The 70,492-nt window shown below is 40.4% G+C and overlaps 1 protein-coding gene across 1 annotated transcript; it reads right to left on the bottom strand.

The window, feature by feature from the left end:
- Window positions 1-16,607: 16,607 nt before the first annotated feature.
- LOC101030420 (small ribosomal subunit protein eS12-like) lies at window positions 16,608-17,030 on the bottom strand. Its single transcript, XM_039472352.2, has one exon. The coding sequence runs from the start codon at window positions 17,001-17,003 to the stop codon at window positions 16,608-16,610; it is 396 nt and encodes a 131-aa protein (XP_039328286.1). The 5' UTR covers window positions 17,004-17,030.
- Between the last annotated feature and the right edge of the window lie 53,462 nt (window positions 17,031-70,492).

Raw genomic sequence — 70,492 nt, 5'->3', positions numbered from 1 at the left:
GCTAACAGTCTCTAATTTTAACTTGTTCTCTTATACAAGATGCTGTTTCCGGAAGTATTTAGTTGCCCCCTGCTGGCCATACAATTGCAGGATTCATTTAAAAAAAAAAAAAGTTCTCAGAAGATTGCAGGTGATAATGATAAACTTCTGAAGAGATTCATTCAACTTTTTCATCAGATGAATTCACAATAGGCTTCCAATGCCCAGTTGAGCTATGTAAATTAATCCGAAATTCTTTTTTTTTTTTTTTACCACCACCTGGTATAGGGAGAAATGTTGCAGCAGAAACACTTTAAGCTAGACCAGTGGGAGAAAAGGATGTGATATAGGAGGAGTGACTGTGGGTCTTCACAGGCTCCCTTTCTTTCTTCTTTAACTTTTGTTTGAGAGTCAGGGTACATGTGCAGTTTTGTTATATAGGTAAACTCATGTCATGGGGGGGTTGTTTTACAGATTATTTTGTTACCTTGGTACTAAACCTAGTACCCAAAAGTTTTTTCTGCTTGTCTCTCTACTCTCACCCTCCACCCTCAAGTAGGCCCCAGTGTCTGTTGTTCCCCTCTTTGTTCATCATTTAGCTCTCACTTCTAAGTGAGAACATGCAGTGTTTGGTTTTCTGTTCCTATGTTAGTTTACTAGGGATGATGGCCTCCAGCTCCCTCCATGTTCCCACAAAAGACATGAGCTCATCCTTTTTCATGGCTGCATTAATATTCCTTGGTGTATATATGCCATATTTTCTTTATTCAGTCTACCATTGATAGGCATTTAGATTGAGTCCATGTCTTTGCTATTGTGAATAGTGCTGCCCAAAATTCTTAGACACAACTTTCTTTCTGTAATATTCATGAATTTCTTTCTATAATATTCATGGAGACATGTCATATTTTATGTCTCTTCATATCCTTTTTAAAATGATGTAGAAATAATTTACCAAATTGAGAGAAAAAAACACTTGTTTAAGAATCTTAAAAACTATATTTTTATTCTCTCTCTGCTACTCCCTCTCAGACTAGTCTTTAATAAAACACTTTAACCTTTAATGGTGTTAAATATGTTTACAAATTTTGATTTTCACTCCCAAAAGTTTCTTCATGCTATTTTGTAAAATTTCTTCCTCCTGCCACTCTTGGAACTTTCCCATCCTCAAGTAACCACTGATCCACTCTCTGTCACTGTAGATTAGTTTGCATTTTCTCAAGAAGAAAAAAATTTTATTTACCTTTTTTTTTTTTTTTTTTTTTTTTGAGACGGAGTTTCACTCTTTTTACCCAGGCTGGAGTCCAACAGGGTAACAAGAGTGAAATGGCGCGATCTCGGCTCACGACAACCTCCGCCTCCTGGGTTCAGGCAATTCTTCTGCCTCACCCTCTTGAGTAGCTAGGATTACAGGCACACACCACCATGCCCAGCTAATTTTTTGTATTTTTAGTAGAGATGGGGTTTCACCATGTTGACCAGGATGGTCTCGATCTCTTGACCTTGTGATCCACCTGCCTCAGCCTTCCAAAATGCTGGGATTACAGGTGTGAGCTACCATGCATGGCTAAAGAAAAGTCTTTTAAAGCTTACTAGGCAAGAAACTTTATAAAATGAGATATGGAAAACATGTAAATGCTTTATAAATATTTTTTTAAATTGAGTTTCCCTATCTTGAAACCTGAGGCAGCAGTGTGATGCAGTGGTTCAAAGCTTAACCTTTGGGCCAGGTGCAGTGGCTCATGCCCGTAATCCCAGCACTTTGGGAGGCCAAGGGACGTGGATCACCTGAGTTCAGGAGTTTGAGACCAGCCTGGCCAACATGGTGAAACCCTGTCTCTACTAAAAATTCAAAAATACCTGTAATTCCAACTACCTGGCAGGCTGAGGCAGAAGAATCACTTGAAGTTGAGAGGAGGTTGCAGTGAGCTTAGATCGCAGTACTGCACTGCACTCAAGCCTGAATGAAAGAAAGAAACTCTGTCTAAAAAAAAAAAAAAAAAAAAAAAAAGGCTTAACCTTTTAAGTCAGCAGATGTGAGCGCCTAGGTCTTGGCTCTTGGCGCTGTCATTTACTAGCTATATTATGTTGGGCAAGTTACTCAACACCCTAACTGAGGTTAACAGTTTCCCCATGGCTAGAGAAACAGATAATAATAGCATCTATCCTCAGTAAAGACGTTGTGCAATTGCATAAGAAACACTTAGCTCAGTGCTGGGCCTGTACATGCAAAACCTCAGGGATGACTACCAATGGTGGTCATCTATCTTTAGACATTTCGAAGAGCACCAACTTAATTCTAAGAAAAGGAAATGAGAACCCTGGCCATGCAGCCAGTGCGATCCTAAGGCAACCCTTTTGGAAATGTTATGTGAAGATTATCATAGTTCACTGTATTAGGCATGGTATCCAGCTGACTCTTGACTCAAATTCTTTTCTTAAGCACCCCATTGTTTTTCTTTCCTCATAAGTCTTTCTCCAAGTGTCATGGTATCCTTTTTTTTAATAATTCCAATCCTCCCACTCAAACATATGACCTGACAGTCATCTCATTTCATCTTTGTGATTTGACATATAACTTGGCCAGAGTAGAGTGTCAGGCATCACTTGCGGTGGCAGGCATGGTGGAATTAGAGATAAATGAAGAAACAAGGCTTATTTGTGAAAATGTTATTTAATAGTTTTTTTTTTTTTTTTTTTTGGAGACAGAGTTTCGCTCTTGTTACCCAGGCTGGAGTGCAATGGCGCGATCTCGGCTCACCGCAACCTCCGCTTCCTGGGTTCAAGCAATTCTCCTGCCTCAGCCTTCCGAGTAGCTGGGATTACAGGCGTGCGCCACCATGCCCAGCTAATTTTTGTATTTTTAGTAGAGACGGGGTTTCACCATGTTGACCAGGATGGTCTCGATCTCTTGACCTTGTGATCCACCCGCCTCGGCCTCCCAAAGTGCTGGGATTACAGGCGTGAGCCACCGCGCCCGGCTATTTAATAGTTTTATCCCGTGTATTCAAGTACTTCTGTTGCTCTTTTTCAAGCTCTGCCAAGTTTACTCTTATGAACCTTCTCTCTCTACAATGGAAACTACTTGAATTCTACTTGCTAGCCTAGCCCAACTTAGTATCTTGGTCCAATTCTAGTTTTATGAAAGAGATAGTTAAGATGCTGTATTTTGAAAGCTATATAGAGAAAGCCCATTTAGCATGCTTTCTTCCGTGAAGTTTTAGCACTGCTTCATTAAAGATAGACTAGAGAAATATATGGGTGGGGGTAATTAATTTCTGGGGAGGAGAACCTCCCACCTAACATCCCTCCTAACTTGCAGCATACCATTTATACAAATTAATTTTCTTTTGCTATCTTAGCCTGGCTTCTTCCCTGAAATCAGAGTCTGACACAACAACTTATGTGTGGATAGTTGATTTTGGGAAGAGATCTCAGTAAATAAGAGTGGGGGGCTAGGAAAACTAAGATGTGAAAGGAAAGAAAGCCAACTCAAGAGTACATTTGTTAATCTGAACATTGTTGTAGGTAACTCAGGCTCATTTCACTGGATCTTTGAATAGTTACCTAGAATTGTCTGCCTTCCCCCAATGTGGCAGATAGATGCTAAGGTAACCCCCAGTGATCTCTGCCTTCTGGTATTAATGACCTTCTTTATGCTCCTCACCCTAAGTCTGGGTAGAACCTGTGAACTGCTTCCAGCCAGAATAATATGGCAAAGGTGATAGCATGTTACTCCCATGATGTAATGTAATATATGCATTACAATATATGACAAATGTGATGGGATATCACTCCCATAATTATGTTACATTATATAAGATTCTGCCTTGATAGCAGACTCACTCTCTCACTTTCCAGCTGGTCTTGAAGAAGCAAATTGTTATGTTATGAACTGTCTATCGGAGAGGACCACGTGGCAAAGAACTCAGAGGTAGCCTGTAAAAGCTGAGAGCCAGCAGAAACAAAACAAAACAAAATCCTGAAGCTCTCAGTCCTACAACTGTAAGGAAATGAATTCTCCCAACAACCTCAGAGAGTTTGGAAGAAGATTCTTCTTTAGGCTTCCAGATGGGAACATGGTCCAGCCAACACCTTCACTGTAGCCTGGAAAAATCTCAAAGTAGAAAACCCAACTAAGTGATGTCTGGACTCCTGACCTGCAGAGAGATAGTAAATGTGTATTATTTTAACTGTTCAATTTGTATAAATTTGTTATATCAAATTGGAAAACTAATACAGATTTTGGTGCCTAGAGGTAGAATGCTGCTGTAATAAATATGTAAAAATATGTCTGTGGCAGGCTGGGCACGGTGGCTCATGCCTATAATTTCAGCATTTTGGGAGGCCGAGGTGGGTAGATCACGAGATCAAGAGATGGAGACCATCCTGGTCAACATGGTGAAACCCCATCTCTACTAAAAATACAAAAAATTTGCTGGGCATGGTGGCACATGTCTGTAGTCTCAGCTACTCAGGAGGCTGAAGCAGGAGAATTGCCTGAACCCAGGAGGCAGAGGTTGCGGTGAGCCAAGATCGTGCCATTGCACTCCAGCCTGGGTAACAAGAGCGAAACTCCATCTCAAAAAAAAAAAAAAAAAAAAAAAAAAAAATGTCTGTGGCTTTGAAACTCATCAGTGGACAGAGACTGGAAGAATGCTTGAAGGGTATGATAGACAAAGCCCAAATTACTGTGAACAGACTGTCAGTAGAAATGTGGATATCGAAGACTACAGTTGAGGACTCTGGAAACTAGAAGAAGGGAGATCTTTGTTATGTACTGGCATGAAGTTTAGTGAAACTATTTCTTGCAATTATGTTGAAAGCAGAACTTGTAAATGGATGAATTTGGTTATATAGTTAAGGAGATTTCCAAGCAAAGTGTTGAAGGGGACAACTGGTTTCGTTTTGCTACTTATAGGAAAATGCAAGAAAAGAGACAAATTGAGAGAAGAACTATTAAGCAAGAAGGAATTAGGGCTTGATAATTTAAAAAATCCTCATCCTCCGCAGATGGCAAAAAAAAAAAAAATTAACAGTTGGAGATGGCTTTTGAGCACTGTCAAAAAAGCCTGCTCTAGAGAAAATGCCCTTGAAATTACTCTACAATCTTTTTTAAAGCCACCAAAAGATCAAAGGTCAGAGTGTTCAGGGCTATTTCAAGAGATGGCACTTAGATTTGAAAAGATCTAAAGGTATGCCTCAGATCCTGTCAAGCAAACTATTGAGACTCTAGTAAGCTTAAAGGAAATGGAATTATTTTTGAAACAATATGTGGATCTGGCTTTTGTCTGATAAGAGTGAATGCCACTGAAATACATAAAGAACCCCAATATTCTTGAGAAAATTATTTCTGCAGAAACAGTGCCAACTTGGAAAAAGAGGGACAAAAAGACTAGAAAATGAAAGGAGGCTGTCAGACCTCCAAAATTTTACTTGCAGAAAGCAGGCTGATAAAACTACTCATCTGCAAACACACACTACCTTCCATGAAAACGGAAGAATGACTCAGATAGTGGAACCAAGAACACAGAAGGCAGAGCCAAGAGCCATGAAGGATCATTTCCAAGCCTAGAAACCTGATTAAGGAATTTTCAGTAAATCCAGTTTTATTTCAAAACTGCTATAGACCAGTGACTCATTTTACCACCCATTTCCCCTATTTTTAAGCTGGAATGTCTGTAACTCTTATCCTGTGTTTGTCCCACCATTGTATGTTGGATGTGTTGGAGGCAGATAACTTATTTCCTTGGTTTCACAGGTCCATAGTTAGAGAATAATTGTGCACCAGGAGCTGTACTTAACAGGTTATACCTGGGAGGCTCATCTATACCTGGACTTGATTCACACGATGAAATTTTAGACTTTGAGCTGATGCTATAATGGATGAAACTCTTGGTAACTGATGTGGTTTGGCTCTGTATCCCCATCTAAGTCTCATCTTGAATTGTACTCCCATAATTCCCACGTGTTGTGGGAGGGCCCTGGTGAAAGGGATATATTGAATCATGGAGGCAGTTCCCCCATACTGTTCTCCTAGTAGTGAATAAGTCTCATGAGATGTGATGGTTTTCGCTTTTGCATCTTTCTCATTTTCTCTTGCTACCACCATGTAAGAAGTGCCTTTTGCCTCCCACCATGATTCTGAGACCTCCCCAGCCATGTGGAACTGTAAGTCCAATTAAACCTCTTCTGCTTCCTAGTCTTGGGTATGTCTTTATCTGCGGTGTGAAAATGGAACCTTGGGAGGGGAGAAAGTATATTTTTCATATGGGAAGGGCTGAGGAAAGACTGTGGCAGACAAAACCTAGGCTGATTCTCCAATGACCCTTCTCTTTCTGGCATTAATGCCCTGGTTAATCACCTCACAAGAATATGGGAGGAATCTGTGAAGCATCTTAACTAATAGAATATGGCAAAGGTGGCAGAATGGCTTTCCTATGATAATTATGTTATATAAGACTTCATATTGTTAGTAGGCTCTTCTGCTCGCCATGAGGAAGCAAATTGCTATGTTGCTGCCTATGGAGTATACCACATGGCAGGGAAGTTGGATGGATTCTAGGAGCTAACGGCATCCTCCAACTGACAGCCAGCCAACACACTAAAGCTTTCAGTCCTATATCATCAATGAAATAAAAAATTTCAGCAACCTGTCTGAGCTTGGGAGCAGATGAGCTTCCAAATGAGAATATAGCCCGCCTGATGCATTGGCTCTAGCCTGGAGAGACATGGAAGTAGAAAATCCAAATAAGCTGTGTCTGTACTCTTGACCACAGAAACTGGGATATAATAAATGTTACTGTTTTAGGCTGCTAGATTTGGTAACTTGTTTTGCAGCAGTAGATTACAAGTGCATTCAAGGATTGTCCCAGGGAGTGTTATCTTCTTTACTCTTCCAGGTTGTACATGCCCAAGTGCAGAGTGGGTTCTCATTGGCATCCATGCCATTATCATCAGAGCAGCACAGGTGTCGAAATGATAAATATGTGGTAGAGTTGCCCAAAACTGGTTGCCATAGCAGTAGTTGGTATAAAAGGTAGGCTGAAAGGATGTCAAAAAGATTACTCTAGTTTGTCTCATCTTGGCTAGCATTTCAGGGAGTCTGTGTTGCTTGACTAGGTGGGAAAAATCAGGTCATCATCTCTGAAGGGTCTAAACTCTAATTCTCCTATTTTTGACAAGTCTTGGTTATTTCAATTACCCATTTATACTTATCACCAGTCATAGAGCACCAAGAGATAACTCAGCGAATCCTATGTGTTCCATGCATCAGGCTTCCTGTCTTCATTGGGTAGCAATAACTCTATGTCATATGGGTAATCAAGGTCAGTTATTCCCACCAAGATAGTAACTGTTTTCATTGATGGTCCACTGACACAAGTTATCTAAAATGACCATGTGATAGTTTCAGTTTCCAGTTCAATGGAAATTTCATGTGTACCCTCATAGAAGTCCCCTTCATGCCAGGCAAGTGCTTTTAATCCTGGAAAGACTAAAAATGCACAGATAGGAAGCCCAAATTCTACAAAGGGGTCAATGAAAGTATTGGTGAGAGCCGTTTCCTACAACCACCCTTTTGTTCCTGAACCTGAATATTCTGGCTATTGGAAATATATGACTATAAATAAGCTACACTTTTCTTTTCTTTTTTCTGAGATAGAGTCTTGCTCTGTCACCCAGGCTGGAGTGCAGTGGTACAATCTCAGCTCACTGCAGCCTCCGCCTCCCAGGTTCCAGTGTTTCTCCTGCCTCAGCCTCCTGGGTAGCTGGGATTGCAGGCACGTGCCACCACGCCTGGCTAATTTTTGTATTTTTAGTAGGGATGGGGTTTCACCATGTTAACCAGTCTGGTCTCAAACTCCTGAACTCAGGTGATCTGCCTGCCTTAGCCTCCCAAAGTGCTAGGATTACAGGCATGAGTCACCATGCCCAGCCATCTTTTTCTTGAGAAGAATACTCCATCCCTTTGAAGTCTTAGTGCTGAGTGGGTTCCTTAGCTAAGTCTTTAATAAGTTATTTCATTGTTCGATTAGGATGGTCAATTTTATGTTTATGCACCATTATTACACCTATTTTATCATAAAATGGGTCTTTTGATATTAAAAAAAATAGGTAGAATTCAATGCCAGTAAATAGGCATTCTGTAAGCTCTTGTATGGTAGTGCTGGTAAAGGCACCCACAATAGTGAAAAAAAACTCATACCCAGAATAGTATCAAATCTGATAAGTAAAATTTTCTATCCCCTCCAGGGTTGAAAGGGTTCAATATAATCAACTTCCCACTGAATGGCTGACTGGCCTTCTTAAGGGATGGTGCCATAATGAAGACTTAGCATTTATCTCTGCTGCTAGCAGACTGGGCAAGCAGCAGTGGCAGTAGCCCAGGAGAGAGGGATTTTATGCTATTGGATCATTCACAGCCTTTATCCCTACCACCATGGCCATGCACTTATCATGGGCCCATTGTGTAAACACAGATATTGCTGAGAAGAGAGGCTGAATGATTTCTGCTAGGCAAGTCCTGTCTACTTGGTTGTTTAGTGCTTTCTCTGCAGCATAGGCTCTCTGATAGGCATTGATGTAGCACACACATTTCTACACACTTTGAGCCTGCTCCAGGGGCCTACCCATACATTTATTCCTTGGATATTTTTATCTCCCATCTTTTAGTCTTGCTCCTCTAGGCCCTTCTGACTAACCAACCAAGACTGCTGCCATTATTCAAAGGTCCATGTAAATCTGTACATCAGGCCTTTTCTTCCTTTATAGAAAGTAATTGATCAGGTACACCGCTTACAGATCTGCCAGTTGGGAGAATTTTCCTTCAGGAATACCCTTAAGTAGTGTGGTGGTTGTGTAGCAGCAGTCCGTTTGGAGTTAGCACCAACATAGCACCAACAGATTGAGCTGACCTTTCTGTGATTAAGATTCCATGGGTTATTTTGCAACATTGTGCATTTGGAAAATAGTGCATCATTGAGTTACACATATCTTCCAAATGCTCACACATTTCATGTTGAAATACAAAAAAAAAAAAAAAAAAAAAAGACATTTATTATTGTCACCACTAATCTCATCAGAAAACTTTTGAAAGAATAAGAAGCTGCCAAATTCACAGAGGTAGATATGAGTTTTAAAAAATTCTAAATTTTGCTTGAAAGCTCAAATGTTATCATTGGCAACAAACGCTGTGAGTTGTTTTCCTTGAAGTGACAGGCTCACTTATTTTTGAGAAAAGGTCTGACACATACCTAAGTCTGAATAACTATAGTTTATCTGTCTGTCATTCTTTTGAGTAAAAATAGTTTTCCATGTAAATAGTGGTGAAACTCACAACTCAAGCACAAAAATCATTTTTCCTTGAGATAACCTTAGATCTTTGGTATGCAACAGGAATATATTATACATTTTGTCTCACAGAATTTTAAAAAATACATAATCAAGGGTTGAGATTTAATAAAATTAATCATGCTATTTTATCAAGAATATTCTTAAATGAAACTGTCTTATTTTTCTGAGAGTCTATAGCAGTAAAGAATTCCATGTCTACTAGTACAATTTTTTTTTTTTTTTTTTTTTTTTATGAGACGGAGTTTCGCTCTTGTTACCCAGGCTGGAGTGCAATGGCGCGATCTCGGCTCACCGCAACCTCCGCCTCCTGGGTTCAGGCAATTCTCCTGCCTCAGCCTCCTGAGTAGCTGGGATTACAGGCACGTGCCACCATGCCCAGCTAATTTTTTGTATTTTTAGTAGAGACGGGGTTTCACTATGTTGACCGGGATGGTCTCGATCTCTCGACCTCGTGATCCACCCGCCTCGGCCTCCCAAAGTGCTGGGATTACAGGCTTGAGCCACCGCGCCCGGCCTACTAGTACAATTTGATACTACTGCTGTAGTTTCTGTTAAAGCACCAGCAATTTTACCCACCCTTGCTTTTGTTTCATAGTGCAAATGTCAACTCACTGAGAAAGCCAAGGAATGTCTTAGTATTACTGTAAAAATCATTTGACCTTGCATATACTTGAAAGAGTCTTGGAAATTCCCTGGGGTCTGCAGAGCACATTTTGTGAACCATGGTCAAGAGAAAAATCTTAGTCCTATGTGGTAGCAATCCAGTTTTCACACAATTTGCCCCTCTGAGAAGAGTCTGTGCTGTGCTTTGACACCTCTCTCATTGACCTTTTCTGCTTGCTGATATCATAACCATCATATTCCGTTCTCAGTTCTAGTTCAGTTCCCCATGTCTAACCATTTATTCTTGTCATCAAAGTAAAGATTTTTTGCCTCTCTTTGTATCTACTTGATGAAATCTCACATGAAATCTTTTAATGATTCTATTTCATTCTTGATCTTCTCTTGTTACCAAACAAGCCCTTCAGGATAGAACTTAATTATTCTTTTATGTAATAATGTCATAATAATTATTATATAATGTAATAATTCATACATTATTTGTGTATCCAAAAAAGCCATTTTCTGAAGAACTATTATGTCATTTCTCACAGAGATGGCATTTGCTTTTGGCCTTAAAGGGTGACATTATTTGGACAGGTAAAATGAGTTTTTCAAAATATAATACGTAATACAAGATTTATGGAGGTAACAACAGCAACAACAACAATAGGGAGATTGCTTAGGGAAAAGCAAGAAGAATACACATGGTGAGTAACTAAAGACAAAGCCAGAAAGGCATTGCAACATCATCTCATAAAATATGTTGAGTGCTTGAAGTTTATTTGGTAAGCAACAGGGAGCTACTGGAGATATTTGAGCAGAAGCAGAAGTAACGGTGTAAAACAAGCTCAGTAAGTTTACTTAAGATTGATATAGAGGAAGAATTTGTTGGGAAAAAATAAACTTGAAGCAAGAAAACCAGGTTGGAGTCCTGAACTAGGTGGGTAGGCACAGAAATGGAGATGGATGGAGTTCGATTTTGAGTACAAGTAAGATCAATAGGCAGTGGTGAAGGAGAAGTTCTTGTCAAAAATAATTATAGTTTCAAGCATGAGTTACTAGGAGAATGGTGAACTATTAGTAGAAATCAGATCATCAGAAATAGGAACAGTTTGTGTGAGGCAAGATGATGAGTTCAGTTCTTTTACCTGTTAGGCATATAAATTGCTAAACTCAACAGGAGCCTATTTGTAAATTTTATACCACTTAAAAGAACTGGAACCTAACAGATATTAGAAGATTGCGGTTATAGTTACACTGGCTTTATATGTCTTTTTACAATATAAATATATTAAAGTGCAGTTGTTATTTTAATTTCCTGTAGAGTTTTCCTCTGGACAAATCTAGCAGAGATATATAGCTCTTCTGTGGTTCATATGTCACAAAGATTGCTCTTATAAAGTGATATGTACTTATTGAGTGAGTGTATATGTCAGTAATTATGTAAAATTTTATGTATTTTATGTCAACTAATCCTTACATCAGCTCTTTGATATTAGTATGTGGATTTTTATAAGAGAAATCAAGACACAAAGAGGTTAAGTTATTTTCCCAGGGTCAAACAGGATGCAATGTAATGATATTTGAACCCAGGTTCTGAATGGCCCTTCTTTTTTGACTCTATACTGATAAAGTACCTATTTGCCTCCTTCCCTTTTTCTTTTCATAGAATGAGAGAAAATAGTGCCTGTTAGCACAGACTATTGATTTTTTATTTGTTTGTTTTTGTTTTTTGAGACAGTGTCTCACTCTGTTGCCCAGGCTGGAGTACAGTGGCATGATGTTGGCTCACTGCAATCTCTGCCTCCCAGGTTCAAGTGATTCTCCTGCCTCAGCCTCCTGAGTAGCTGGGAGTACAGGTGCACAACACCATGCCTGGCTAATTTTTGTATTTTTAGTAGAGATGGGGTTTCACCATGTTACCCAGGTTGGTCTCAAACTCATTACCTCATGATCCACCTGCCCTGGCCTTTCAAAATGCTGGGCTTACAGGTGTGAGCCACCATGCTCGGCCTATTGGTCTTTATGATTATATCCAGGGATTCATTTAGTGCCTGCTTAGGAGATCTGTCTTAGGAAAGGCTTGTGACCAGTGGCTCTCCTTCTTGGGGCAACTACTTTCCACACTGAGAGAGATATTAAGTAATAAAATTATTTAACTAAAAAGTCACCCTTAAAAAGAGCAAATAAGACAGTTTTGAATTGTAACTATACTAAGTCTTAAAAATACTAAAAAGCTACATAAGGTCCTTGAAACCACTTTAAATTTAGACAAACAGCAGAGAATGCCCTTAATAGCAAGTCTGAAGATCAAAGTGTGGAACTCTTCCTGAAGGAAACACAGAGGATGAACAGTCTAGAGATTACTGTTGAGGTTGGCTGATGCTCCAACACAGAATGCAGTGAACAGGGCTTCCTCAAGAGGAAAGATACATCTGTACTACAGGCTTTACATTGCACTGCCCAGCACTTAATTCTTAATAAATTTAAGTTTCTGTCTTTCTCCCCTTTTGCATTTTACAAAATGTTTTCCACATCTCATTATATTTACTCTGTATACTAAAAAGAAAACCCTGATAAATAAACTGTATCATTCCCGTTACAAAGGCACATAAGCCTTTACTTGTTGAAGCTGAGAATCACAGGATAATTCTGCAGCTCAATCTCTCCAACCTGAGTGTTCTGGTTCACTCTCCCTGTAGGACTTTATCATCTGTTCTCTGACCACTGGGCTGTTAGCAAAGAGAGACAGTTTTTTTGGTAGGAGAGATCTTTCTGCTTGGAGTCTAAACTGAACATGGATCCCACATAAGTAAAGGCCCATGACACTTTTAATGTAACACAGTTAAACTTCCTTCATGCAGTAGCAGAGGGCATTACTGTTAATCCCTTGATGCCTAGTGTTGTGTGAGTGACATCTTATATGGCAAAGAAATACTAGTTATTTTGCTTCACAGAATTACCGAATGAAACCTCATGGAAAGTCTCAGACATAAGGTAGAGCTTTAAGGACTCATAGGATTTATATAAACCACAGAAGCTCTGAAGGTTTGTCAGACACAAAGCAAAGCAAGAATGTGGTATGATCATGTCCCACAAAGGAGACCTATTTGCCAACAGCATGAAGGGAAATTAAGAGGAGATAAGATTAACTAGATCTTCAAAGTTCAGATGATGGAAGATGTTGACCACAAAAATTATAAATTTTGGCTATAATCCAGCAATCTTCAGCCTTTTTGGCACCAAGGACCAGTTTTGTGGAAGACAATTTTTTCATCGATTGGGGTTAGGGGGATGGTTTTGGGATGATTCAAGCACATTACATTTGTTGTGCACTTTATTTCCATTATTATTACATTGCAATATTTAATGAAATGAAATAATTATGCAACTCACCATCATGTAGAATCAGTGGGGGCCCTGAGCTTTTTTCCTGCAACTGGATAATTCCATCTGCGGGTGATGAGAGACAATGACAGATCATCAGGCATTAGAGTCTTTTTTTTTTTTTTTTTTTTTTTTTGAGACGGAGTTTCACTCTTGTTACCCAGGCTGGAGTGCAATGGCACGATCTCGGCTCATTGCAACCTCCGCCTCCTGGGTTCAGGCAATTCTCCTGCCTCAACCTCCTGAGTTGCTGGGATTATAGGCACGCACCACCATGCCCAGCTAATTTTTTGTATTTTTAGTAGAGACGGGGTTTCACCATGTTGACCAGGTTGGTCTCGATCTCTTGACCTTGTGATCCACCCACCTCGGCCTCCCAAAGTGCTGGGATTACAGGCTTGAGCCACCGTGCCCGGCCTAGAGTCTTATAAGGAATATACAACCTAGATTGCTCACATGCATAGTTCACAATAGGCCTCCTGCTCCTATGAGAATCTCATGCCACCACTGATCTCACAGGACGCAGGACTTGGGATAATATGAGCGATGGTGAGCAGCTATCAATACAGATGAAGCTTCTCTCACTCACCCACTGCTCACTTCCTGCTGTGCGGCCCAGTTCCTAACAGGCCACAGAACTGTACCAGACTGGGGTTTGGGGACTCCAGCTATAACCTATTTAAGAAACATTTGGTCTCCCACCACCCAAAATGCCAAAAGGAAAGGAGGCCAAGGGGAAGAAGGCCAAGGTGGCCCCAGCCCCTACTGTTGTGAAGAAGCAAGAGGCCAAGAAAGTGGTGAAATTCCCTGTTTGAAAAGGCCTAAGAATTTTGGCACTGGAGAGGATATCCAGAACAAAACGGACCTCACCTCCTTTGTCAAATTTTGTCAAATGGCTCCACTGTATCAGGTTATAGTAGAAAGAGCTCTCCTCTGTAAGCAGCTGAAAGTGCCTCCTACAATTAACCAGTTCACTCAGGCCTTGGACCTCCACGTAGCACTCAGCTGCTTAAGTGGGCCCAAAAGTACAGACCAGAAACAAAGCAAGAGAGGAAGCAGAGACTGTTGGCCCAGTCTGAGAAGAAAGCTGCTGGCAAAGGGGATGTCCCCATTAAGAGATCACCTGTCCTTTGAGCAGGAGTTAATGCCATCACCACCTTGGTGGAGAACAAGAAGGCCCAGCTGGTGGTGATTGCACACAACGTGGATCCCATTGAGCTGGCTGTCTTCCTGCCTGCCCTGTGTTGTAAAATGGGGGTCCCTTACTGCATTATCAAGGGAAAGGCAAGACTGGGATATTAAGTCCACAGGAAGACCTGCACCACAGTCACCTTCACACAGGTTAACTCAGAAGACAAAGAAGCTTTGGCTAAGCTGGCGAAAGCTATCAAGACCAGTTACAGTGACAGATATGAGATTCATCATCACTGGGGAGGCAATATCCTGGGTCCCAAATCTGTGGCTTACATTGCCAAGCTGGAAAAGGCAAAGGTGAAAGAACTTGCCATTAAACTGGGTTAAGTGTACACTGTTGAGTTTTCTGTATGTAAAAATAATACAAATTCTCCTTCAAAGAAAGAAACATTTGGTTCCTAAGAAGGGGGAAATTACTTACAAGTAAGGCCACATTACCTTGCCCCAGACATGTTCTTGCATCTTTATTTCAGGCTCCTTTATTCTGCAAAAGGAGAGGTGAGAGAAGCATAATGACTGAGTAATGTGAAACGACAGGCTTCTTGTTTTCAAAAGAACATAGGAAGCAGAGCCCCTAAAATAGCACAGGTGAATTTTTTGGCTGGGCATGGTGGCTCAGGCCTGTAATCCCAGCACTTTGGGAGGTCAAGGTGGGCAGTTCAAGGTCAGGAGATCGAGAACATCTTGACCAACATGGTGAAACCCCATCTCTACTAAAAATACAAAAATTTTAGTGGTGGCACGCGCCTGTAGTCCAAGGTACTCTGGAGGCTGAGGCAGGAGAATCCCTTGAACCTGGGAGGCGGAGGTTGCAGTAAGCCGAGATTGCACCACTGCACTCTAGCCTGGGAGACAAGAGCAAAACTCCATCTCGAAAAATTTTCTTCACTCCAACAGTGTCTGACAAGAGTCCTAGAAACAGGAAAATTTTCTTACTATATTGAATTCAAACCCTGACAAAATGAGAAAACTATGTGCATTAGTCTGCTTAGGCTACCATAAAAAAAAATACCATAGACTATGTGGCTTAAACAACAGAAATTTATTTTCTCACAGTTCTGGAGGCTAGCAATCTGAGATTAGTGTGCCTGCATGATTGGTTTCCAGTGGGAGCTCTCCCGCTGGGTTGAAGAAGGCTGCCTTCTCCCTTATATGTTCACTCACATGACCTGTTATTTGTTCAAAGATGGAGAGAGAGGGAGTAAGCTCTCTGGGTATCTCTTCTTATAAGGGCACTCACTAATTGATCATGAGGGTCTGCCATGTAATCCTAATGTCCTCCTTAAGGCCCCATTTCCAAATACCATCACATTTGGGGTTAGGACTTCAACAAAAGAATTTTTGGGAAAGACACAAATATTCAGTCCATAACACCGCATATCATGAAATGATTGACTAATACCTCCTAATCTCTGTCATAATCACCAATTAAAAACATGATGGGGCTGGGCATGGTGGCTCATGCCTGTAATCCCAGTGCTTTCGGAGGCCAAGGCAAGAGGATCACTTGAGCCCATGAGTTCAAGACCAGCCTGGGCAACGTAATAAGACCTTGTATCTACAAAAACTAAAAAAATTAACTGAGCATGGTGGTACATACTGGTTGTCACAGCTACTCAGGAGGCTGAGGTGGGAATCATTCTTGATAATTTCATTTTTCTTACTTTCCATATCTAATCAGTCATCAGTCCTCCTGATTCTTATTTATCATTTCTCCTAGGGTGACTGCCATAGCCTCCTAACTTGTCTCCCTTATATGTTTCACACAATAGATACTGCATTGTTTTAAAAATGTAAATTAAAACATTTTATTTTGTGTAAATCCTTCAATGGCTTCCCTTTTATTTAGAATAAAATCTAGCATCTTTTATTTTGTTTTTCCATTGGGTTTTTTCCCTTTTTCTCTTTTATCAGAATTGTAGCAAGTACTTCAAAAATCTAGCATCTTTACAATAGCCCTGCATGATCTGACCTCTTCCTATCTGGGCAACTTCATCTCTGACCACTCTTGCCTTTATTTTATTTTATTTTAATTGATTGTGTGTGTGTGTGTGTGTGTGTGTGTGTGCGCGCGCCAAAGATTTATTTCTTCATTTCTTGCATTTGAAGTACTCTTTGATGACATCCTTGGCCTGAGACTTCTTGCCATAGTCCTTAACCACTACACAACTGTAGCCAACCACTTTACGAGGCTTACCCTCTCGGTCAGTTTTACAGAGGCCTACCCATTCCCCTAATTTCTTGTCATCAACCTTAATTAGGTTGATTTGGTGTTGAGCACAAAGGGCCTCCACCCACTTGACATACATAGGCTCATCACAGTTGGATGCAAGCACACAGAAGTGGGCTTGGAGCTTGTCTAAGGCTTTGGCAGCTTCTCGAATTCCATGTGCTAGGCCATCGTGGACGAGGGTGGTATTCAGCACCTCTTGTAAAGCAGTATTAACGTCCATTACACCTCCAGCAGCAATGCCTTCCTCGGCCATGGCGGTGGGTTACAGGTGAAGCTGAATCTTGAATGCACCCACGCCTCTGCATCTGCACGACTCGGCAGTGGCTGGGAAAGATCCACTCTTGTCTTTATTCTAGCCTCATGGAATTATATAAATTCCTCAAAAATAGTCAGTGTCTAGCATAATTCCTGGCTTAAATTCAAGCCCCTCCCAATACTGCCCTCAAAATCAATTTTTAAAATGAAATCACGTATGAAGTATTAATGTTAGAAAGCTTCTTAAAAAAAAACCCTTTTTAAAGTATTAATTGACTTTTTTTCTTTAAAGTGATTGACTTTTTACTTACTGTAGCAAGGCTTCAGGGGGAAATAGCAAATGTGAACAGATAGAAGGCAAAACAATAAACTATAGTATCCCACTGGATACAGCTACCTGACTTTGTAGTGTAGCGCAGATGTCTTTAACAGAAAATAAGTCATTTTTTTTTTTTTTTAGTATCCTCAGGGTAATATATGTACGCCATCTACCACAAGAAAATTATCATCGGTATGTTAATGGAAGATCTTATTGTTATTTTTGAGACATAGTCTCACTCTGTCACCCAGGCTGGAGTGCTGTGGTGCAATCTTGGCTCAATGCAACCTCTGCCCCCCATGTTCAAGCGATTCTCCTGCCTCAGCCTCCTGAGTAGCTGGGACTATAGGCATGCACCACTACATCTGGCTAATTTTTTCTATTTTTTAGTGGAGATGGGGTTTCACTGTATTGGCCAAGTTGATCTCAAACTCCTGGCCTCAAGTGATCCGCCCACCTCAGCCTCCCGAAGTGCTGGGATTACAGGCATGAGCCACTGGACCTGGACTTACGAACTTATTTTGAAGAATTTAAAAGTTTTTTCAAGAAATATTTGAAGGGAACTTTGAGATGATGGTTAGGTCTGAAGACAATTAAGTGCTTGTAACTAGAAAATGTTGAGATAAACCTGCCTCACCCCCTCAGGAGGATCCTTCAGTGTTCTGGTATCTATAGCTATGTAACAAACCACCTAAACTTCGTAGCAGAGAACAACTATCTATTTGTTATTATTATCTCTCATGGATCTAGGGGCTGACTGTCCTCATGTGGTTGGAGTCAGACTGGCCAGGGCTGGAGTCACCTCACAGGTGTTTTCATCCACACGTGCAGGTAGATGCATGCTGTTGGCTGTGACCTCAGCTGAGGCTTTTGGCTGGAACTGGTACACATGGCATTTGTGTGTGGCCTAGGTTTCCTTACAATAACTGATCTATGTGGGAGAAAAAGGTCTAGCCATCATGGCCCATGCTGAGACATTTCTGAAGGGCCATTCCAGCTCTAAAGCTCTCTCTGGAGTCAGCCAAGTCTGTCCTTGGCACTGCATCACAGCTCGACTTCTCCTGCTTCATTCTCCTGCTTCCTTCCCTTCCCTTCCCAGGTGCTGATACCAAGGGCCTCCTCAGTGAACATCATGCACACTAAGTTAGTCTTAGAATCTTCTCTTGGGGAATCTAGCCCACAACAAAATGGGAACTGTAAATTCAGTAGGAAAGGCTAGCTATGGAGACCAACATAAGCTGGAACCACATGAGGCCCCTCAATGTTGGTGCCAGAATTCCCACTTGGGGCACTGGGAGCAGCATTCTCCTGTGTATGTTTGAGGATGGGAGGCGGGGGTGAAATTCACCTTGGGGATTTATTTTGAAGTGGCTTGTATTCAAGTATACTATACCTTAGATTATATATTTACTTGTGGACCTGTCTGGACAGCTTACAGAGATACAGAGATGAGAATAAAAGTCCCTGTACATACATAGACATTCTCCTCCACTGTACCACAGCCATTCTTAGGATAACCATATATGGTTGGTGGAAATAGCTGTGGCATTCTCTAGAAAGTCTGAAGAACTGAGGCACTTGGCAGAGTAATTGCTTTTTGTGTCCAAAGAGAAGCAAGAGAATAATCTGGAACACAGCCAGAACCTGCAGGGGAGGGTTGATGAAGGGTACAGGAACCACTGTCCTTCTTGCCCAAACTAAGTGGTCTTATGAAGATTCACCTGAATACTTTAAAAAGCTTGTTAGAGCCTGTCTGGAATCAACCAAAACTCAATTTAAAGCCCTTACCTCTCAGATATTAGCATAGTGATCCCTCCTTTGGTTTATGTTTTTACCCATGTATTACCTTTTCAAAGAGGCTTCCTTGATTGCTCACTGTGCTTAACTTAGTATGCTTTCACTCTCCTTTTATACTATTTTTTATTTTCCTTTATATTTATTATCATCACTTGACACAATTTCATGTATTTATTTATTTGCCATCTCTCCTCCCAGAATGTAATCTCCAGAAAGGCTGAGAATTTGTCTATTTCATTGATCATTATATGCCAAGCACCAAGAAATAGCGCAAGCTTAATACATATTTGTGGATTGAATGAATGGCTATTTTCTTGGGTAATCAAAATTTCTTTAATTCTCTATATTCTTCTGGAAATTCCAAACTCTCCAGATACGGAAAAGCTAGGCAACAGCAACTTTTTACTGAATGTTTCCTAAATTACTTTTATTTCATATTTTTGAAATTAAGAAAATAGATTACTATAATGAAATAAGTAGAAGAAAATAGATCACTTAGATAAATATTAAACATATATGCTTAAGCCTGGGTAAACTGAAAAATGCCTCTTCTCTCTTGATTCCCCTCCTTTCGTTCTCCCAATAAAGCAAGACAAGGTCATTGCTTCCTAGTGTTTATTAGCTTGAAACACATTCAGCTTTTTTAGTGAAGAGCTCATGTGGGTCAGAATGGCACACAAGCATGTGAGCCTTTTTCTTCCAAATCAATCAGTTGAAATAGAACATGGATTTATTTGAGTGAGGCTATCAATGCTGCCTGGAAAACACCAACCATCACAATTATGTACTGATAATAAGCCTGAAATATACTGATACAGAGTGATGCAGGATTTTTTGCTCCTTAATTCAGCTAAAATCCAGGTTCTTGTCACATGACCAGGAAAAATTAGGCACGTGGACACATTGAAAGGTGAGGAGAACGAAATTTATTATAAGAAAGCTCTCAGTGAAAAAAAGGGATACTGCCAACAGGCTGCCACCTGACAGATTGCATACCAGGCTCCTACACACGAGCTGAAGAGGCCAGCCTCCTCTACCGCGGTGCAGAAGGCACGAATTTCCGGTAGCTCCACCCTACTCTCCCAGTGCGCAGGCCGGCCCCCAGTCTGATGCAGGCATTCCGGGACAAGGCCCTGGGCAGGTTTTCTCATCTGCACAGAAACGGCTCATGTAAACACTTGCTCAGCCAGTCGGAGATTCTCCGGGTACCCTCTCTTATCTGCCTTCTGCAAGAGTACATTATATTTCCTATGGAATAGGGTGACTTTATTCATGAAAGGTATACATGCAGTCAACTGAGGTAGAATCGTTTTTTTAAAAGAATCTGCTTATGAATTAGAGAGGCATCCATAGAACATCTTTTGGATCCAGTCTTCAAACTTGCTGGGAACTGCACTCTTTCTCTGTGTTCTGGAAATTTGGAGCCGACACCTCAATCCATATGAAGAAGATACAATGTTCCTAAACTATGACACTCTTGTCTCCTCTTAGGGATAGACATTCATTCTGGCGACACGCTGGGGACCAAACTGGGCCAATGAGACTCCTCCCCTTGAGATTTGGAATTGAGACCAAGGATTTCAACTCTTTTTGAACACAGGAGATACAATCTAGTGAGGGAGTTGTTGATGGTGAATACTTTCTGCTCCATGTCCTACAAAACAGGGACAGGCAGTGTGCAGAGACTTGGAGGGGAAGCAAACACCTGCGAAGGAGGGCCTCTTGGTTTCCCGATGGTGTGTGGGGCCTTGCTTACAGCTGGCCATTGAGATCCTGCTGTATCTCTGTCCTTGGGTTCTGTGAGGCAAACTCATTGCTTAATGTAAATCTGCCATTCCCCACCAGTCTAGCTCACTTGGTTCTTAAGGACTAAACTCTGACTTTTTTTCTTATCTTGCCCAAATTCCTACCTAAGGGGCCTGGGGAGTCATGCCCTGCAAACCATAAAGTTTCATCAAAGTGATTTTATTTAACCCTCTAGAGTCTAGAACATGAACTTCTTTCTCACCTGACTCTGGCATAACATCACATAACAAATAAAGAAAAAAATAAAAATATTTTAAACCCCAAGTGTATTTCCTTGTCATATTCTTGAAATGGCCCTGCAAAGTTGTCTCTTGTGGGAAAAATCTGCATTCTGTAGAGAATCACCTTTCCCTTTTTTTTCTTTTCAGATCCAGGAGATAATCAACTAAGAGTCAGGCACCCTTTTAAGTCTGATAAAAAAACATTTTACAACCCTTTCTCTCTGAAGCCTGCTAGCTAAAAGCTTCCTCTGCACAATAAAACTTTGGTCTCCACACTGCTGGGTGCAGGGGCTCACACCTGTAATTCTAGCACTTTGGGAAGCTGAGGCGGGCGGATCACCTGAGGTCAGGAGTTCAAGACCAGTCTGGCCAACACAGTGAAATCCTGTCTCTACAAAAAATACAAAAATTAGCTGGACTTGGTGGCGGGTGCCTGTAGTCCCAGCTACCTGGGTAGCTGAGGTGGGAGAATCACTTGAAATTGGGAGGTAGAGGTTGCAGTGCGCTGAGATCTCGCCATTGCCCACTAGCCTGGGTGACAGAGGAAGACCCTGTCTCAAAAACAAAACAAAATAAAAAACACCAAAAAGCTTTTATCTCCACAATCCAACCCAAACATTTTCTTTCTATCAATCCCAGGTCCTTAGACAAACTCAACCGTCAACCAGAAAATGTTTAAATGTACCTATAGTTGGGAAGCTCCCCCCAACCCTCAATTCCCCAAATTGTCCCGCCTATCTGAACTAAACCAATGTACATCTTAAATGCATTTGATTGATGTCTCATGTCTCCCTAAATTGTGAAAAACCAGGGTATGCCCTAATCACCTTGGGCATGTGTTCTCAGGATCTCCTGAGTGCTGTGTTATGGGCCATGGTCAGTCATATTTGTCTCAGAATAAATCTCTTCAAAATATTTTACAGAGTTTCACTCCTTTTGTCAACAGTCTCTATCATTTACCATCAAATGTTCTAACAAATATACGTTTTTAAAAGTAAGTTTTAGGTTTCCTAGGCCTGCCACTTTCTCTCCAACTGCCCATGAGAAATCTCAGAAAAACAAAGAGGAGGAGGAGTTTCTTCCCTAACAGAGAAGCAGACACTGTTTAGCAGCATAAAGGTATTTCTGATAAAGGGATGAATCAATGAGGTTCACAAAAGTACCCATCTTAATATTCTGTTCAATTTAGAGACACATGTAAAAATGTATAACCTTGTTCGCCTTTCTGTTATTAAAAACTCTCTTTGAAAGATATTTGTACAAAGGAAAATGTCTTTTTCAGCGGGGCAAGGTCCTCTGAAGTTTCTCTATGTCCTCCGGCAGTCTGCAATTCTAATTGGTTATCTTAGTAACTTGTTTCCCTAGTAATTGTATTCAGACTGACATCTCTACTATTTAAAAGGCAATTAAATGTTTGCCAGATTTCTTTGTTAAGCCAGGAGTTTAAAATGCCTTTTCCCTTTCCTTTATGGTCAAATGAAGAGCACATTTATGACTCTCCGGGTTTCCTTTTTCAAATAGTTTTAAGTTTTTGTCTCATTAACTAGAATCAGTGGACGTTTGTAACTACTTCCCATTCTTATTGCTTCCCATTTTTATTGCTATCACACCATTTATTTTCATTAACTGATCCCTAATATTGGGAAATGCATTTAAACTCCCTGAGTCCTTATTTCCTATTTTTTCCCACACCATATTTAAAAGATGAGCGTTTTCATTTCTGTAGCATAGGCTTGCTGTGTATCAGGATTCTCAGGAGCTGAGCATGAGTGCTACTTGAAGAAAAGCTAATTTGATTTTGTGGTCTCTTGGGGAAGTGGAAAACTGCAAAATTTCATTTTGTCAAGAAAGCCAACTCATTTTTGGGTGCATGTCCAAATAATATTTATTTTATCTGATGCATTTGAGTGGTACCTTCTGGATTTTAGAGATTTGCCTGGTTCTAGGGGGTTTTGTATGATATGTAGTTGAGGGCTGGTAACATAAAGTGAAGAAAGGAAAGTTACTCGTGAATTGGAGACTTGTACCTTTGATGAAACTGGTCCAGAGTACCCCTTAAATGAAGCCTCCTTAGGGCTACTGAAATGCTTATTTTTTGTCACTGTTATCACTCTTTTCTTTCTCTCTTTTTTTTTTTTTTGGTCACTATTGTCGCTCTTTTCTTCATCATTCTTGGTGCATACTTGATTATTTACCTATCACATAATACGCAGCCAGGCAATTAAGGAGCTATCGTGTGTGGGGAATCTTGATACACACATGATATACACAAAGATAATGTGACTCACAGACTCTAATTTCTTCATGGTGTTTCAGTCTATATAGAATGCTCTCTTACTTCTCCTGACTTCTTAAAAAGTGAGATTTTTTTCTCTCATCATTTTTCAAGGTTAACTTTTGAGTTCAGAATGAAGTTCATTTTGTGGAAGCTTGTAACATTCTGTATAATGATATCATTTGATGAGTTTCTTACTCATTGAAACTTTTCTTTTTTTTTTCTTTTTTTTTTAATTGCATTTTAGGTTTTGGGGTACATGTGAAGAACATGCAAGATTGTTGCATAGGTACACACATGGCAGTGTGGTTTTCTGCCTTCCGTCCCCTCACCTGTATCTGTCATTTCTCCCCATGCTATCTCTTCCCATCTCCCCACCCCCATCCCTCCCCCATTTCCCCCCAACGGACCCCAGTGTGTAGTGCTCGCCTCCCTGTGTCCATGCGTTCTCATTGATCAACACCCACCTATGAGTGGGAACATGCGGTGTTTGATTTTCTGCTCTTGTGTCAGTTTGCTGAGAATGATGGTTTCCAGGTTCATCCATGTCCCTACAAAGGACGTGAACTCATCGTTTTTGATGGCTGCGTAATATTCCATGGTGTATATGTACCACATTTTCCCTATCCAGTCTATCATCGTTGGGCATTTGGTTGGTTCCAGGTCTTTGCTATTGTGAACAGAGCTGCAATGAACATTCGTGTGCATCTGTCCTTATAGTAGAATGATTTATAATCCTTTGGATATATACCCAGTAATGGGATTGCTGGGTCAAATGGGATTTCTATTTTTAGGTCATTGAGGAATCGCCACACTGTCTTCCACAATGGTTGAATTAATTTACATTCCCACCAACAGTGTAAAAGTGTTCCTCTCCAGCATCTGTTGTTTCCAGATTTTTTTTTTTTTTTTTGAGACGGAGTTTCGCTCTTGTTACCCAGGCTGGAGTGCTATGGCGCGATCTCGGCTCACCGCAACCTCCGCCTCCTGGGTTCAGGCAATTCTCCTGCCTCAGCCTCCTGAGTAGCTGGGATTACAGGCACGCGCCACCATGCCCAGCTAATTTTTTGTATTTTTAGTAGAGACGGGGTTTCACCGTGTTGACCAGGATGGTCTCGATCTCTCGACCTTGTGATCCACCCACCTCGGCCTCCCAAAGTGCTGGGATTACAGGCGTGAGCCACCGCGCCTGGCTGTTTCCAGATTTTTTAATGATCGCCATTCTAACTGGCGTGAGATGGTATCTCAATGTGGTTTTGATTTGCATTTCTCTAATGACCAATGATGATGAGCATTTTTTCATATGTTTGTTGGCCTCCTGTATGTCTTCTTTTGTAAAGTATCTGTTCATCTCCTTCACCCATTTTTGAATGGGCTTGTTTGTTTTTTTCTTGTAGATCTGTTTTAGTTCTTTGTAAATTCTGGATATCAGCCCCTTGTCAGATGGGTAGACTGCAAAAATTTTTTCCCATTCTGTTGGTTGCCGATTCACTCTACTGACTGTTTCTTTAGCAGTGCAGAAGCTGTGGAGTTTGATTAGGTCCCATTTGTCTATTTTGGCTTTTGTTGCCATTGCTTTTGGTGTTTTGGTCATGAAGTCCTTGCCTACGCCTATGTCCTGAATGGTTTTGCCTAGATTTTCTTCTAGGGTTTTTATGGTGTTAGGTCTGATGTTTAAGTCTTTAATCCATCTGGAGTTAATTTTGGTGTAAGGTGTCAGGAAGGGGTCCTGTTTCTGCTTTCTGCACATGGCTAGCCAGTTTTCCCAACACCACTTATTAAACAGGGAATCCTTTCCCCATTGCTTGTTTTTGTCAGGTTTGTCAAAGATTAGATGGTTGTGGGTATGTTGTATTTCCTCTGAGGCCTCTGTTCTGTTCCATTGGTCTATATCTCTGTTTTGGTACCAGTATCATGCTGTTTTGATTACTGTAGCCTTGTAGTATAGTTTGAAGTCCGGTAGTGTGATGCCTCCTGCTTTGTTCTTTTTGCTTAGAATTGACTTGGCTATGCGGGCTCTCTTTTGGTTCCATATGAAGTTTAAGGTGTTTTTTTCCAGTTCTGTGAAGAAGGTCATTGGTAGCTTGATGGGAATAGTGTTGAATTTGTGAATTACTTTGGGCAGTATGGCCATTTTCACGACCCCATCATTTCAGCCCCAAATCCCCTGAAACTGATAAACAACTTCAGCAAAGTCTCAGGATACAAAATCAACGTGCAAAAATCACAAGCATTCCTATACACCAGTAACAGACTTAAAGAGAGCCAAATCAAGAATGAACTGCCATTCACAATTGCTACAAAGAGAATAAAATACCTAGGAATACAACTAACAAGGAACGTAAAGGACCTCTTCAAGGAGAACTACAAGCCACTGCTCAACGAAGTAAGAGAGGACACAAACAGATGGAGAAACATTCCATGTTCATGGTTAGGAAGAATCAACTCATTGAAACTTTTCTTTTGAAACTTTTCTTAACTGGTCCCTCTTTTTCCTGGGTGTGTAGGCTCTAGATAATTCCCTTGACTTTTCTCCTTATTAAAAATAATTTCCTGGTCAGGCATGGTAGCTGAGGCCTATAATCCCATGGGAGGCCATGGAGGGCGGATCACTTGAAATCAGGAGTTCAAGAACAGCCTGACCAATATGGCAAAACCCCATCTCTACTAAAAATACAAAAATAAGCCGGGCATGGTGGCACATGTCTGTAGTCCCAGGAGGCTGAGACTTCTGTAGTCCCAGGAGGCTGAGACAGGAGAATTGCTTGAACCCAGGAAAGAGGTTGCAGTGAGTTGAAAGAAGGCAGTTGTGCCACTGCCCTCCAGCCTTGGGGACAGAATGAGACTCTCTCTTAAAAAACAAAAAAAAGAATTTCCCAATTGTTGGTCCCACAAGTTCACATAGATAGTGGATGAGGAAATCAGAATTTGAAACCATGCAATGTGTTTCTAGAGCATGGAATCTTAGTCATTGCAGTATATATCAAATAAAGGATGAAAATGGAATGGGAAGGAAGCATGGCATCAAGGATAGGGGGCAGGTTACAGGGTAGTTGTTCCAAACATAGTTCAAGGCTTCTCCTGGCCCCCCCAGAATCATGGGCGGAGTAGATACAGTTTTGCGTGTGTGTTTTGTTGTTGTTTTTTGACAGAGTCTCACTCTGTCACCAGGCTGGTGTGCAGTGGCACAATTTCGGCTCACTGCAGCCTTGATCTCCAGGGCTCGAGAGATCCTCCCACCTCAGCCTCCCAAGTAGCTGGGACTATAGGTACACACAGTCACAACCAGCTTATTTTTTTTTTTATTTTTTTTATTTTTTGGCCTTGCTATGTTGCCCAAGCTGGTCTCTAACTCCTGTACTTATGCAATCCCCCTGTCTCAGCCTCCTATGCACATGCACACATGGAGAGAAATTCTCTATATGACATGCACTGCAATTAGCTCTTTAAAAATGACCAAAGTGTGCATATTTCCCTTGTTTTTAGTTCTTTCCTCCCAGGTCTTCCTAGTCCTTCCTTATTTCTTCTAGGAATCCTGATAAACCTGTTCCAGTTACAATTGCTCTGTAAACCACCACAAACTTATTGGTGTAAAACAACAGCAACTATTTTATTATATCTTGTGGTATCTACTGGTCAGGGTCAGGGTTTCTCATGCTAGTGCAGGCTCACAGTGACTGAAAATGTAAGAGCAGATTGGAACAGGGAACAGGGAGGACTAAAGCAGCTGTGGGCTGTGAAAGCATTTCTCGCTCTCTTTACATAGCCTCTGAGTTTCTCCATGTGATCTTTCTGCATGAGTTAGTCTGGGTGTTCTCACATCATCATGGCCTTAGGGTATTTGGACCATATACCCTAAGTTCAGAACACTCAGTTCAAAACAGAGTGTTCCAGCCAAAAAAACAGAAGCTGCATAACATTTAATGACTCAGCTTCAGAAGTCATATAGTGTCACTTCCACTGCACCCTACTGGTCACAAGCAAGTCATAAGCCTGCCCAGATCTGAGCTACTGATGAGGCAAAGTTCCAGGAGCATCAGACAATGCTATATATTTTTTTTATTTTTGATTATTACAGATATTTAAAATAACTGAAGAGGAGAAAATAGTCCATTATATATACTTAGCAGATATTTAAAATAACTGAAGAGGAGAAAATAGTCCATTATATATATTTAATTGTCTACAGTTTCTTCATTTCTGAGGTACCACGTTTTGCTATGATATCATTGTACTCTCATGTGAAGAACTTCTTTTGGTATTCCTTTTAGAGCAGGTGCTCTGGCAAAGAATGCTGTAAGTTTTGCTTCATCTGAGAATATCTTTGTTTTACTGTCATCCCCAAAGTATATTTTCACTTGATATAGAATTCTGAGTTGATAGTTCTCTTCTTTTACCTCTTTGAAAAATGTCACTCCACTTCCTTCTAGCTTCCATGATTTCTGGTGAGAAATGTGCAATCATTAAACTTACTGATCCTCCACTTGCAATGTAGTCTTTTACCTCTGGCTACTTTCAGCAGCATGATTATGATGTATCAAAGCATGACTTTTTTTTTTTTAGTTTATCCTGTTTGAGGTTTTCTTAGCTTCCTTTATTTGTACCTTTATATCCATCAAATCTGGAAAGTTTTCAACTTTTATTGAAATATTTCGTGTGTGTGTGACATCCTTCCTTCTCTCCTTCTAATATTATGATATAAATATTAGAACTTTGGTATTGTTTTACAGGTCTTTGAGGTATTGTTTATTTAAAAAAAAAAAAACTTTTCTTCTACATTGTTCAGAGAGGGTAATTTCAACTGACCTGTCTTCAAATTCACTGAGTTTTCCTCTGTCATCTCCATTCTGCTGTGGAGTCCATCTAGTGAATTCTAAATTTTATTTTGTTTTTCATACCCAAAATTTCCATTTAGTGGGTTTTTATATCTTATTTGAAGACCTTATATCTTTCCATTGGTTTAAAGAGAGTTTGTGGATTTGATAAAGAAAACGTGGTACATTATGAAATACTACGCTGACATAAAAAAGAATGAAATCATGTTCTTTGCAGGAACATGGATAAAGATAGAGGCCATTATCCTAAGCAAATTAATGCAGGAAGAGAAAAGCAATTACTGCATGCTCTCATTTATATGTGGAAGCTGAACAGTGGTATTCATGGACATAAAGATGGCAGCATAAACATTCAGGACTACTAGAGGGGCAAGAGAGGGAGGGGGACAAAGGTTGAAAAATTAACTATTGGGTATTATGCTTAGGACTTAGGAGACATGATAAATTGTACCCAAAACCTCAGTATCACACAGTATACGCAGGTAACAAACCTAAATCTAAAATAAAAGTTGACATTTTTTTTAAAGAGTTTGTTCTCATCTCTTGAAGTGTGGATATAAAAGCTGTCATAGAATTCTAACATCTATGTAATCTTGGAGTTAACAACTATTAATTGTCTTCTCTCTTATGAAATGTTGAGACTTGCCTGATTCTTCATTTGCTAAGTAATTTTGGATTATGTATTGAACATCTTGACTATTAAGTTATATGACTCTGAATCCTAATTCAATCCTATGAAATAGCTTTTTATTTTTGTAGTTAATAAACCTTTAAATCTTGTGACATAGATTTTTAAAAAAAATTTTGTAGTTAATCAACCTAGTCAGGTTTAGACTACAAGTTCCTACTATCCTTCTGTGACCAAAGTTCTAATTCAGTTCCATTTTCATATCTTTACAGTGCTATTTGGATTTGTCCCAGGTCTAGGCCGCCTCGTAGCCAGTCTTGGACTTGTGTAGTGGCCTACTCTATAGTTCAGTTATCAAATCCTTTAGTATGCTATTCAGGATCATTCAGTATGCTATTCAAGGTGCATGTGCACCTTGGGGGTTAGCTCAGAAATTTGTGCAATTTTATAGGATTATTTTCTTGAGTTTTGTTATTTTCCCAGTCACCTTGATACTTTGAAGCTCCTAGCATACCCCTTCCTGGTTCATTGGCTTTTGATTCCTTGCTATGCTGTACATAGCATTTCCATTTGGGGCTAAGCAGTGAGAAAATATATAGAGAAAAATAGAGAAATATATAGAGAAATCAAAATATATAGTCTCACACTCTTGAGTTTATAGTTCCTTTGATCATAATACATAATTCTCTTGGAGTTTTAGACACCAATGTGGCTGCTTCTCTTGTTACAAGATAGCCAGAAGACTGGTACAAGGGAGAATGAAAAATGGGGGTGGGGAGAAACCAGAAAATTTTCTCTACTCTCTCTAACCCATAAGGACTCTCCTTTCCACTCTTTGGACCAAAATAGAGGACTCCTCTTGGAGTATTTTCTTTTTGCATCCATTGTGCAGTTCCATATTTCAGACTGCCTTTGAGTCCAGGACAGGAGATACTGGAGGAGGGATAACAGGAAACTTAGCACCAGTTCGGTAGTACTTGAAGTTCTGGATTCCTTCCCCAGTCTGTCATGCCCATACACTTTCCAGAGTCCTTAGATAACTGCTCTGTGCATTCTGTCCAGAGTTTTTAGTTGCATTCGGTGGGAGAGAGATGATAAAGTACACTTACTTTACTGTGATACTGTTTAATAGCTAATATCTGCTTTTTCTTCTCTTGGGCTTTCTTTTTCTATTATTATTTGAGTTAGATTTTTGATCTGCTCTATTATCAAAGATTGTGGAACCATTTGGATAATAGAGCAGATTAAATTCTATGATATGTTTTGTTGGTACTGTGTTAACACTACACTGCCATATTGCTGCCAACAAGGCTTTTATTTTCAATTGCATTGATAAGGGTTATTTAACATTGTTTTCCCTAGTGAAATAGTAAACAACAATGAAAATAAAAACTTACCTCTTAATCTGCAAAGCCAAACCAAATAAAAATATCAAAAGATTCATGGATCTGTAAAGTATCAGTGTTTCTGGATCTTATTTGGAAACATATAATAAAGAGACTGCCTAGATTAAAACAAAAATTATGTTGGATTGTTATGGTTTAAATTTGTGTTGCCACCTAAATCTCATGTTGAATTGTAATCCCCAGTGTTGCGAAAGGGGTTTGGTTAGAGGTGTTGGATGATGGGGTGGAGTTCCTTTTCTTATGATAGTGAGTGAGTTCTCATGAGATTTGGTTGTTTACAAGTGTGTTGCACCTCACCCTGCTCTCTCTGTTTCTCCAGCTGCATAAGACATGCCTGCTTCCCCTTTGCCTTCTGCCATTATTATAAGTTTTCTGAGGCCTCCCCAGCCATGCTTCCTGTACAGCTTGTGGAACTATGAGTTGGTAATACTTCTTTTCATTATAAATTACTCAATCTCAAGTAGTTCTTTATAGCAATGCAAGAACGGACTAATACATGGATTTTTTGGATTCTTTAGATTCAGTGCTACAGATTTCACATGAATTTGTCTATTTTGATTAAAATGTGGTTATTGTTTGTCTTTCTGTCTCTGCTTTGTTTCATATTTCAACCTCTGACTTTTACTATTAATGTCTTTTTGCCCTTTGAAATCACCCTTCTTGGTCCTGCTGCTATCCCACTACATTCTACCACTCAGTTGGTGCGAGGGTGATGGTGGAATCATAGGCCTCCAATGAACCTCAAAAGCTACCTAGTCCAATCCCCTATCTGAAGCAATGGCTAATTACTCTCTGAAAAGAAGTCTTTATTATTTAATTGACCTTCTCTTCAAATTTCAATTCATTTTTTAAAAATGTGAACTCTAACAAGTTTATACAAAATAAGTACACATCACTTATTTTTAACAATCATAAATGCTTTTGCCAAAACTACTATTTTGAGTTTACCCAAAAAACTAAATAATATAATAACAATTATTTTCAATGAGTTACTGGTTTAAGTGAAACAACATGACTATATACACAAGAAAAGGACAGGCACAGGTCTATAATATCAGTAAGTACTGAAGGAAAAGGAAGCCTCGAGAATGTTTAGTCGGAAACTCTGCTGGGTGGTATAGTCTTTAAGCTTTCCCTTGAAGAGAGTGGCTCAGCTGGAGAGATGGAATTGAGGAGATTAGGGGAGGGGCCTTCAGGCAGAAATGGAATAGCCGGATCTAGACTCACAGTGGGTATAAGAAAAGTATGAATAACAGAAAGTGAAGGAATGGAAAGGAGTGACACTGATATATGCCCTACTCTGAAAGGTAAAAAGACACAGAATTCCCATAGCCAATCTCTACCTTTCCGGAAGGCCAAGAAACATATTTGGAAGGAATACAAAGGATATGGGCCTGGGGTTTAGGAGTGAGAAAGCATCACATTTTAAGATGGGAGATGGTTAAATGTTCAGCCTTGCCATTGGATCAACCTGGATTTTAAGTTTAGGTCTTTTTCCCGCTGGCTGTGTGACCGCTCTCAGGAAAGGTCCTGTGTTTCCTCACTAGGAAAGTTATGCCTATCTCATAGGCTCATCGTAAAGGCTAAATAACATGTTTGTAAAATACACAGAGCAATGGCTGGTACAAAGTAAGCACTCAGTAAATGGTAGCTCTTCTTATTTTGATGGAAGCTCTGAAGTGTTTGAAGATGAGCTTTTCCTCCTCATTTCGACAGCAATTCATTAAGGAAATGCTTTCTAACTTGGAAACTTTTGTCTTCATTATTATTATGTTTATTATCATTATCTTTTGAGACAGGGTCTTGCTCTGTCACCCAGGCTGGAGTGTGGTGGCACAACCACAGTTCATTGCAGCCTTGAATTCCTGGGCTAAAGTGATCCTCCCGCCTTAGCTTCCCAGGTAACTGAGACTACAGGCATGTGCCATCACACCTGGCTAATTTTCATATTTTTTGTGGAGATAGGGTTTCAGGTTTCTCCATGTTACTCAGGCTAGTCTTGAACTCCTGGACTCAAGTGTTTCTCCTGCCTCCCTCCCAAAGTGCTGCGATTACAGGCTTATAGGAGTGAGCCACCATGCCTGGCTTCCTATAACTTAATGTTATATAAGCATTCCTATAACTTAATGTTCCAAATAGTCTGACAGAGATTTATTTGCAACTTTAATACTACTCCTGACAGAAGGTAGGTACTACAACAAAAGAGGAATAAAGAGAACATAATTTAAAGAGCATATTGAGATAAGTAATTTATGACTTAAATTATGGATCTGAACACTGCACCAACCATGACTGTGTGCTGATGATGTGTCCATTCTTCTACTCCAACTGGTTACCATTAAATCCCCTCACCTGTTGTGCATGGACTTTCCTTTCAGCGGAAGTGCCTGGAATTACTTTGTTTCTACATTAAAATTTCATGATGTTCAACTGGTATCCTGAAATCTTTGCAAGGAGTTACATGCTGTTTCAAAGATTCATTAGGCAATTGACTATTTGAATTTAGAAGTGTATTTTCCCATAAAAACTTGATTTAAACAATTTACTTCTGAGGTGAGTCCACCAACTGAATCCATAATGCAACTGAAAAATTAAATATTTTAAAATAGAAAGGGAATTTTAAAAACTATGATGTACAGGGCCAAGCGTGGTGGCACACACCTGTAATCCCAACATTTTTGGAGGCCAAGGGTTGTGGATCACAAGGTCAGGTCAGGAGATTGAGACCATCCTGGCCAACATGGTGAAACCCCGTCTGTACGAAAAATACAAAAAAAATTACCTGGGCATGGTCGTGCACACCTGTAGTCCCAGCTACTCAGGAGGCTGAGGCAGGAGAATAGCTTGAACCCAGGAGGTGGAGATTGCGGTGAGTGGAGATCACTACACCGCACTACAGCCTGGGAGACAGTGCAAGACTCTGTCTCAAAACAAAACAAAAAACTGTGATGTAATATTAGCTATTAAGCAGAATAGAAAAATAGTGTTTGTCATTGAAACGGTAGCCCCAGGTTCAGTCCTCTGCTCAGCTATTCTTTGGTTGTGTGAATCTGACCAGATCATTATTCCTCTCCATTCCACAATTTCTTCATCTGTAAATGAAAGCATGGGAAGACTTTTACAAATTATTTCCTATTCCTATATCCACTACAAGGAACTGAAAGAAGCTAATTATAGAAGGAAACTGTATACAGTGAAACTAAGAAAGGCTCTAACCTCATGCTACTAACTCATCAGCATCATCCACAAAGATCATCATCCACAAAGAACATCATGTGAAGTGACCAAAAGAGAAGCAGGGTTCTGATGCAGGACTCTCTTGCTTCTGGACACAATGCACACTAGAGATGAGACTGAAGCACTTCTAATTCTATCCAGTTTAGAGGAATGAGGGCTTCAAAGAAACAGTGGGCTTCAGTAAAGACAGCAAACATTCTACTTTGAAACATTCCCATGCTTAAATACCTCCAAGAGTCCTACTTAGGTTGGATTTGAGGATAGATATTTGTTAGAAGGGGGGCCTTGAAGCTGATTTTGCAAAGTACTGTACATCAGACCGAGTGAATGTCAAAGGTCAATATCAAAGAACTGGGGAGAGGGCACTAATAAAATTATGGGGCCGAGAGTCCTCAGGCATCCCTTGGCTCCGCCATAGATGGAAATAATGGGACAAGAGGAGGAAGCCTTCAATAAAGGAGAAACTTTTTTCTTCTTTTTAGAAATCACTTGGAGGGCAGTCATTGGGAAAACTCTGAAAGGCCACTGAAGCCTCAAGCTCAGATCAGCTGACAGATGTGCAGCCCTTTGTGTCTCAGTGTCCCTAGTGTGACAAGACAAGGGGAACTTGAGGCCACAGAAACCCAGCAGCTAACCCATCTCTTAGTTGGGAGGAGGGAATAGAAATGTGCCACGCCCAGTTGTTGAGGGAGCCCACATCAGCTACAAACACAGGCCTTTCTTTATAATAAAAGCAGGGGAAAATTCCCAGCAGACTGGAGAAAAATGAAGAATCAAGAAAGAGGTCCAGCCAGGCAATCAGCAAATGGCTTCCTGTGAAATGGATTTGGGGCATCAAACAGCAGAGAACTGTAAACAAAAATGTTGAACTCTCAATGATCTCTAAGTCTCCTTCTCACTCTAATATCCTGAGGGTCAATGCATAAGAAATCTTTGTCACAAATTTTGATACTTATAGAAACACAGATTTAAGTGGAAAAGATTGAAGGTGGTAAGCGAGGACCTTCATTCAGAATCTCGTGGTGATTCTGAGGGGGGTCTTTGGGCACTTGCAAACACTTTGGATTCAAGGGTTTCATTATCACTGATTCTACCCGCAACATGAAGGCTCTCCTAGCAGGGTGTAGAACTGTCCAATGAGGAGCACAGCTTATTCTCTGTGGCCCACAAAACATCGTTGAAGGCTGCAGGTCCACCTGGAGGGTATCTTGACCATTGCGCAAAAAGCAACACCTCTGACAAGAAGCTGCAATTGATCAGGAACTATTGGGAGTGAGCTTCAAATCACTGAGAAAAAAACAAAAAAACAAACCAAAAAACAACAGACAACTAATGGGAGAAAGTAAAGTCTAAACTGAGATCTATACATATTACTGTCCTGCAATTTTTGGATAAGTATTTACTATCCAATGTAACTAATCCAGAGAGTATGATCTTTATCAAAAATGAAGGGAGATTACTTCCAATACCTTTGTTGCACATGGTGATGGTTGAAACAAATAACAGATAATTCCCAAGGAGCTTCCAAAGAGGCATTTGATATAATAAAGAGATATAATCCATATACCCAACCTATCTGGCTGTTAACTTTTCTGTACTTTACTATGAGATCCTTAATAACCCAGAGCTTGCCTGTGAATTGACTAAAACCACTTTTTTTTTTTTTTTTGAGATGGAGTCTCTCTCTGTCACACAGCCTGGAGTGCAGTGGCATGACCTCAGTTCACTGGAACCTCCACCTCCCGGATTCAAGTAATTCTTCTGCCTCAGCCTCCCAAATAGCTGAGACTACAGACACACACCACCACGCCTGGCTAATTTTCGTATATTTAGTAGAGACTAGGTTTCACCATGTTGGCCAGGGTGGTCTTGATCTCTTGACCTCATGATCTGCCCACCTCAGCCTCCCAAAATACTGGGCTTACAGGCGTGAGCCACTGGCCCAGCCTAAAACCACTTTTGATGAAGCCATAGAAGAACTTGATACACTGAGTAAAATTCAAAGACACCACCCTTATCATGCAGTTGCTTAGAGAGACAACCTAACATTATGGCCATTAGTGCAAGAGAAGAATGTGATGTGGCAGAAGAAACAGAAAAGAAAATGCATACAAGGTGTGATCTTTCTTCCCTTCAGGAAACTTGTACACATCTCCATTGCCTTTTCCACTTGGATTTCCTGAAACAAAGAAACTCATTCATGCATATGGGATCAACTGTTTATAGTCTTTTCACAATGCAGCTTTGGGAAAATTCCATTCCTTCCATTTGTCCTGGCCCTCCTGGTGTATGGTTACTGCTATAGAAAAGTGTTAATGGCTTCATTTCATATACAATATTAGTAACTTCCACTTACACAGTGGACTAAAAATTACTTGATATTTAAGTAATTTGAACTAATTCTGCAAGTCATTATGTTTTGTACTACCATTAAGATCTGAAAATATAGTTATTACAATTCAAGAGTGTTCTATGTAACTTCTTAATTTCTTCATTCCCTCCCTTAATCTTCTTCAAGAGTTTCCTTTCAGTATAGAACTTTTCCATGCTCTTAACGTATTCTCTGTTAGTATGACTCCAGAAGTATTAGAGCGAATGAAAAAGCATTTCACATTTCTGGCCTGGGAGGAAATTGAAATGTCTCCTATATGTTAGTTTATGGAGGTCACATATATCCATAACAACAGGGAGTTTTCTTTTCATTTGCTGCTGTTTAAATTGACAACTTCCCTTCCCGATAAAAATTCATGTACACCTTTTGTCTTTTACTTCTGGTATTCATCCTACTATGTAATAGAAGTATTATGTTGCTGTGAGGATACACATATTTCTTTTGGCAAATTAAAGTGCATAGCATTACTTAATACCATAGAAAGCAGAAATAAATTACACCAGTTTAATGCTAAAACTTTAGTACTTTTCCATGCAGATTTGTGCATGTGTGAGAGGGTGTCCATTTCATGTAGTGATTGTTATTCAGAGTTGGACCAACGTTTTATGTTGCTAATGCACTGTGGTCCCAAAAAAGCCTTGCAAAAATGTTATGCCCTGTGTAATAGCAGAGTAGCATAAAATAAACTTACACTTTATAAGGTGTTTACTATTGCTTTCTAACACTGCCTACTCATATTTTAAGGAATAGGTGAGTTCACTGCTTTCTGCAGTTTATCATAGTTCCCTTTGTATCTTATGCAAAGTGTGGTAATGATACCCACAGTTCTGCATTGTGATACCCTTGTCTAGTGAAACTCAGAGATGTAAAAAATTGTACTACATTCCTTAGAGTGTTTTAACATAGATCTAAGATATAAATAAGACATGTTAAGTGTTACATGGAATAAAGTGGACATCTTAAAGCTAGAAATAAAATGGAGTGTATGACAGAATCCTACACGAAGGTTTATTTTAGAAAAGGTACAGGGTCAGACAGTTCCTCATTCTGGTCAACAGGTGGCACTAGAGTAGCTTGGATGCCAAATGGAACAAAGGGCAGAAATAGACAAGGATTAAGAAACAGCGGTCAAAGTGTAGGAGAAGCAGGTTACTGATTGTTTACATTTCAATGTCTTAACTCTCTAAATTGTTCATTGCTTGAAGCTAGGCACACTTCTAGGTACAACTAAAAGTTGTACAGACCCTTTCTGTGCCTTGGACTCTTATCTGAAAATGGATACAATAATACTGCCTACCTTATAGCATTATTGTGAACGATTGTAAGAATAATGAATTAATGCATGCCAGTGCACCAGTGCAGATTGCAGAGTAAGTGTTCAATAAATGTCAATTATTATGACTTTGCACAATGACCATGAGGCACACATGGTAGAAATTCAAAAGATATTGATGGATGCAGAATTGCATGGGATGCTCATAAGCCTGATGTTTATAACTCGAGACCACCTAGTATTAAAATATCCGTAAAACAGATTGGTATGGGATTAATTGGGAATAATTACTGACATTGGTAACGTGACTGTTTTAAATGTTTGTGACCTCAAGAGTTCACTAAAGTGTTATCTCTCTGAGTATCATTTAATTCATTGAGTCTTTTCAGAGATGTATTCTGAGGGAAATCTAAAACAATAATAAATATTGCAAAGCCAGGCAAACCTATTTTGGTATGTTCCTTCAGCAAGAAGTGTCAGTTTCAACGTGTTCAGCTCAGTCCAGACACAGGAAATGAAGGAAGACCTTCTGCTTTATAAATTCAGTTCCATAATTACCTAGAAGGCCACTGAAGATACACAAAATGTTAGAAGAAAGAGGTTCGAACTGGTCTTGTTGCTCTAAGCTTAATATTCAGTGGAGCAGAGGGAACTCTGGAGTACTTGCTCAGCCATCAAGCTGCACTTTCCCTTCCAAACTTTTGATTCTGCGAGTTCAGATCTTAGAGTAGGGCTTCTATCCAGCTTCCAGGTTTTCAGGCCAATTTTTCCTAAGAATGTAGCTCTGCTCTCACCCCTAGTCAGGCCCTTGACAACCTGCCTATCCATTTATCACCCTCTTATCCTATTATCTGAACTGTGCTACTGTCCCCCAGATACTGAATGAGATCCTGCTTCAAACCCTATAGATCTTTCTGGAATGATTATTACTGCTTCTCTGACTATAAGTAGTACTGTCACAGCCTAAATTCATCTGGCATTCCCCATGCCACTTTATTTACTTTTTTTTTTTTTTTTTTTTTTTTTCATTTTTTTGAGATAGGGTCTTGCTCTGTTGCTCAGGCTGGAGGGCAGTGGCATGATCATAGCTTATTGCAACCTTTGATTTCTGGGCCCAAGCATTCCTCCCACCTCAGCCTCCCAAATAGCTAGGACTACAGGCAGGCACCACTATGTCTGACTAATTTTCAATTTTTTTTGTAGAAATGGGGTCTTGTTATGTTGTCCAGGTTGGTCTTGAACTTTTAGCCTCAAGTGCTGGAATTAAAGATGTGAGCCACCCTGTACACCCAGCCTCCACTCCACTTTAGACCCTACTATTGAGACTACTGACCATCCCTAACAGAGGCAGGCCCAGCTGCTGGCTTTCACTATCCTTCCCTTCCCTTCCTTTTCCTTCCTTTCCCTTCCCTTCCCTTTGCCCATATTTACCTTCCTTTTTTTTTTTTTTTTTTCTTGTTTCCCTACTGGCTCAGAAAACCTCATTCATAGCTAATAGGAAGGTAAGATTAGAAGGGAATAAGAAAAAAACAAATATTACAAGGGGGAGGAGTGATAAGAATACTTTGAGCTCCAGAGATGTAAATACTATGCATAGGAAACAGAAAGTAAACAAAATGATTCTGAAATTTTAACATGAGGGAGGAAATATAATTTCATATAAAGGCAATATGAAAATATACCTCATATAGAGGCAACATGAAAATAAAATAGGATTTAACTCTGAGTCCTGCCTCTTTCACCTACAGGTGATATGACCTTCTGCAAGGTTAAACTTTCCATTTCTCTATTGAGTCTATTCCTCAGCTGTACAATGAGGTTATAAATTGTTCATTTTGCAGGGTTGTTGTGAAGACTAAATAAGATGATGCATATGAAAATGCTCCATTTATGGTTGGCAGTTGTCCTGCCTGTGTCTTAGATTAGAGATTGATAGGTGAAACTATTGGCTGAATTTGATTCAAAGGCATATTTTGTTTTGCCTTGAGTTAGGGTCCCCCAGACCAACTCCAGGTTTGATGATTTACTAGGATGACTTATAGGACTCACATATAGTAATACTCATGATTATGACCGGCAAAAGTATATAAAGCAAAATCAGCAAGGAAAAAGGCACAGGGGTCAACATCCAGGATATACCAGCCACAGACTTTCAAGGGTCATCTCCCATGGAGTTTACACAGGATGTGCTCCATTGTCCCAACGAGTTGTGATAAAACATGTGAAATGATGCCAACCAGAAAATTCACTAGAGACTCAGTGCTCAGGGCTTTTACTGGGGTCTAGTAATGTAGGCAGCCTCTGCCAGGCACATACCCAAATTTCAGTCCTAGAAGGAAAGCAGGTAGTCAGCATAAACCATGTTGTCTACACAAACAGTTTAGGCACAGCGAGTCATTCTTACCAGTTCTGGGAATGGTGGGAGCCCTCCTGAAATCCAAGTTCTCAGATGCCAGCTAAGCAGGCCTTTCCAATAATAAGCAGTTAGGGCTGCTACCTCAACTCTTTGTTGCACAGACCTGCACAGGGTTTGCGTATGTTTTTATGTTTTGTTTTGTTTTATTTATATTTTACTTAGTTGCCATTTTTTAAATATTAAGATATTTCACTCAGGATTTCCATCTTCATGTGAAAAATCAGATATTATGACAAAAATAGATTCATATTCCCACATGGCAACAATTGATAGTCCCATTTATTAATTTATTTATGTATATATATATATATATATATATATATATATATAGAGAGAGAGAGAGAGAGAGAGAGAGAGAGACAGAGTTTTGCTCTTGTTGCCCAGATTGTAGTGCATTGGGGCAATCTCGGCTCATTGCAACCTCCGCCTCCCAGATTCAGGTGATTCTCCTGCTTCATCCTCCTGAGTAGCTGGAATTATACCTGTGTGCTGCCACATCTGGCTAATTTTTGCATTTTTATTAGAGATGGGGTTTCACTATGTTGGTCAGGCTGGTCTTGAACTCCTGACCTCAGGTGATCCACCCGCCTTGGCCTCCCAAAGTGCTGGGAGTACAGGCGTGAGCCACTATGCCTGGCTGATAGTCCCCTTTAGATAAGGCTTCATGTTCCTCCGAATTCCTCCTAGTCTCTGCCACTCCCAATAGTCTTTCCCACATTGAGCACCAATTGCCATTTATATCTTGCTTTTGTGAATCTGGCCTTGGCTGTTTGAACCAGAAATGGCCTATTGACCAGAGGACAAGAGAAAGAAGCTGGCATGTGGAATACCACTGAGTCGTGATAATGAAGGATAATGCAAACATGTCATGGTTGATGAATTCCTGTTGTTGAGGTCACCAAAATGCTAGGAAATCAGAACTCCTCTTTAGCATCCTCTATTACAGCAGTTACTTGTGGGTAATTTTGGATTGATAGGACAACACTTTCATTGCTATATATAATAAGCCCTCTTTATTTAAGCTAACTCCAGTCAGTCTTTGCTTCTGCCCACCTAAAGATCACTTACCGGAAAGTGTTAATATAAATTAATTATTACATATGTTGCCCATTAGAACTTTGTAACTTGAAGTCATTGTTATTATCATCTCCACCAAGACTTGTGATCACAGACTAAAATATGTCATCAGAAAGGTAAATCTTGTTCAAAGGAAATAGATCCAATGAATATTCAAGTAGTTCTACATATCAATATGCCCTTTTATTTACTAAGTCAACTACTATGTGATTAAATGAAATTTCATCTTTATATTACTAACATCTAGAAAAGTACCAGCTATGGAGTTGGATTCAATAAATGTTTTCTAACTTTATAAAGTTCACCTACAACAAGGTCTAGAAACCCAAGGATAGAAATAATGAAAATCATTATGTTCATCCTAAAAAAGGGAAAATGCAAGTGATATAATTGCAGGAGTGTACTGCATGCCACCCAAACATACCAATGATCTAGATGCTTCTTTTCTCATTCCAGTTACAAAACTGGCACAGATACATGTTCCAGAGAAGGAACTGCAACAATTCCAATGTCTGTAAATAGGTTCATTCTACTAAAAGCAGAGTCTGAAAAGTTCTTTCCTTGCTTCCTTGATAGTTTCTTTCCCCAGATGATTGAGGAAGCAATTAGGGGATCTTATATTCTAGACTTGACTTTTACTAATAAGAAAAACTGACTAGTAAAGTAAATAGAAACTGCAAGAACACCAAGAAAAAGAGGCAGTGTCATACAGTTTGCATATCCCTTATCCTTTAAGGTGCTAATACAAGAATTAGGTGTGCCGGGGATTCATTAATTTAATCAACAAATGTTTACTGAATGCTTACTATATGCATGCCTGTTTTAGGTTTCAGATTTACAGGTAGTGCTTGACTTAGGACCACGGTCGGGACCGCAGAACAGTCGTTACACGATTTGGTCGTAAGTTGAGTAGGCTATATGTACAGTTGAAATGGTGCACGCGGAGATGGTAGTGCTGCCAGAAGCTGGTCCGCACTGTCGTATGCCCAGCTGGGCAACGTTTGTGCTGCCAGACGCGGAGCAGTCGTGGCTAGCAATTGTGGTCGTAAAGTCGAATGGTCGTAAGTTGCATAGGTTGTAAGTCGATCAATACCTGTATAACAGTGAATAATACAGACAAAAATATATGCTATGTTGGACCTTGCATTCTAGTTGGGAGAGGGGGATAATAAACAGCTATATTAATAAAATATGTGATTGTTCAGATGGTGATATGAACTATGAAGGAAAATGTCAGAGAAGAGAAATAGAAATTGCTAGGGAAGAAGGATGCTGTAAATTGTATTTAAGGTTATTGGAGAAGGCCTTGAAAAAGGGACATTTGAGCCAAAGTAGATGGGGGAATGAGCTATGTAGACATGTGGGAAAAGAGGGAGAGAGAACAGCAGTGTATATATGGGTTTGTGCCCTGCTAAGTGAGCCAAAAAAGAGTAGGAGATGAGATTAAAGGTTGCAAATGTCTTGTAGGCTACTGACTTTGGTTTTATTCTGGGATGAGAAGCCAGTAGAGAGCTTGAGCAGGGTAGTGACATAATCTAACTGACATTTAAAAATGCAGGCAAAAGGGAGGAAGCAGGAGATTAGTGCAATAATCCAGATTAGAGATGTTGATAGTGTAGAACAAAGTGATAACAGCAGACTTGGTAAAAAATAGATTCTCGACATATTTTGAAGGCCTGGCTATGATGATTGAATTAAGGGAGAGGAAAAGTGAGAGAAAGAATCGAGGATGACCCCAAGGTTTTGGCAAGAGTGACTAGAAGGATAGAGATGGGATTAACTGAAATGAAGGAAAACTGTGAAAGGAATAGTTTTGTAAGAGAAGAGGAGTTCAATTTTTAGACATGTTAAATTTGAAATTCCTTTTACACCTCAAAGTGGAGATGTTGGTAGGCAGCTAAATATATGAGCCTGGAATTTAGGCAAGAGTTCTTGGCTGGAGAGTTATCAGTATATGGGTAATATTTAAAACCATGAGATTTGATGACATCACTGAAGGTGAGAAAGTATTGGCCAGGTACGGTGGCTCACCCCTGTAGTCTCAGAGCTTTGAGAGGCAGAGGCAGGAGCATCGCTGGAGCCTAGAAGTTTGAGACCAGCCTGGGCAACATAGTAAGACCCTGCATAGCAAAACCCTGTCTCTACAATTTTTTTTTTAATTAGCTGAGTATGGTGGCACACACCTGTAGTCCTAGCTACTCAGGAGGCTAAGGTGGGAGGATCGCTTGAGTCCAAGAGTTAGAGGCTGCAGTGAGCTATGATCACACCATGACACTCCAGTCTGAGCAATGGAATGAGATTCTGTCTTAAAAAAAAAAAAAAGAAAGAAGGAAGGAAGGAAGAAGAAAGAGGCAAAGGAAAGAAAGAAAAGAAAGAAAGAGAGAAAGAAAGAGAAAAGCATTGAAGATAAGAAAGTAAGAGTTTCAAGAATGAGGTATTTCAATGTTTAGTGAGGGTGATGATAAGGAATTAGCAAAGGAGGCTAGAGGCTGAGAGAGAAGTAGCAGCTGAAGCGATAGGAGGCAATATGAGAGAATGAGATGTCCTGGTAGCAAAAGGAATAAGCGCCTCAAGAGGAGAAAGGTCACTGTCAAATGAAGAGAGGTCAAGATAAAATAAATACTTATCTTTGGATTTAACCATGTGGAGGCTTTAACATGGGCAGTTTAAGTTTTTGAAAAAGCAAATAAAATACTATTGGAATCTGCTCAAGAGAGAATGAGAATAAAATAATTTGGAAACTACAAATTTTAAGCAACAACAACACACAGCAAATTTCTATGTGTTTTGCAATAAAAGGGAAAAGAGAAATGGACAGTAGGTAGAAGAAAGTTGGATCAATAGGTGTTTTTTTTTTGTTTTTGTTTTTGTTTTTTAATAATTGGAGGAATTTGTATGTTGATAGAGTGATCCAGTGGAGAGGGGAAGGGAAACTGAGGATGTAGGAGAGTGAAAGCAGAATTGACAGAGTGACGTTCTTGAGGAGGCATGTAAAACAACAGATGTCTGCTTTAAAAACATATGGGAAATCTTAGAAAGCCCAGATTTTCTAAAAACTCAGAGTAAAGATAACTGTGGTCCTATGACCAACACCACTAAAAAGGGACAGCAGATGCAGAAGAATGAAAGTGTCGAAGGGGTGGAATTCTGATGGAATGGATGATTGGCTTGTACCTAAATTTTGATGACCATTGGCATTCATTCAGACATATCTGCATGTGTAGTGCCAGGGCATGAGTCCTCTGTTACTGTGCATGAGTGGAAAAGAAGTCTCCTGGGAAAGAATTTATTCTAAAGGAAGAGAAAGCAGAGTCCTTAAGTTTGGACCAATAACTGGTCAGAGGGGAGGGGTAATTAGCACACTACGATGTCTGTCTCTCAGGTTTCACCTCTGGTCCAGCCTGCATAAACCCGTGTTAGATTACTAAGGAGAGGGACATGAAAGAATGGAGAGCTTTGTTTCACTAAATTATATTAGATACCAAGATCACAAAATTATTTTATTTTGCTACTCATCTGCTAATGCCAACACAAAAAGGAGAAAAAGATTGATCCCACTTAGGTGCAGCATGGCCTCAGTGTGTTGAAGATTCCAAAAACCACCTTCCCCTCAACTTTAATGCTCAATGGATCTGCAGTGGAGACCAGCTCTTATGTCTGTGACCACAGTAGAGGCCAGCTCTCATCACACTGCAGCAGTGGGAACCAGTTCTAAGAGTGAGAGAGATTTTAATAGTTTGCAGCTTCAGGACCCCTTAGCATGAACACACCACTGTAATGGTGGACACCAGCTGCAGTGGCAGTGGTCAGGCACTACCAAATGACTTAATAGCAAGCAGAGCTTAAGCAGCAGACATCACCAGAGAGGGCCGGAATGGGAGGGAATCATGGCAAACACAGATGATAGCAGCTATAATTTGTTTATAAGCACCTGGTTATCATATAACCTAGGAGCACCTAGATACAACTGGAGGAGATACTGAGGGTAGCTAGAACCACATCAGAGGGTTGGGGTAAAACTAATATACAAAACCTGTTATTAATATTAATATGGTTCCATTTTATCCTTAGATTAGGGAAACAGCTTATAAGAAATTACGATCACATATAAAGCTGATGAGGAAGAGAATACTAAAAGAAACACATGTGGCTCAAGAGAATGAGCCTCTACTGAGAGACATGCTGATGATAGAAAGAGGCAAGGACACATATGAAGGAAAAGCCTCAGGAAAGCACAGAACCAGCTGAGGTTAAAGTTAACAAAAACAATATGCAGTTGGGTTTTTTCTTTTTTAAAAAAAACTATGTTTGGAGCAAGAAAATGGTGTAATGCTGACAGATGGCAGAGAAAGTGTAACTACTTACCATTGCTTGACTTCTTTATTATTTTTTTTTTAATGAAGAAAATGGCCTTCAAAGTGGGAAGCAGAAAACATAACTAAGCAGAAACTAATCTGGACAGTATGATTATGGGAGATCCTCTTCATTCTTTCTTTTCTCTATTTTTTTTTGAATTAAAAAAAATCTACAGACAGTATGTAAACAAAGGGACACAGTTATGTTCATTTTATTTTATATTTTTGAGACAGAGTCTCACTCTGTTGCCCAGACTGGAGTGCAGTGGCACAGTCTTGGCTCACTGCAACCCCCACCTCCTGGGATCAAGCAATTCTTCTACTTCAGTCTCCTAAGTAGCTGGAACTACAGGCACATGGTACCATGCCTGGCTAGTTTTTGTATTTTTAGTGGAGTCGGGGTTTCACCACATTGGCCATGCTGGTCTCAAACTTCTGGCCTCCTCAGCATCCTAAAATGGTGGGATTATAGTTGTGAGCCACTGTGCCACGCCCACTTTTCTTTATTTTCTAAAAATATAGAATGAGATTTTATTTTTAGTTTAAAGAGACTCTTACTATTTTATTGAAAAACAGGGAATTAATATTTGACATAAGTAAATGATTTTAACTCAATGCCTTAGATGATGCTAAGCCCACAAACCCAGATTAATTACATCCTAAGGTACTAAGAGAGAGCGATGTTATGGTGGGATAAGAGCTGATCATTTTAAAGGGATGATGGAGAACAAGCAAGCTGCTAGATTATATCTAGTAAGTTTTACAGTTTTAAAGCAAAGTTATATGACCAATATTAACTAGTATTATCTGCTTTGTGTTAGGCATTGTGCTAGACCAAGAGTCTGCAAACTATGGCCCCCTGTTAAATTCAGCTTACTGTTTGCATTTTTGTTAAAAACAGTAAATTAAGTGGTTTAAAGAAATCAAAAAAAGAAAATTTCATGATGTGAAAATTATAAGAAAAATCAAACTTCAGTGTCCATAAATAAAGTTTTATTGAAACAGGCTGGGCGTGGCGGCTCATGCCTGTAATCCCAGCACTTTGGGAGACCAAGGTGGGTGGATTACTTGAGGTCAGGAGTTTGGGACCAGCCTGGCCAACACAGTGAAAACCTGTCTCCACCAAAAATACAAAAATTAGCAGGGTGTGGTTGTGGGCACCTATAATCCCAGCGACTTGGGGGGCTAAGGCAGGAGAATCACTTGAACCCAGGAGGTAGAGGTTGCCGTGAGCTGAGATCACACTACTGCACTCCAGCCTGGGCAAGAGAGTGAGACTCTGTCTCAAAAAAATAAAATAAAATAAAAATAAAAAGCATAACCATGTCCATTTGTTTACATACTGTCTGTGGATGCTTTGTGTAAGTATAACAGGGTTAGGCAGTTATAACAGGGGCTGTATGACTTACAAAGTCTAAAATATTTACTGTGTTTTTTTTAATAAAAAAAAGTTCACCCATTCGGGGGCAAGATACATATCTGATGTAATCTCTAATCACAGTAACTGTGAATGTTTATATTTTATTTGATACTCTCCAGATTCAGCCCAAGGATGTGGGCTGAGAAGCCAGTATTATCCCTGTAGTAAAACTGAAGCTCAGAGCATTTCAGTGACTCGTTCAAGGTCACACAGCTTACCTGGGACTCATATTGAAAGTATTCACTTAGGATATGTTCCTGCTTTGATTTTGTTTCTATACAATAAAACATTTCATATATTATAAATACATTAAGATATAAGACAAAATTATAAAGGACTCATTTTTGTATAGTGCTTTACAGTTCATAAAAGCACATTTCATGAACTATTTTGTTTGGGATAACAACCTGCTAGCTTGGCAAGACAGATGTTGTTAGTCCTTTTTGCAAATGAAGCTCAGAAAGGTTAAGCGGCTTGTCTAAAGTTATAGAACTATAGTGACAGAGCCAGGACCTGAACCCAGAACTTTTGTCTTCCAATTCAGTGCTAGGGGCATAATAAAATTGCTATTTTTTTTTGCATTCTTAATATGCCAGGAACTGCTCTAAATGCTTTACCAATATTAACTTATTTGAGTTTCACAATGACACTATGAAATATGTACTATTATTATTTCCATTTCATAGATGAAGAAACTGAGGCACAGAGTGGTCCAGTCGCTTGCTCAAAACCACAGAACTCATAGTTGATAGAGCCAAGATCTGAACTAGAACATTTGGCTCTAGAATCAGATCTCTTAACCACTACAAACTGATTTTTCCCAGGGCATCTGACACAGCATCACTGATACTACTTTGAACCAATTGCAAACCTATGTGCTAAATGAAAATGCAGTTAGAGGACCACATTGCCAATTAAATATCAATACTGAGACTCACGTTTAAAGATCCACATATCCTGAGTGGGAGTCCCTCTAAGGTTAGGGATTGGTAGCGGAGCCTTTAGTGGTTTGTTAGTTTTTGCCTTGGGCATTGTGTTGCAGGTTACAAACGCAAATATGTGGATTTACTGGTTATATTATCTGCTTTTAAGTAAGTAATCCTCTCAAAATGAATGAATTTTGAAAGAGTGCTGCCTAAAAGGATCCCTGCAAATAAACTGTGTGTGGTAGGCAGTTTATATTTTCATATACTAATAATGCAAACACAATCAACAAGATGATGGCAGAGCCACCACCTGTAAATTCAGGGGCACTCTTTTGCAGGCTGTGCTGAAGTAAAAGCAATTGGTAATCTAAGCAGATGTAGTCTCATTGCTCTCACTAGAAATATAAATAATAATATGTAAAATAATATAAAATTATTAATAAAAATAATTTTGCAAGCAAAACAGTTGGAGACCTTGATGTACATATGTAAAGTTAAGCTGAATCTGTGGGCAGGGATCTGGATCATTGAGTGCAATAAATAGCAGGAACATTCAGATAGTTAAATGTTTGCAGCTTGTTCATATGATCTGTACAATTTCTGTTTTCCTCTCTTTTGTAAATGTTACAAGCAGAATGTATAATTCAGGTATTGTAAGCAACTTCTTTGAAGTTATTTACAATCATTCTAAAGCAGCGGTTCAGAGTGTAGTTCTAGGATCAGCAGCATTAAGCATCACCTCAGAACTAGTTGAAAATGCAAATTTTTGGACCCCACCTCAGATCAAATGAGAAACTCTGGGGGTGAGGCTAAATAGCATATATTTAAGCAAGCTCCCTAAGTAATTTTGTTTATAGTTTGAGAACCATGCATTGCCCAGGTCTGGAGCAGTTAGTATGAAATAGCTGAAAAAATAGGCAGGCATTTCTCAATACTCAAAGATTAATATTGGATAATGGCCACTTAAAGTGAATCTGCATAAGATCACAATTGTACAGTCTTGATACTCAAAGTAAGGCCCAGAGACTAACAGCATCAGCATTCCTGGGAGCTTGTTAGAAATGTAGAATTAAGGATCTTTGCCTTGACCTAATTGAATAAGAATCTGTTTTTTGTTTGTTTGTTTTGAGAGAGGGTCATAGCTCACTGCAGCCTTAAACTCCTGGCCTCAAGCAATCCTCCTGCCTCGGCCTCCCAAAGCATTGAGATTCCTGGTGTGAGCCACTGTACTGGACCAGAATCTGCCTTTTTAACAAGAGTTCCAGGTGATTCTTATGCACATTAACATTTGAGACATTCAGTTACAGAAAATAATTTTTTAAATGTTTGTTTGGAAATTAACTTTTAAAATGACATTTTGGCTTTTTCTTTTGGACAAAATTTGTGGTAGTATGATAGAACATTGTTTACCACTTCATGTCTGACTTTTATAGTATTGTCATGACTTTTGCAACAAAAATAATTTGAGGATTTTATTGTTTTCCAAAGGGCTTCATCTTTGCTAATCAAATCATTGTCTTTTGAAATGCCTAATCATCATCTCTGTTTATTTTCTTAGTTGATGCCCATCAGGTCTAACTCCTCACTTGTCAATGGCTTTTATGTGACCCAGTAATTTTCCAACATTATGTTCACTTATTTCATCAAACATATCTTATTTTTCAAAAGCTCACAATCCACTTAGAGTCAATTTCCATTACATTTGTGGATACTCATATACAACGTTCAGGAAATAGCTGGCTGACAAGCACATTGACAGGATGGGTGGGGAGGGAAGCCAGTGTTAAGCTGGGGGATGTTTGGGTGGGGATAAATTCGATAAATGGTAAGGTTGTTGGTGAACATGTCCATAATATGATAACTATTGCTTTCTTGGGTAACATCATAACTGGGCAGGCAGGCAAATAAAATCCAGAAAACAATGACTAAAAGTGAAGGTGATGATCTCTGGGCAGTAGAAGTCCAGGTGATTTTTATTTCCTTCTTTGTACTTATCTGTAATTTCTAAATTTCCTTGAATGAATGCATGTTATTTTTACAATCAGAAAAAAAACTCTTATTTATTAATTTTAAAAATTGAGATATCATTTACATTCAGTAAAATACACAGAGATAAGTGTTCAGTTCAGTGAATTTCAATAACCATATACACCTGTGTAACCACTCTAAACAAGGTATAAAATATTTTTATCCCCAAAAGGTTGCTTTGTGTCCTTATAACCAGAAAATACCCTAATATAGCACTACTTCTACAATTCCATGGCCTCCAACACTTTCTCACCTCTAGAGTGGTTTCAATGTGCTACTCTGGAATGACACATTATATCTAGATTTCAGCAAATACACATTTTTTAATACAGAGGTAGTCGATGCTGCATGCTGCATTTCTTTCCGTATACCCCTCATGTATTTCTAACTCATACCTTGAGTAGAAAATGTAAAAAGTGTTTTCCTCCTATAATTTCCCCTCCCCCAGGACCATTCTTTTTCTTTTTCCTTCCTGCTTTGAAACAGCTACTGAGCTGCCAGCAGAGGATTCTATTAAGATGAAAGCTTTGACCTTGCAGAGGCAGACAAAGGGCTCTAAACAGAGCCCGCTCTCCAGTGTCTAGAAGAGGTTACCATTCCGTCACAATGCTCTTTCCTATGACTCGCCTCCATCAATGCCCACATCTACCTCTCAAATATCTTGTTCTTATTGCTCTGGTTTATGGCAACGATAAAACAGTAAAAATCATACAGATTCAAAGATAATAAACTTGAAAACACACAAGAACTTTTACAAATGTTATCTCATTTTGTTAAGCTCTTTTGCAAAACCTCTTAAGTTCTGTGAGGGAAATACTAGTATTCATTCTTTCTTTCTTTTGTTCATTCGTGCACAGAAAATATTTTCATGTATAGATACTGTGTGCCAGGCAAGATACTAGGCACTAAATAACAATGGCAAAAAAGGAGAGTTCCTCACAAAGCTCACTGTCTGTTTGGGGAAACAAATGAGTAAGCAGGTAATTATGATTCATTCAGAATACACCAATTTGTGTATGCACTTATGGAACCCAGGTTCATTGTAATGCTGTTCAAACGTTGCCAACTATCTAACAATAATAAGATGCTAAGTTACTATTATTTTTGAAAGCTATAGTGATATAATAATAATTCTTAAAAATTTTTTTAATTTTTTAATTTTTTATTTTTAGAGAAAGGGTCTCACTCTACAGCCTAGGCTTTGAGTGCAGTGGCATGATCATAGTTGACAGCAGCCTCAAAACTCCTGGGCTCCCAAGTAGCTAGGATTATAGACACATGCCACCATGTCTAGCTAATATTATTTAAAAATGTGTAGAATTTTTTCTTACTCTCTTGCCGGGGCTGATCTCAAACTCCTGTTCCCAAGATCTTCCTATCTCCGTCTCCTAAAGTGCTGGGATTACAGGCATAAACCACCACACCTGGCCTTAATGACATAATTTACACTAAATGTTTTGAGAGGGAGGGAGAGAAGCGCTGACAGCCAGAACACTAACGGGAAGAAATCTATCAAAAAGTTAAAAGGATTTATCTTTGTGAGGTGCAATTTTTCTCCTTTTCATGTTTCTGTATTTTCCTAATTTCCTATGACAAGTATGTGTTACTTTTATAATTAAATTAAAAAACTGTAAAGTGAAAATAAGATTGTTACAAGTATGCTGGCACCTAGTAATGGTCACATTTATCTTCAGATAGACCTTAAATTAAAATGTATCTCTCTTTTTTTTTTTTTTTTTTTTTTTTTGAGACAGAGCCTTGCTCTGTTGCCCAGGGTGGAGTGCAATGGCAAGATCTCAGCTCACCACAACCTCCGCCTCCCAGGTTCAAGTGTTTCTCCTGCCTCAGCCTTCAGAGTAGCTGGGATTACAGGCATGAGACTGGCTATTTTGTATTTTCAGTAAAGACGGGGTTTCTCCTTGTCAGTCAGGCTGGTCTCTAACTCCCGACCTCAGGTAATTCGCCCGCCTCAGCCTCCCAAAGTGCTGGGATTACAGGCGCCACCCACTGCATCTGGCCTAAAATGTATCTTTCTAATGAAATTTTAGTTTTTAAATGTTCCTTTATAACTTTTCTTAATTATAATTAGCTCCTTGGTTTTAAAATTTCACATTTAAGGAAGAGCTTTCAAACACGTGCCTATATTTACAGAGATATTTACAGTGCTTTTGTTCATTATTTCATTTAATCTTGACAGTAATCCTATGAGGTTGGTGTTGTTATCTCCTTTTTTTTCTTTTTTTTTTTTTTTCTTTTTTTTTTTTTTGAGACGGAGTTTCACTCTTGTTACCCAGGCTGGAGTGCAATGGCGCGATCTCGGCTCACCGCAACCTCCGCCTCCTGGGTTCAGGCAATTCTCCTACCTCAGCCTCCTGAGTAGCTGGGATTACAGGCACACGCCACCATGCCCAGCTAATTTTTAGTATTTTTAGTAGAGACGGGGTTTCACCATGTTGACCAGGATGGTCTCGATCTCTTGACCTCGTGATCCACCCGCCTCGGCCTCCCAAAGTGCTGGGATTACAGGCTTGAGCCACCACGCCCGGCCGTTATCTCCTTTTTACATAGGAAAACCAAGGTGCAGAGATGTTAAGGAGCCAAAATCACAGTTAGTGGGTAGCAGAGTCAGAGCTCCAATACAGTTTTTTCAAAACTCAAAATTCAGAGTTTCTTGCATTTCACAATGGTACCTGTTACGTAGCTCTGAAATGATTCCAAACACTTACATAGTTTGCTATGTGTGACATATGTTTTGCTGTGATAAGAACATGGAATATAATCCCCCTCTACATGGGAATCTTACGTTGCAGTATTATCGGACCAACAGATTCATATGCTTGCTGTGCAGTGACAGACAGACACAGAGACAGCAGGGTTTGCAGTAGAAAAGAGTGTAATGATCACAGGGCCCCAAGTGAGGGGATGGGAGGAGACCCTCAAATCCATCTCTCTGAGAAGTTTCAAGCTGGGGTTTTGAAGGCGATCATGGAGGGTAAGGGGCTGGGAAATTGGGGTCATTCTGTGGTCAGGATAACGGGGATGAAATCATCAGGATGTAGAAACTCCATTCTTTGGTGAGTCAGCTCCTCATGGAGTCCTTAAGACCAGGTGATGTCAGTAGTTTCACTGGTAGACAAAATCTGAAAGAGTATCCCAAGTGGAAAACTTAACATTTTATCATGTTCATATTGTTCTCTTAGAGCAGTTAAGGGGAACTATAATCTTATAACAGGGTTTACGTGATTGTGAGGCAAGAGGCACCAAACGACTGTGATGGAGGGGGTCAGAGAGCAGCTGACCTAGTGGTTAATGCTGCATGTACTACAAGCTTGGTATATTTTTGTTTCTTTCCCTTCGCTTCTTCCATAATTAATTTATAAGGTTTACATGCACGGTTTCAACACCTTATCAGACTAGATATATGAGTTATTAGCCTCAACTAATAGACACCAAAATATGTATAAACCCAAGATTTTTAATTAGAAACATTTTTTTTTTTTTTTGAGACAGGGCCTCACTCTGTTGCCCAGGCTGGAATAGAGTGGCACCATCATGGCTTGCCGCAGCCTCTACCTCTTGGGCTTAAGTAATCCTTTCCCATCAGCTTTCCACATAGCTAGAACTACAGGCACATGCTGCCACGCCTGGCTAATTTTTGTATTTTTTTGTAGAGATGGGGTTTCATCATGTTGGCCAGGCTGGTGTCAAACTCCTGGGCTCAAGCTACCTGCCTGCTTTGGCCTCCCAAAGTGCTGGGATTGCAGGCGTAAGACACTGTGCCTGACCAAATCCAAAATTTTGACAAAAAGATTGAGAGCTTAGGCGGTGGGTGCCAGAGCTACTCTATGCCAACCTCCCCACCAACACCAGCGACATACACTAGCATTGAGGGGCCTTGCATGTCACCACAGATTTCCACCATGTTGGTCAAATCACCTCTTCTGCGAACCTCCCCTATGAAGGTATACCTCAACCTTCTATTAGACTTTGCACCCACAGAGGTCTGCTTTTATCCTAAGTAATTATATTCTTTTTTTTTTTTTGAGACGGAGTTTCACTCTTGTTACCCAGGCTGGAGTGCAATGGCGTGATCTTGGCTCACCGCAACCTCCACCTCCTGGATTCAGGCAATTCTCCTGCCTCAGCCTCCTGAGTAGCTGGGATTACAGGCACGCACTACCATGCCCAGCTAATTTTTTGTATTTTTAGTAGAGACGGGGTTTCACCATGTTGACCACATTGGTCTCGATCTCTTGACCTTGTGATCCACCCGCCTTGGCCTCCCAAAGTGCTGGGATTACAGGCTTGAGCCACTGCGCCCGGCCTTTTTTTTTTTTTTTTTTTTTTTAGTTTGACACCAGCCTGGCCCAGGCTGGAGTGCAGTGGCATGACCTCGGCTCACTGCAACCTCTGCCTCCTGGGTTCAAGCAGTTCTTCTGTCTCAGTCTCCCAAGCAGCTGGGACTATAGGCACAAGCCACCACACCCAGCTATTTTTTTTGTATTTTAGTAGAGATGGAGTTTCACCATATTGGTCAGGCTGGTCTTGAACTCCTGATCTCAGGTGATCCACCTGCCTCGGCTTCCCGTAGTGCTGGGATTACAGGCACGAGCCACAGTACCTGTCCCCTAAGTAATTAAATTCTAATAATTGGACTCGAAACCAAATTGGAACTCATTCACTATGTGACTAATGTACCTCACTTATGGAGTGTATTCCTGTTAGATTTGTTCTCATTATTCTCCCCCTCTTTAAGCATTGTAAAAAAAAAATCTGTTTGTATGGCGATAACCCATGAGGTTCATGAAATCATATTCCGATCCTCTTGTTTTAGCCATATAAAGTAATGCCTTGCTAGTATTATTTACATACCAGTGTGCCCTAGGCATTTCAATCAAGTGGAGATGTTTGGACCAGCATAAGCACATATGTTCTCAAATTTATTTTCACTGTCACTTCTTATGATTAATTACTGACATAATTTCAAATAGCTAATAGTTGCTTAATATGTAGAAATAACAGTGAGTACAACTCATCTCTGCTCTATTTTTTTAAAAGTATTTTTAGTGTGTATTTTATTTTCTTGATTATAGATGTAACAACTGTTCATGTAGAACTTTCGTTAATTAGGATTAATATGCCATGCTGATTTTTAAAACATTTTTTCCCACTTAATGTGGTGGGTCTGTTATAGAGTTTTTTCTAATTTAATGTTAAAATTTTTATGAAAATTAAGGACCGGGCACGGTGGCTCAAGCCTGTAATCCCAGCACTTCGGGAGGCCGAGGCGGGTGGATCACAAGGTCAAGAGATCGAGACCATCCTGGTCAACATGGTGAAACCCCGTCTCTACTAAAAATACAAAAAAATTAGCTGGGCATGGTGGTGCGTGCCTGTAATCCCAGCTACTCAGGAGGCTGAGGCAGGAGAATTGCCTGAACCCAGGAGGTGGAGGTTGCGGTGAGCCGAGATCGCGCCATTGCACTCCAGCCTGGGTAACAAGAGCGAAACTCCGTCTCAAAAACAAACAAACAAGCAAACAAACAAAATTTATGAAAATAGCCCGGGTGCAGTGACTCACACCTGTAGTCCCAACACTTTGGAAGTCTGAGGTTGGCAGATCACTTGAGCCCAGGAGTTTAAGAACTGTCTGGGCCACATGACAAACCCCATTTCTACAAAAAATAAAAAATAAAAAAAAAAATACAGAAATTAGCCAGATACATCCATGTAGTCTCAGCCACTCTGGAGGCTGAGGTGGGAGGATCCAATGAGCCCAGGAGGCTGAGGCTGCAGTGGGCCATGTCGCACCACTGCACTCCAGCCTGGGCAACAGAGCAAGAGCCTGTCTCAATAAATAAATAAATAAATAAATTTTAATGAAAATAATACATTAATGCAGATTAAAATAGTCAAATAATGTGATTGAGTTTATAGTGGAAAGAAAAAAGCCTTCCTATCTTCTATTCCTCCCATTCTAATTCTCATTCTCTAACAGATAACTGCTGTTTTAGTCTATTCAAATTCCTATAACAAAATACCTTAGACTGGGAAATTTATAAACAACAGAAATGTATTGCCCATTTCTGGAGGCTAGAGAGTCCAGGCTCAAGGTGCTGGCAGATTCAGTATCTGGTGAGGATCCATTTCCTCACAGATGGTGCCGAGCTGTGCTCTCACTTAGAGGAAGGGCAAAGGGGGAAACAAGCTCCCTCATGCCTCTTTTATAAGGGCACTAATTCCATTCACTAGGGCTCTGCCTTTGTGATCTACCACCTCCCAAAGATCCCACCTCTTAATATCAACACATTGGAGATTCAATTTCGACATATGAATTTTGGAAAGACAAATATGCAGACCATAGCAATCACTTTTGAAATATCTTAGCTATTTTGGTGGTATATACCTTGGTAATCTGAAATAACACATGAATATTGCTGTTTTCTGTTTTCTATTATTGTTTTTAAAATTTCAGTATCTGCTTTGACATGCTGGTTTTTCTGGGAGCCCCTCATTTCCCTGGTCCTACGTTTCCACTTGGGGCAACATTAGCAAAAATAACTCTTTGAGTCTCTCTCTCCATCTTTCACTCCCTCCTCGAGGAAGAAGGGACTTACTTGGCTAGTGAGCAGGCTTGCCTCAGCCTTTTCTTTCTCTTGGATGAACCTGCCTGACTGAGGCAAGTTGCCTTCAATTTGGCTCTCCCATTTGGTGAGCATATCGGGGCAGTGTCTGCTCTGTGCAAGAGGCTAGTGATGAAAGCGCCAAGTCTGCTAAACTCATAGTAGAAATATTAGGAAGCTCACACTCTGTGCTCCAATCCAGAATTTGTTTGACAGAAGCTGTTAATACTCCCCTCCCAGGTCCCCACCCACCTCTAACTGCAAGCTCATCTGCTGTGGTGTGACAGCTTCTATCCTGCTGAAAGCCTCCCACCTTGAGCCCTAGCACCTCTTTACTTCACCACAGCAGGGCTTTCTTTGATCCCACAGGAGCTCTTACTTGTATAAGCAGAAGGAGGAATGCAGAGGCATTTGTCTATGCCACCTTCAACCAGTCAACCAGCCTCCCTGTCCTCTGGTGGGACAATTCAAAGGCGTGTTCCACACTGTTTCACAGAAGGTCCTCAGTGGGACTGAGCTTGTTGACACATTCTTTTTTTTTTGAGACGGAGTTTCGCTCTTGTTACCCAGGCTGGAGTGCAATGGCGCAATCTCGGCTCACCGCAACCTTCGCCTCCTGGGTTCAGGCAATTCTCCTGCCTCAGCCTCCTGAGTAGCTGGGATTACAGGCACGCGCCACCATGCCCAGCTAATTTTTTGTATTTTTAGTAGAGACGGGGTTTCACCATGTTGACAGGGATGGTCTCGATCTCTTGACCTCGTGATCCACCCGATGGCTTTTCTTCTTTTTCTGTGTCTCTTTCCCATACCCTCACTCCACTTCCTAGAATCACTTCCCCTAAACCTTCCCACACCCAAACCTTGAAGCAGATATTTTTATCTTTATCCATCTGACTCTTATGACCATCTCTCAATTGATTCTGAACAACTTCTTATGATGAAAGATGAGGATTTAAGTCTGTCTCTCTCCCCGCACGCCCCACCTATATACATGCATGCTTTCCAATCTGCATGCCTCAAATATAAGTATGAAACCAGCATTGGATTAAATTAGTATTAAATAATTACATAATTATGACTGTAAGTGTAAATCTTATCTGATCCACATATGTACTACCTTGAACTTCCTGCATCAACTTTTATCTGTAAAACCCCTCTGACATGGCCAAACGCATCTGACTGTCTATCAGTCCAGGTTTTTCTTGGCGTTATTGCTCCTGCCTCCTGCTCCAGCCTGGCCTGGTTGCTGTCTGACCTGCTACCCAGGTTCTGACCTTCACCACCATCATGGGATGTCCCCTGGCCTCCTCTGGTGCTGGACCTCAATTTTCCTCTTTCTCAGTTTACTCTCTTATTTTAATGGAGCCCAATAACTCCCAGGAGCTTTCTGAGAAGGGGATACAGAAGGTAAATTATTCGAGTCCTTGCTTGTCTGAAAAAATCTTTACCTTTGTTCTTTATGGAGAGTTTAGACAGACACAGAATTTTACTTAGAAATCATCTTTTAGAATTTGGAAGTTTTCATCAGTTATCATCTAGTTTCCAGTGGTTGCTACTGGGAATTTTGATCCCATTTTGATTCCTGATAATTTGTGACCTTGCTTTTCTTTTCTCTTTCTTTCCTTCGTTCCTTCTCTCCCTTCCTTCTTTTTTCCCTTCCTCCATCCCTCACTCCCTTCCTTGCTTCCTTCTTTTTTTTTTTTGACAGAGTCTCACTCTATCACTCAGGCTAGAGTGCAATGCCAAAATCTCAGTTCACTGCAGCCTTGACCTCCTGGGCTGAAGTGATCCTTCTACCTCAGCGTCCCATGTAGCTGGGACTACAGTGTGTGCCACCAATCCTAGTTAATTTTTTATTATTTATAGAGATGGGGTCTCCCTGTGTTGCACAGGCTGGTCTCAAACTCCTGGGCTCAAGAAATCTGCCTGCCTTAGCCTCCCAAAATGTTGGGATTACAGATGTAAGCGACAGTACCCAGACTAATTTTTCCTTTCAAGGAGTTTTCATAGATAGGTCTTTAAAAATGTTTGGTCTTCTGAAATTTCATGATGTTGTCCTTTGGTTTACTTTTTTGACAGGTCTGTAACTGAGATCTGAAAACTCAAGTCCTTCAGTTCTGGCAAACTGGCTTTTATGTCTCTAATGCTCTTTCTTACATATTTAATCTGTTTGTCTTGTTTGTGTGTGTGTGTGTTTTGTTTTCTTGTTTTGTGTGTGTGTGTGCATGTGTGTGTTTTGTTTTCTTTTGTTTTTCTCACTCTATTGTCCAGGCTGAAGTGTAATGGTGCAATCATAGCTCACTGCAGCCTCAAACTTCTGGGCTCAAGCAATCCTCCTGCCTCAGCCTCCTGAGTAGCTGGGACTATAGGCATGCACCACCATGCCTGGCTAATTTTGCTTTGTCACCCAGGATGGTCTTGAACTCCTGACCTCAAGTGATCTGCCCCCTTGGCCTCCCAATGGGCTGGGATGACAGGCATGAGCTACTACATCTGGCATCTGTTTATCTTTTTGTTAAAAAGGAACAGAAATTTTCTAGGAAATTCACTTGACCATATATTCAAGCATCCTTTTGATTTTTTATTTCTACCATCATATTTTTTAATGTTGAAGACCTTTACACTCTTTTCTAAATATTCTATTTTTTTTTTTTTTTTGAGATAGTGTTTCGCTTTTGTTGCCCAGGCAGGAGTGCAATGGCATGATCTCTACTCACCGCAACATCTGCCTCCCAGGTTCAAGCAATTCTCCTGCTTCAGCCTCCCAAGTAGCTGGGATTACAGGCATAAGCCATCACACCCAGCTAATTTTTGTATTATTAGTAGAGACGGGGTTTCACCATGTTGGTCAGGCTGGTCTCGAACTTCTGTCCTTGTGATCCACCCCCCCTTGGTCTCCTAAAGTGCTAGGATTATAGGCATGAGCCACCACGCCCAGCTTTAAATATTCCTTTAAAAATATCTTTCTTTCATGTCATGGGTACCTTACTTTTTACCTTTCTAAGGATATATTTTAGTTTTATGCTTTGAGTCTTCTTCTCTTCCCTGAAGAGTCTCTGAATTGTCTCATAAATTGCTTAGTCGTTCTCTTGTGTTAAAAGTTTTTTTGAAAAATCAAGTGATGCTGAGTTCTTAAGTTTAAAGTGCTCAAATTCTGATGAAAAGTCATGTGTCCATGTTTGGGGCTTGTCTGTATGTTTGCATGTTTGTGGACTTCACTGTAGAATAATTAAGCAGAAACTTGGTGGTTTGTTGGGTACTCCGAAATGTTCATTTATGAAGATGTTTTCTCTGGAAATAGCCAGCTTTCTTACAAAGATAACCTCCTGTCTTTTGCCTAGGAAATATACATCTGGCTTGCAGCACTCTGAGAGCCAAGCAGGAAAAGGCAGGGGTGAGCCTTTCTGTACGTTCACTTTCACCTAAATCTCTCCCCAACCCTTTTTTCTTAGTATGGCCCCATACCCCAGTCTTCAGCTGTGCCTAGTGTTCCTGAGATCACAGCCTTTCTGACACAACCATTTGAGAGAGCAAATTTCCACTTTTCTATCAAGGGAGGGAGTGGGTAGCCACGTAGAGAGGAATAAAGAGTTGGGGAAGGGGGTTATCTCCCTACTCCTTTTCAAGATTTTTCACCAATCCTTCTGTTTTAGGCCCAATGTATTCCTACCTGAGCTATTCTGTGATTCTACAGTTTGCTTCTTCTTCCTTTTTTTTTTGAAATGGAATCTCACTGTCACCCAGGCTGGAGTGCAATGGTGCTATCTTGGCTCACAGCAACTTCCACCTCCTGGGTTTATGCAATACTCATGCCTTGGCCTCCTGAGTAATTGGGACTACAGGGGTGTACCACCATGCCCGGCTAATTTTTGGAGTTTCACCGTATTGGTCAGGCTGGTCTCGAACTCCTGACCTCATGATCCATCCCCCTTGGCCTCCCAAAGTGCTGGGATTACAGGTGTGAGCCACCACGCCTGGCCAGTTTGCTTCTTATTAGTCCTTTCCATGCAGCCCTCCTTTACTCTGACCTTTTCTCCCCCAATGCAGAGTTAAATTTCAATTCTCTGGTCTGCTAAATCAATTACCACTCATACATATGTTTCTAGTAGGTAGAATGTTTTTACCATAGAATTGTAAGATGATTGACATATACTTGCAACTACCTCATGAATAATGGCATGACATTTGCATAGTATGTTGTAGTTTCTGTAGTACTTTCACATATATCATCCCATGTCATCCTTCCATTAGTCTGGTGAAAGAGGAGTTATTATTCCTATTATGCAGACTCATTCAGCACTTAATGCAAGATAATACTTGCTGAATGCCAATCACTGACAAGCCAGCTTTACAGATGATAACTAGATTAATCCTCAAAACAACTTTATATGGTAGCAGGTATTACTATAGCCATCTTATAGATGGGAAAATTGAGGCACAGCAGTTTAGTAATTTATCCAAGTTCCATTAGCTAGTACCTAGTGGAGCTGAGACTTGACAATCTGCCTCTAAAGTCCATGATCTTAAACTGTATTTTATGTTGCAAAAAAAATGTTAAATAACAGACAAATAAAGTAATTTTCTCGAGTCAGACAGTAGATAAAGGGTTCGAATGAAAACTTGACCCCAACGTTTTTGACTCCCTGCCTAAAACGCTCTCCAGATTATCATTCAAGGTGGTTGTTAACATTGAAGTTTATAGTAGAACAGTGAGACACGTCAGGAACATGAGCTGCTAGGGATTCTGCTCTTCTTGTAGAACTGTGATAAATGCACTTGGTATGTAAATGTTTTATTTTATCTACAACTGGTTTCTTAGAATGGATTTTTAGAAGCTATTATTACAGGATGAAAAAGACATAAGGTTCTGGGTGCAGTGTCTTACACCTGTAATCCCAGCTACTCAGGAAGCTGAAGCAGGAGAATCATTGAACCCAGGCGTTCTGCAGTAAGCTATGATCATGCCACTGCACTCCAGCCTGAGAGACTGAGAGCCTGTCTAAAATATAATTAATAGCTGGGCATGATGGCTCATACCTGTAATCTCAGCACTTTTGGAAGCTGAGGTGGGCAAATTACTTGAGGCCAGGAGTTTGAGAACAGCCTGGCCAACATGGTGAAATGCCATCTCTACTAAAAATACAAAAAAATAAGCTGGGCATGGTGGCAGGCACCTGTAATCCCAGTTACTCAGGAGGCTGAGGCAGGAGAAACACTGGAGCCTGGGAGTCAAAGGTTGCAGTGATCTGAGATCATGCCACTGCACTCCAGCCTGAGCAACAAAGAGATATACTGTCTCTAAATAAATAAATAAATAAATAAATAAATAAATAGGGGAGGAACAATAAACCAGAGTAAATACTAAAATGTTTATCTGGCTCACAGAAAAGGTTTTCTTCTTAATTCTGTTTATCTAAAGATTTGCAAGAGAAGTAAAAATGATACAATGAACATAAAAACACAAAAATACTACATTTCAAACAATCTAAAATTTCCCCTTTTTCTTCTAGCAGAATCCAGTATTTATGGTCTATATTGCTTTTAAATAAGATGAAATGTCTATAAACTGCTTCTTACTATAAGAATTCCTACCAAGTGTCCTATAAAATTTCTGCAATTCTGCACCACCAATAGAGTTATTAGGTAAAGCCCAGAGTTTACTGACAAAACAATGCTCTAGCAAAACAGCCACAGGCAGCTTAAGTAAAAGGGAGTAAGCACTTGATTTACAAAAATTACCTGAATAACTTCTGGCTGTTCTATGAGTGGTTATTTTTGAACTGTGGAGGCCTGACCAGAAGGTCAAGAAATAACTAGACATTAAAAGGATTTTCTGGGCTGAGTGTGGTGGCTCATAATGTAATCTCAGTGCTTTGGAAGGCCGAGGCAGGAGGATCACTTGAACCCAGAAATTCAAGGCAAGCTGGCAACATAGTGAGATCCCCCATCTCTACAAAACAACTTTATAAAAAATTAGTTGGATATGGTGGTGCATGCTTGTAGAGCCACCTACTCGGAGGCTGAGGTGGGAGGATTTCTTAAGCCCAGGAGGTCAAGGCTGCAGTGAACCATGATGGCACCAGCCTGGGTGAGAGAGCAAAGACGGTTTCAAAAAAATAAGTAAACAAAAATAAATAAATAAAAGGATTTTTCTAAAAGGAGAGTTTCTAAGGAGAACATTGCCCACAGGTGAATTCTACTTTTCAGAAACAGTGAGCAATTTGAGTCGAGTACCGAGGTCCAAATTTTCCCCTGCTCCCAGTGATTCAGTCTAGTGTGTTTTTTTGTTTGTTTGTTTGTTTGTTTTTTTGTTGTTGTTGTTGTTTTGTTTTTGAGACAGAGACAATCTTGCTCTTGCCACCAGGCTGGAGTGCAGTGGTGTGATCTTGGCTCACTGCAACCTCTGCCTCCTAGTTTCAAGTGATTCTCCTGCCTCAGTCTCCAAATAGCTGGCATTACAGGTGCCCAATACCATGCCCAGCTATTTTTGTATTGTTAGTTTCACCATGTTGGCCAGGCTGGTCTTGAACACCTGACCTCAGATGATCCACCCGCATCAGCCTCCCAAAGTGCTGGGATTACAGGCATGAGCCACTGCACCCAGCCTAGTCTAGTGGTCTTACACCCCATGGGAGATACTGCAGTAAATGTCATGGGATGCAGGATGCATCTTAGACATCACTAGGACAGGGACCCTATTCAGTTCATCACACCAGTGACTTCAGCCAGACTCCACTGGATCCCTCTAAAGGGCAGCAGATCGTAGCTGCATTTATGAACTGACCCCTAGAAAAAATGTGTTATTGCTAAAAAATAACCTTTTTTGCGCTAATCATCCCATGGAGAATGCTCCATATATATTAATGGCACTATAGGAAAGGATTTCAGGGCACAGAGAATATCAGGAAATGTATCTGGGGGTACATTTCTTATATATAAACAGAGGAATTCAATGCATGGCTATAAACCAAGGATTTCAGCAATATTTGTGGGTGATTTGCCTGGCTTGTTGGGAAAGATTCCTGATTATAGAAAATAAAAGGTTAAGAATTCAAGCTCTACAATCCTCTTGTGCTTATTTTGTTCATCCATACAAAATGGGAACCACATATACAGTACTTTCCTTATAGTGTTTTGTAAGGATTGAATGAAGGAATGTATGTGAATGCTTAATGCACTGCCTTGCAAGTAGTGGGCTCAATATGTATTTACTGTCACTCTCTTAGTTAAATCTAATTCAGCATGTCTATTAGCCTGTATTTATTTGTGAAGGTTGGCATATTGATGGCAGTGATGGGTTGTCTTGAGCGGCTGCTGACATCATGCCGACTGCAGTGGTGAGGCACGGGTGGTGGTGACAGGAACAGCTGTGGGAGCAGCAGTGGCAGCAGTGGTTTCCCTGTGCTCTGTGTCCACTGTGCCCCACATTCCTGAGGCAGCTGACTGTGTCACCCCCACCCGCACACAGCCGGGCAGGACTTGCTCCCAGGCCTGGAGCCTCCACTGCGGCTTCAACCTTGCTCCCCACTATGTCCCAGTGACCCTCAAGCACCTGGCCATCACAGGGCCAGCCCCAGCAGCATCAGTTTTGTTTGTGCAAGGTTGGCTGGGGCTGCTGCTCCACCTGCACCTTGCCTGCTGCCATTGTGGGGAAGACACGGAGAAGGGGCGCAGGGAGGGTTTGCTCTCCATGGAGCCTGTGGAAGCCCTACCCCTTCTGAGTTGGTGGGATGGGAGTTCCCCAGGCACAACTGCATCTGCCCATGCTACAGCTGCAACCCGGGCACCCCTGTGCTCTTGGGAGCCAGGAGCAGGCAGGAGTCCTGCCCTCCCAGGTGCAGCTGCAGCTGCCCAAGCCCTGGCTGTGGACCCAGGAATCTCTGCACTCTCAGGGACCTGAGAAGGCCCCCCAAGCTCCTGCAGGCTCAGAAGTGCCAGCTCCCACTGTCTGGCTACTCTCTGCTGTCAGCGCCCAATCCGGTCATGGAGCAAAGTTGAGGATGAGCCTGAGCGCTGTTGCAACTTGGCTGGGTGTGCACGTGCTCAGGGCAGTGCTGACATGCCAGCCCCCTGCCACCTTGGGCCCCTTTGGACTTTCAGTACCAAAGATCACAGAAAGGAGACTGAGGGGGGCTGAGGGCACTTCTGTGCTGGCCTTCAGGTGCCCTTTGGCACAAACAGCCTGGGCATCATGAATGGTGGCAAGAGGCAGATGGGCTCCTCAGCAGAAGGGAGCAGGTCTCTGGTGAAGCTCCACCTTCAAGCTGGGGAGGGCCTGAAGCCTGGGGGCCAAGCTGCTGGTCCCATGGACCACAGTGGAAACTTGTGGTGCTTTTTCCAGGCCTGCCCATGGTTGCTCACAGACCAATTGGTATGCACTTCCTCTCCTCTGAGGCCCATAATAGCTCTGGACTGAGCCAGAGTAGAGGAATGACAGGATGACCAGCTGCAGAGAGGAGCTACCTCCCTGCTGAGAACTGAACACTTGTCAGGACACCCCACCTGCAGAGAGGAGCCTCCCTCTCTGCTGAAAGCTGAATACTCATCAGGACACCCTGGGTACAGATGGGAGGAGCTGCCCACTGTGGGTCTCCTTGGAGCTGTTCTATTTGCTCAATAAAGCTCCTCTTCATTTTGCCCACCCTTAACTGGTCTGGGTACTTCATTCTTCCTGGATACAGGACAGGAACTTGGGAACTCCTAAATGGTGGGGCTAAAAGAGCTGTAACACAAACAGGACTAAAACACACCCCTTACTTGCCACATTGAGGGAGACCAAAAGAGAGGAGAGAAGAGCAGTAGCCCTTCAGGGAGCCCAGACCTGGGAGCTCCCCGAACCAGGGCTATGATACCCTCTTTAGAGCTCTGCAGTTCCTGATGTCTCCAAGCTTTTGGGCACCACCACGTTTCCCAGTGTGAGCTGTGGAAACTGCTTATGGTACACCTGTTCTAGCTGCAGCCTGGCAGGGAGCTAGCATCTATGCTGGCACCTGGAGTTGCCTGCCCCAACACAGCCAGTATGACTGGCCATGTGCAGTGCTCAGATCCCACACTCACTCACACACCCCTTACTGCTCCATGCCTGGCTTGACCTTGGCATGCAGGGGATCCAGGCCAGTAGCAGAAGCCTAGTGCAGCCTGCTATGCCAAGTAGGCAGAATGAGCCCAGTGGGCCAGAGCAAAACTCAGGCAAAAGGAGCCACCTGCCACAGAGGTTTCTAGCTGGCGAAGCAACACCCCAATGATTCCTTAGCAATATGATTACTGAAAACTACACCTGTTTAAATGCCAAGAGAAAGATATGAGTGATTCTGGTGACTTCTCAAGAGAAATGTCAAACAGAAGTATTTTGTTTGTATTTTTGAACTTAGCAAGTCATAAATTTCAGATTGTTAATCGATACCTTGGAGTACACTGTAGGACAGAGAAACTGGCTTAGCAATACTCAAAGCAGTAGTTCAAAATGCTTCCCTGAGAGTGGGTGGTTCTGGTTGCTTTCTTGGAGTACATTGTCAGTGACCAATCATGAAGGAAAAGTCTTTAGAGATTAATCATAATAATACGAATACTTTTTTTTTAAAGACAGTAGAAGCAGAACAAGTTAGTTCTGAGTCAAACTGACAGGGAAAGATGCTGCCAAATCTTGTTATTTTATTTTATTATTTTACTCATCCTCATTTAACAGATGAGAAAACAGAGACACTGAGATGTTGAATAACTTGCCCACGGTTACACAACTGCAAACTGGATTTGAATCCAGGTGGTCTGACTCCAGAAATCATGCTGGTGACAACTATGTTATGCTGTACCCAGACATGGTACTAGCAATTTGTTTTAGAAAAAAAGCCGTTTCATTATTACCTTTGAACAGTCACTGTCTTGGAGAGAGAAATGTTTTACTTTTATTTTTAAAATTTTCTTTAAGAGATGGAGTCTCACTGTGTTACCCAGGCTGGTTTTGAACTTCTGACCTCAAGGAATCCTTCTGCCTCAGCCTCTCATGTAGCTGGGATTACAGGTTACAGGTGCAAGCCACCATACCTGGCGGGGACAGAAATCTTGCAGACACAAAGATTATTGGATTAAATAAGTTAAGTAATAGTTAAATAATGCTAATACTTAAACTTGTTGTGAGAATGAAATTACTTAATTTATGTAAAATGCTTAGAATATCACTATCATTCATAATTTTATATGTATACTTGACATATATTATATTTTGAAGTTCTAAAAACCACTTTATAAATACTTATAAGTATAGTTTAAGTACTTATAAATATACTTACTTATAGGTAAGTATTATTAAGTCCGTTTTACAGATGAAAATGTCTAGACTTTGGAGTCTGAAACACCTTCATTTGAATTTTACCTCTAAGATGTTTTTCTTTGTCAAGTTAAAAAATAATAATAATCCTGAGCTGACATTCAGAAGAATATGCCTACCTCCTGTGCTGACTGTTAGAATTGAATGAGTCAAGGAATGTAAGGCACCTCGCTCTATGCCTGGTGAATGTTAGCAGGACTGCAGCTTTGTCCATCTCTAGAAAGCATTGTTCACATTGTAATTTATATAAACGGAGCCCCGATTTCCTTCCTGATGCAATAATCCTGATTTAATCATATTTACTTCTTTTGAACACATTAGTGGTTAAAAACATACTTTGCTAAGTGGCCTATGTTTTTTGAGGATTTTTAATTGTTAGAAAGTTATTCATTGTGGCAAACTGAAGTCTGCCTTCTTATAACGTAGACCCAAGGTGAGCTCTACTCCTTTGAAAGGAGTCGTCTCCTTTCAGAATGAGTCTTGGGTAGGGTCCTGACAGTCCTTACACTGGGTGAGTGATTAGGAGACATAGGCCAAGAATATCTATGTATAGATTTCCAGGGTCTATGAATTTAGATGGGGAATGTATACAACATCTTCATTTTCACTTATCTCTAAATTTAGATTTCCTTCAATTATTGAATAGAGGCAACAAACCACAGTAGTATTAATAGTCTCCATGACTTTGTCAAGAACAGGAATCGCAAATATTTCTGTATCACATTCCAGTTGTCCTAGAAATCTTAAGATCTCATTTATTTGGGGTAACTGCAATTTCTGAAGTTTTTAGGCATGCTGCTATACCTTATTATTTGCAACAATAAAAAACATATATTTTACTATAGCATAAACTTGTTTTAAAAGATATTTTGAGGACTGTCATTCAACATAATTTAAAATGTTTAAAATATGTTTTTAAATGTAGAAACTATAACGCATAGGATTATGGAATATGGAAAGGGTGCATGAGCTTTTCTGGACCACCAAAGGGGTCTATGACATAAAAACGTTTAGAAACTCTAGTTTAATTCCTTATGTATAGGCCAGGCCTTCAAATATTTGAAAACAGCATTCTCTTTTTCAGAATAAAGGTCCCTGGTATCCTATTTCAGGACAATATTTTCAGGAAGCTGCAGCCTGGGAGGGGCCAACCCAGGAATGAAATCCTCCTGCTGGGGAGATAGAACCAGAATCATAGGACCGGAGCCAGCTGCCCATGCCAGCAGCAATACCATTCATTATGCAGCAAAGCATGGGTGGTGGAAGGGAGGCTAACAAAAATAGGTGGTATTTCAAGAAAGTAGTCCATGCGCCTGGGTGTGCATGGTGGGGGCGCGGGTACGGTACTGGTAAATGTGATAGTAAAAGAAATTAGTAGAGTCCCAATTAGTGAACAGAGCTCAGAAGCAGAACAGAAATCCCAGGTGTTAGGCATTATGCTAGACAATTTATAGACATCATTGGTTTCATCCTCAAAGTGAACCAGTGTGGTGAATATTATTTATTCTGTTGTCTTTCTGAGCTACCCAACGTTCAGAAAAACTTTATTTACCCAAGTTTACCCAGATGTCTAGAAAACTAGGCAAAGAGCTGAAAGCTTTTTGGGATGTTTGGGTAGCTGGTGAGCATGCTCTGGGCAGGCGTCCCCAAACTACGGCCCCGCGGGCCGCATGCCAGTCCCCTGAGGCCATTTATCCGGCCCCCCGCTGCACTTCAGGAAGGGGCACCTCTTCCATTGGTGGTCAGTGACAGGAGCACAGTATGTGGCGGCCCTCCAGCGGTCTGAGGGACAGTGAACTGGCCCACTGTGTACAAAGTTTGGGGACACTTGTCTGGGGTATAGTGAGAGGGTTTTAGTTACATGGGGTTGGGGTTGGGGCTGACAAGAGCCAAGAAAGACCTTATTCCTAAAGTGACTTGGGAATTAGGCAAGATACAGAGAAGCCCTCAAGTACAGAAACAAAGCAGAAACTTCTTATCAGAACCGGTACCCAAAGTGGTGCATGAGTCTTTATAACAAGGGGAAGCGTACACTGACCTTTTCACCTCTATGCCTTTGCTCATGCTATTCCTTCTGGCTTATTCATATGAGTCCCTCCCCTATGACAGCCGAAGTCTACCCCTTTCTCCTTCAGACAGACCAAATGGCTGTCAGTTGATCATCTGTCTCTGGGAACCTCATCTGATTTATAATATTCTTTCTTGCCTTTCAGTTAGATAATTTCCCCTCTCAACCTAGTGTTATTTAACAGAAGCATGCAGAATCAAAGTGTCGGCTTACCTATAGAAACACGATTAAATGGTTTTAGCAAGAGTGCCAATAAGTGTATCTCTAAATCTATCTTTATTCATTTCAGGAAAAATACTGGTATTTCACCTAAAATATTGAACAGAGTTTTTTTTAAAAAAAAGATGAGTGTTTCATCGTGTACTTTTTCCTCAAGTATTATAAAACCCACTTGTGCAAGTGTTACTTAAAAATAATGTTTATGCAAAAGATTTATTGGCTGTACATCATCAATGAGCCTGAAATGGTATATAAAAGATAAGATGCATTTTACAATTGGTGTTTGGATGCACCATAATGTTGATGGAATTCATTTCAATTCAAGAAGCACTTATTGGACAAATGCTATTAACAGAAGGTACTTTGGGAGATAAATTATTGAAGGAGACATGCTCTCTGCTTTCAAAGAATTTTCATTTAATGGCAGGGACTGAAGTAATACACAGATACTTATGGAGAGTTAAACAAAGTGTAGCAATAGCAATATCTTCTTTCCTGCCAGAAGTAAGTTTTTGGAGACCAGGAATTATCTTTTTATTTCCTTCCTCATTCCTCCTTCATTTTCTTAATTCTTTAAATCATTCATAACATCTAAAATACATGCTTCTTATAAAAGATTTCTAATAAATTTCAGGTGAATATTTGAATTCAAGTATTCTCATTAAACATTTCAGGTTTGTAGGCTTCTGTAATTCAGCAGTATATGATGTGGGTCTAGGTGAACGCTATGAGTAATTCTTACAAGTCACTAATTGATTATTTGTTTATTTCAATTAAAAGATTATTCCTTTTTTTTTTTCTTTTTTTCTTTTTTCTTTTCTTTTCTTTTTCTTTTCTTTTTTTTTTTTTTTTTGAGACACAGTCTTGCTCTGTGGCCAGGGGCCAGGCTGGAGTTCAGTGGCAGGATCTCAGCTCACTGCAACCTCTGCCTCCCAGGTTCAAGCAATTCTCCTGCCTCAGCCTCTGGAGTAGCTGGGACTATAGGAGCATGCCACCACACCCAGCTAATTTTTGTATTTTTAGTAGAGATGAGGTTTCACTATGTTGGCCAGGATGGTCTTGATCTCTTGACCTTGTGATCCGCCTACCTTGGCCTTCCAAAGTGCTGGGATTACAGGCGTGAGCCACTGCGCCCGGACAAGATTATTCTTTTAACAATCTCTTGCATTATTATTATTATTATATCAGCTTTTACTACAGGCAATCTGAGTGTTACAAGTCAGATTGATTTCTCTGAGACTTTGTTTCTCTTGTTTTAACAAGGAAGGACTATGTTATTGTATGCATACTCTTTTAAAAACTCACAAAAACAGAATCCACAGGTAGGAGCAAAGAAAGTTTTCTAGCATCTCTGGGATAGGGCACCATACCTTACAGAAACATAAATTGTACAAGAACAAAATTTACAAATTAACATTACCCTTTGCTTCCCCAGTCAAAAAAGTCTATAGAAAAAAAAAACACTTTAAATTGTATTCTAATATAAATTTGTTACACCATCAAACTTCAATTTACTCAGAGATATTTTATTGTACACTGCAGGAAATAGAGTAGGCATCTGATAATCTGTTCATAATTAACAGTTAAGAGGTAGACACTTGAATAAATATAGCATGTATTACTTGTTAAACCTCATATTTATAATGAGCAGATGGTTTAACATTAATAGTAACTGGTTTCTTACATTTTAGGAGAGACCAGATCCAGCAATGGAAGTAGAAGGTACTTTCATGAAAGTTGATTTTAGAGAAATATTTCTTTGGGTCTGAGCTACTATTTAAAAATGTAGATGCTAATGAACTTAATTTTTTAGGGATAAAATGAAGTAATACATCCTAGAAA

Source organism: Saimiri boliviensis, chromosome 7, assembly GCF_048565385.1.
Source record: "Saimiri boliviensis isolate mSaiBol1 chromosome 7, mSaiBol1.pri, whole genome shotgun sequence".
NCBI classification, from domain to species: Eukaryota; Metazoa; Chordata; class Mammalia; order Primates; family Cebidae; genus Saimiri; species Saimiri boliviensis.
Note: the sequence above shows the minus strand (reverse complement) of the source record. Positions and strands in the feature narration are given on the sequence as shown.

What these genes read in the sequence shown, in the direction of transcription:
- LOC101030420 (XM_039472352.2), bottom strand. Translation starts at nt 17,003, where the DNA reads ATGGCCGAGGAAGGCATTGCTGCTGGAGGTGTAATGGACGTTAATACT.